At 29.9% G+C, this 71,514-nt stretch overlaps 2 protein-coding genes across 2 annotated transcripts; one reads left to right on the top strand and one right to left on the bottom strand.

The window, feature by feature from the left end:
- Positions 1 to 54,870: 54,870 nt before the first annotated feature.
- Positions 54,871 to 56,467, bottom strand: LOC119679917 (serine protease persephone-like). Its single transcript, XM_038092508.1, has 5 exons — positions 56,340 to 56,467; positions 56,208 to 56,267; positions 55,565 to 55,839; positions 55,332 to 55,500; positions 54,871 to 55,267 (listed from the first exon to the last, which is right to left on the bottom strand). Exons 1-5 carry the CDS (start codon positions 56,416 to 56,418, stop codon positions 54,978 to 54,980), a joined length of 873 nt encoding a protein of 290 aa, XP_037948436.1. The 5' UTR covers positions 56,419 to 56,467; the 3' UTR covers positions 54,871 to 54,977.
- A 6,428-nt stretch (positions 56,468 to 62,895) lies between these two features.
- Positions 62,896 to 71,269, top strand: LOC119680500 (methanethiol oxidase-like). The gene is made up of 6 exons (XM_038093330.1): positions 62,896 to 63,014; positions 69,397 to 69,560; positions 69,635 to 70,104; positions 70,170 to 70,662; positions 70,727 to 70,852; positions 70,919 to 71,269. Exons 1-6 carry the CDS (start codon positions 63,002 to 63,004, stop codon positions 71,114 to 71,116), a joined length of 1,464 nt encoding a protein of 487 aa, XP_037949258.1. The 5' UTR covers positions 62,896 to 63,001; the 3' UTR covers positions 71,117 to 71,269.
- The last annotated feature ends 245 nt before the right edge of the window (positions 71,270 to 71,514 follow it).

Genomic DNA, 71,514 nt, shown 5'->3' with positions numbered 1-71,514 from the left:
TTTGGTTGAAATTAATTTTCTGAGAATGTTAATTTTAATTTTATTAAAGTATCTAATGCAAATTTTACGAGCTTTGTTGTTTTACTCCTTTTGCTTTTATGCCTGACATCAGCTAAATAATAACGATCATAATAACAATGATGGAGGTAATGAAGAAACTCTTAAACCTGCACTTGTGAGTGTTTATCCTGTTTTTAATTTATGAGCTACTTAATTTGTTTTTATCTCAGTTTTTTATACACTCCCCTTTATTGTTGTTCCCCCAACTGTTGTTGCTTTTGTTGTTGTTATTATGAGTATAAAAAGTGCGAATGGGAAAAATCTGGAATTGTGAACCATACAAATTCGAGTTATATATCCTTTTTAATTTCTTCCTGGCTATATGCCTGCAAGTGCAGGTATAACTTTATGTACAAAAAATCCTCATACATTCACATAAAATTTATAAATGCGCTTTTGTTTACATTCGCTGTTAAATTCACACTTGCGAGCAAAATTTTTGTTCACGCAATGGTGTATATTTCTTAAAAATGAAAATTTGACACTGCTATAAAAGATATATTTCTTATACCGTTGATGTTAAAGATTTTTTACCATTATTATGTACTGTACTGTGTCTGCATGAAAGTTGGGAAAAATTAAAGTAAGAAATAAATCTAAATATCGAAATTATTTGGTTTCAGCACTAAAAAATTCAAATTGTTTTAATTTATTTATAATAAATAAATTATAATAAGTTTGTTTTAAATAATGCCGTCTTCAAAGTAATGGAGCTGCCGTTCAGCTCCAATATATAATTCATTGTAGAGTTGACAGATTATTTTGAAAAAATATAAAATACTTTACACAAGAATATTAAACTTTCGAGAAGCAAATTCATATATAAATGGAGCAACAAACACCGAGAATAACGTGAAGTTAATGTCTGAACGCTTTAAAAATAGATTAAAATCTCATTAATATTAGAAATCTAAAGATCCATATGATTAACAGTAAAAAATATTGTAGGGAAGAATACTGTAGAATCTTTGTAATGACTGAAGAATGATGATAACGATAAACAATGACGGTCTTATTGAATAAATTTTAAGTGCAGCAAGTTTTCAAAAAACCTTTACATGTTATCTATAGTATAATATGTTTGGACTGAAATACCAGGTTTAGAACTCATGCTTGTCAAATTAGAAATTTAGGTTATAGTATGTAAGATTGCAAAATAATACTTTCATACATTATATATGTTTGAAACTTATTACCTAGTTTTCTACTTATAAACAAAAGTGGTGTGTCGATTTAATATGTGGTCTGATCACCTGTGCTCTGAGTCATGGTATTAGGGTGAGTTTTTTTGTTGTTGAATATTTGGCGTTCTCAGATTTCGGTTTTATCTTGTTATCAATAAATTGTTTAAAGAAACACAAATTAAAATTGATGGAATGTTTCTTACGATCATAAGAAAACCGTGCATACCACAGAAATTTTGATACGTATCACTTGTGACACTCATGCATAACGAGGCTATATGATCCCTTACATTTCGTTCATTGTGTGATATTACAAAGTTGTTTGAGAACTTAATATACTTTTTATTTAAAGTTATGAAAACTTGGGAAAATGTTCATTTAATATAAAAATAATATAAAATATTAATTATATAAATTATAGTTTCTACAAAAAGAATCAAATAAACTGGTAGACATAAGTAAATTATAATTTACACATATGTCTTAAACTGAATTTGTTAACCAGTATTTGATAAACTTAATATACGTACTTGTTATTCAAAAATATTAAAATTTTTTTATTCAAAAATATTAAAATTTGTAGAAAGAATTAAAAAAATTAATTATATGGAATAAAAATTTTGCAAATGGAATTAAATCAAGTGCTGCACATAACTAAATTAAAATTCATACGTCTATCTTAAACCTTAAAATGCAGTGCGGTATTAGAAGTAATTTTAATATTATAAAATTATAAGTAATGAATATTTTCATATCTTAATAAAGCAATAGTGAAGTTCAATATACTTCTCGCTATTCTTTTTAATTTTTATATGAATACTGTTCTTATCATATAAAAGTCAAGTTCCTCTGTGAAATTACAATCGTTGTATAAAAAGTTAAGTCTCGTCCTAAAAATCTATAATTATCTAGAAAGCAAAACGCATTTACTTTAGTTAATTTACAAGTAATTTTATTTTTCGTAATTTTAATTGACAATGTTTGGCACTCTAGTGTGTATGTAACTTAGCCGCAGATAGGCACATTCTTCATTCATTCCATTCTGGTATACATAATGAAATTCTGAAGAACTTTTTAATTAAATGAGCTAAAATAAAAGTGTTAAAGCGGTACACAGTTATTATTAATATAATGTGTGTTTTTAAGTATTAATTTATATTAAAATTTATTTTTAAGTAAGAATTTCAACACGCTTTTTCCTCAAATTTTTTATGTCATTAAATTATTACACTTTTACGTATTTTAGAGATTTACAGGAGTTCCCTTTTTCGTTTTTGTTTTTTGTTTTTTTTTTCTATTAAATATTTTATGTATTAAAGCAGCAGAAATGTTTAAAATTCCACTCGTTTTAAACTTTTTTACTATATGCTAAAATATACATAAAATATACAAAAGGTAAGTAAGCATTTCGCTTTTACGAGTAACTTCAGCTTTCAACTGTAGTTGTTGGCATTGTCCTTGTTTTATCCGTCCTCATTGTTTGCAGTTTAGTCCTCGTACACATTTAATCCACTCATGATAAATGTTTGTATTTAAACTAAAATGTTTGTCTTTATTGTTGGACTTGCAGTTTTGGTTTCAGTTCTCAACTGTATAAAAACAATAATAAAACATGACGTCACTAATCCGCACACAACAATATTCGTAGTCCATGCCACCGATATCAGGCATTTGAGACACATGTGACTGCGTTCTTTTATAGTAGAAATTAAATGTTTTCCAATTTAAAAGTGCAAAAAGTTCTCATTTTAAAATAAAAATTACTTTTATTTTTAAATTAAGATAATTGTTAATTAATGACAAACTACTTTTATCACTAAATGGATATGAGATAATTACCACAATAAATATTGTACCTAATGGAAAATAGTATTAATTATTGTTTTCGACCTGAAAGGCTGCCTTTTCATGAATGCAACCTGCACATTTCAACCTATTGCTGCTATATAGCTCAAAAATATTTGACAAAGTTGACACATAATATTTATATGCCCGAGTGCAGTATAATTATGTTTATATAGAGAAATATTTTTATACGCAGATAATTATTAAGTATTTCATATCCTAACTAAACGAAACATTTTTCTCACTTTATAAATTATTATAAGCTAATAATGTACGACAAGCTTTTAATATAAAAAACATACACATATTAATGAGAAACTGGGCTATGAAGAACATTTACAATCCAAGCTTTCTTTTCTGCATGGAACGTAGAGTGGTGTGATGAAGGTACATATCACGGAACAAGCCTTGTGAAATTGATAGACGTCAGAAATCATACTTAAAAAATTCAGTCTTGCTTAAATTTGATTAGTAAAGTTTACTTACTTATTGCTGTCCTTCTCTCCTAGGAAAGCATAGGGCATTGAAGTTTAGTATGATTTTACCATCCAAGGTATATTGACAAGCAGGTTCTGTTGATAAAATTAATTCACTAATAACTTCATTAGTGTGATAACCACAAACTGAAGATTTCATTATAAATAATAAAAATTTTTGTCATCCTATAATTTTGAATCATTGATCCTTTCCTTTTTTTAAAATTTTGGATATGAAGAATTTAAAACGTTTATATTTTTAAATAAACTTTAAATATTTTAAATTAAAATACCTTATTGGAGCAGAAAATAGTTTCTTTGACATATAGTAATGCTTTCAAAACTGGATCTATTCAAAATGTTCACTATAACTAATGGTATAAGTATTTAATCAATATATAATGAATCACAGCTCTCTAAAAGGGATGCCTTGCTAAGTATAGGCATTGTCAAAACTTTGGTGATCTAAGCAAATTTTTACAACAAAAATAACAACTGAGTGATTTCCACAATCAATATTTGCAATGTGCCTATGTCTCTATATCTACAATAATAATAATAAATAAAAATATATTTAATTAATTCAGTTATTCTGATTTATGATTTTGCTCTAATATAAACACAGCAAGTAAATTTGTTAATAAAACTTTCACAGCAAAATAATAAAACTCCAGAAAAATGTGCGAACATAAAAGTCAAGTACGTCTTTGGGTCAGTTGCTTATAGAGCGCTGACTCTGAGCTTCAAATTTGGTAGGGCACGAGTTCAATTCCTGCTACTTGATTTGGCAATACTCGAAACAGCTATATGGTCAGTCAAAAATTCAATTAATTAAAGTAATATCTAAATGAATTTTTGTTGTTGTAGTTCACTACTTTTCGAAAAAACCTTTTCAAAATATATTTACAAAAAAAATTGTGTTTTTCTTAAGTACAGCAAAAGTGTGCATATCAAAAGTTTCGTAAAGAAGAAACCCATTTAATGTCATTTAATTTTAATGAGACATTTTACATGAATTAAATAAAAGCTACTTTTCTATTTTTGGGAAATGCATGAATTTAATTTTAATATTGATTTTCTGCTGCCCAAACAATGACATGGATAAATATGTGCTGCGTTCTATGTACGTACTTCCCAGCAACAATAATAGAATATGTAATGGACAAAATACAGTGAACAGTGAACAGTCAACAGAAAACACTAAAAGCGAAACAAATGAAAAAGCTACTTTTTCTGCAATTTTACATTTCAACATTTTACAATTTTACATTTTTACAATTTTACAATTTTACATTTTTACAATTTTACTTGTGCAACACAAACAATTGAAAACCTTAAAAACTTCATGAAATGCTAAAAAGTTTACAAAATTTGCACATAAAAACTCAAATCGATTTTTTAGTGCCGCCGCTGGAAGGTCTGATCTCTGCCCTAGCCTTGAACTTTAAAGGACAATAGTGAAAATTTTTCCAAAAGCTTTAAAACCTTCTTCCTTTTTTATGAATAATTTATTTTCGTGGCAAAATTAAATGATTCGGATTCATTAATAAACTTGACAGCACAAAAACAGCACAAATCAAAACCAAAAAACCATAATAATTCAGTACGCTTACACGAGATGAAAAGTTGTGAAAATGACAAATTGATTTCATTTGCTTCAATCTGCGTAAAAATCGGACCATCAGCAAATAATTCTGAATGTGCATTCATCTGCTTACATACATACACGCTACATACGTATACGCATAGCGTATATATATAGATGTAAGAATCCTTGTACATATCGTACACCCACACTCGTAGCCCACACATGAGCTACTGCTCGTTTCCATAATATTCACCATGGATCTTTACCCAAGAAGCAGAAGTAAATAGAAATCGGATGATATACGACCACGACCATTTATAATCATTTGTAATGTCTAAAGCGCTGCAGTAGTAGCAGTAGTAGCAGCAGCAGTAGTAGCAGCGGAACCAGCGCTGGTAACAGGGGGAGGCAGGGCAGACGAGGTCAGTTACTCATACGACTTGTGGGCCTTCCGAACTTTATTATTAAAGTTGAGAGGAGGGCACAACTAATTTCATCAACACGTTTCCAAATTAAATATTCACAAAGAGCACAAATAAGTTTAAAGCAACTTTTTGTAGGCAGCAAATTTAAATACACAAACAGCAAAAAACTTTTCGCAAAGGCTTTTTGTAATAAACTTTTTCAATTTCCATCGTAGACATGTAATTCGATTGCAGCTAAGTCGGTTTTTGTAGAGAAAATGCAAATAGATATCACTAATGGCAAGCAAAATGAGTAAGTAGAGGAAATAACAACAAATAAAAGGATTGTGTATGCTTTTAAGAAATCATTTCTCGGCTACTTCTAGCTAATAAACAAATTAATTGATGGAACTGCCTTATACTGCATATCACTGGAAAGTATTGTGCAGTTGTTTTGGGTTCAGTAGAATTGCCTTCAAATGGAATGCATTTAGTTCAATCACAATCTGTCAAACACCAAATTGGAGCGTAAATTGTAAATTAACTTATCCGGAATTCTGCAGCAGATACACATAAGGGGATAAGGTTTTATGGCTTTATTCCAAAAATAAAAAGAATGCCATGTTGGATGAGTAGTAAAAAGTTTTTAAGAACTATCTCAAAGCCAACTTCTGGCATATTTGGCCATCGGAATTGATTTAATTGGAAATCCATTAAACAGTAATAAACAAATCAATGTATTCATAAAGTAAATAAAAAAGTTCGAATTTTAATATGAGATTGTCATAATTCTAACTGCAGAAGTTGTGGAAACCTGCGGGAAAAAGAAATCATAAAACACTTTCACTTTGAATACCCGACTTTAGCGTCCAGATGAAATAAGTTTTTCAAATGATACTTCTTTGACAGTTTATCAGACTGTTGAATGGTAAAGAAGAAAGACCTATTAAATTATCTAAATTTGATAGGATGGATTTAGGATTTAGACTCTTTTCTTAATTAGGTGAAATTTTTTATTCACTAAAATTTATTTATATGACTTCTCTTTCAAATACTCTATATTCTTTAATAAATCTAAACATTTCTTTATAGGAATTATTTAAATTGTTCAAATTTAATTTAAAGTTATAAAATTAATTGTCCTTAATAATAATCATTATCATTTTCTGCTTTTAAACATGTTATATTTTTATCTAAGAAGATGCTTAAGGAGCATGGGATATTTACGAGTATCTGAGTTTTTATATCTTTGTCCGAGAGAGTAATGCTATATCTAACCAATTCCTCAGCTACATGTCTGCAATATCATTTACTGAAGCAATCAAGTTAGATGTTAGCAATTCTTTTATAGTTCAAGAGATCATTATTTGTTTATGTCGCACTGTTTGATCAGAAAATAATTTCAGTATAAATATTAACTATAACTTTTTATAGCTCATAGAGTTACTCTTCAAAAAGTAGTATAAAACGATAACTAATATGCATCGTAGATTTATTTATTAATGAAGTTAGATTAAACAAAGAAATCTAAACAAAAGAAATCCTAATATTATATTTGTGACACAGTATAGAATTAACGGAGTTAAGAAGTATTATAATCAGTTATAAACTGAATACTGAATACTGCCAAATCGTAGAACAAAATTAATTAATTTTTAAACTAAGAAAATAATTAAAAAATATATGTAGAAACACCAAACTTCTAATTACTTGAGTTTTGATTCCTGATAATCAGCTATAAGAATATTTTATCCTGATAACTAATACGGATGAAATAAAACATAATTAAAACAAAAAGGATAGTTAATGAATTACTTATCAAGATAAACTTCTTCATCTACAGTATAGTCTATTTCTTCTTCCAGCTGTGTTATGTTCTATTTAACATCACTTTCGTATACCCTAAATTATATACACCAATGGTCGAATCAGAAGTATATCAATACTGTAAATACTTTTTATAGTATGACGAATTATGATAATTTGCTATTTGATTTTAATTAGGATTGTGTGAGACATCCTGCAACCGCTGCGAGCAATTTACAGGCGCTGAGAAGAAACTCAGGTGCAAGATATTTAGAATTGATGCCTACACAGCTATTCTTACTATGATGTGTTTCAAAATCGTGAATATATTAGGAGTACATAAGCAACCACCCATCCTTAAGATTAATTTGTAAGTTTAAACAGTTTCAGGTATATATCCAGAGCAGCTAAAGGTGAAGCACTAAGCTTCAAATGAGAACCAGACTCTATCAATGAATATAACCCAATTGCTTTAGATCTAAGTTATAGCACTTCTGTGTATTACATTAAATATAGAACAGATATGTACAAAAGAAAATAAGTTAGTAAAAATAATTAATGAATCAAAAACAAATAGTAATAGGAAAATTTCAAATATGCCTTTAACTTATATTATTAATGCAAAGTATCACTATATCTTATTTGGATGTATTTCAATTTAAAATTAATTAAAATACTTTCAAATTCAATCTGCTGATATAGCTGGAAATATATATATACATATTCGCATTTATACTACAATTTCCTTTAAATCATTTGTACATACCACGTGCAAAGGGCGATAGGCGATAGGGCAATACCCAGCACAAAGTCCAGACGTATGCGAAAAATGTTAATCTCCGATATTTTGTACAGAGATTTAAGTGCGTAGCTGTTATTTTTGTTTTTAATCATCAGGATGAACATGCATTGGATTGTAAATATTTGAATTTAAAGATACGCACATATGCTAATGCCTGTGTGGGTATATGCAATACACGAAGTACGAAGTACGAACTTCAACAATTCATTCAGATTTTTATGTACACTTATGAACAGCTATACACTCGTATGTGTGCGTAAAGTATGTCTGGGCAATTATTTTCGGTCAATTGATTTAATGGATTCATCAGTACGTTCAATCAGCCATTGCCAGTCATTGACAAAGTGGGTTTCTCAAATCCAGCACTTACCAGTTTTTCAGTTCGAGAGTTTGCATGTGTTTGCAAATATCCTAATTTATATGTCGATATACGATATGTATGTGGTTAATGTACATTTGTAGTGGCAACAAAATGCTTCAAGGGAATACTGGGTGTAATTGGCCTCAGGCGTTTCCCTCATATACAAAATATATGCAAAGATTTGGTTTGTGGTGTTGCAATGCGATTTTCCGCTGAGGCGGCTATTAATTTAAGCAAACCCAATAAGTATGAGTAATGTTTCAAGGAGATTACGAAGCAATGACACAGAGCATAAATTTAAACAAAATTGATTTAACATTTATCAAATATGCATGTCGACATAATCTATTTAAATTTTGTAGTAGAATCATATCCTTTGTCGGAAAATCACTCTGAGTACTTCAAATACGTTAAGACTTCGAAGATTAATTCACTGTAATGAACGTATCGGAAAATGTTTAATAATTTAATGCATAAATGCAAGCTTGCATATGACTTGGTTTACAAATTCAATTTAATTTTATTCGAATCCTTCTACTATATCGTACAAGAATTGCAATGAATATTTCATTTATAGTTCAACTGAATACACATAGCTTTGCGCAAAATCTTGAAATGTTATAGCATTATAATGAATATTATATTAGTTTTACTTAAACGCTTCATGATTTCAATATTGCAATCTTGAGAAATTTACAAGTTATTAGATTTCTTTAAAAATAGAAATATAAAAATAGAAAAAAATATAAAAATTATTCCTATTTCGTACTTTCAATTCTTTACTTTAGTAAAGAATAGTAAATCTGCCAAAATAAAAAATTTATTAACTGATGTGCAAAGTTTTTGACCGGATATCAGGTATTTAAATGCTTTGCATATTTGCAATAAATATCTGAAACGTTTGCTATAAAAATTGAAGTAAAAAGGAAAATATCCTTTGACAAAATAGTAAGACACCCACACCCATACCTACTCTTCCTACTTTTAGACTGAAATACGACATTTTTTATGGACTCTTATATTATTGGGGCTATTGTTGCGTTTACTCATCATTGTTGTCAGTGCAATACTTGCGCTTTGTAGAAAATAAGGTGTCAATAAATTGTACTATAAAGGACGAGTAAAAGGTACAATAACTTCAGAATTGTATTTGAGCATAAATCCCTGCATTTTGAATTCCTCACAGTTCAAAGCATCTGTTTCGTGTATATATCACCCACCAATATTAAATGGCTAAGGAAACATTTTCATTCACCCTGCACTCGCCTTTGTGTCTTTGCAGGATGTGCAAAAGAACACTTTTAAGCAGCTGTCAGGATGCGGCACTTCATTTGTTTTTATTGCTTTCTATCATTTGCTTCCTTAGTTTTCAAATGCAATAGCTTTGCCATTCCATGTCTCTAGTACTCGCCTCCTCATCCTTTTCGGTTTCTCTTTGAATTCTACTATTTTTATCCTCCAATAATATTGTTTGCGGTATCGTTATTCATATCTTGTTTCAGTTTAAAGTCGCATTGAATGGTAAATAAATTGGGAAAGTGCATTTTTAAATTACTTTTCTGAATGTTTCACTTCTTCTTATAAATGCAAATTTAAATTTAAATTCATGCCAAAACAGCGTGAAAAGTAGTTTAACATAATTTAATATTAAAATTATATTCGAATTAATTCCTTATTTAAGAACTTCTCATGCAAAGTTGATATACTCGTATTATATCAATATACAGCATATATGTATATATAAAGTATATATATAAAACAATGTACGTTAATGAAACATTTTTCAATTCATTGGGATAAAATTGGGAGCATCGATGAATATATATAGCTATATGAACAAAGTTCACAAAAGCTTTTCAACTAAATAGAAATGATACTCAGATATTGTTAGTGTAGATCAGTGGTTCCCAAGCTTTTTTTGACAAAGGATCACTATGATATTTTTGTTTTTAATAAGGATCACAAGTTAGGGAATAATAAACTGTATGATGAATTTAATATGCTCTATGCATCTCTGGTATATTGTATAATGAATTGTATAAGTTCATATGTGCATTATATAGGCTATAAAATAGGTATAACATTGTTTGGAAATTTTTTGGTCTTATTTTCTAATAAGTGAGGTTTCAGTGGACAAACTACTAGCTATGTATACATACATATTTAGATCGTTCATAGAAAAGTATGTCTATAGTATCAAGATATCAAACATTTTTTAGTAGACTTCAATCACATGTTTGTAAGTAACCCGAACAATCAGGTAAGAAACGTTGTATTCTGCTAGCACAACACTCTGTTATTCCTCAGCAAATCTAACACAGTTATTCCCAAAAGGTTATAAATCACGAAAACTGACGGGCTTACCAACACCACGGTATCGAATCTCAGAACGGTTACAGGCTTCTCGGGGAGGTATGCAGACCTGAGGTCAATTATTGTTTAGTCTGATGAAGTAATAAACAATAATCAAGGCGTAGAGATCGGTTATGAAGTATGCAGATCTGAGGTCAATTATTGTTTCGTCTGATGAAGTGATAAACAATAATTAAGGCGTAGAGCGGGGTTATGAAGAAACCTGGCTGTTAATACTGAGTAAAAGTGCTCAAATGCACTGACTCCACTAGCCTCAATATAATAATATACAAAAGATATTTCATTTTGAAAAATAACTTGATATTTAATTAGAATATTATTTACATAATCCTTTATGAATAAAAATATAAAAGTACTGAATAAAAAAATACATTAATAAATAAAATTAATCTCACTTCGATATGAATATAAAAACTTTTAAATTAAACTGAATTAGGGAATTCAACAATAATCACAAAAAAATTATTTTAATTTTATTTTCCTACAATATCCATTCATATTAAAAACTCAACTCATAAATTTTATTTGCATTTTTTATGACATTTCCAATAAAAAAGAGTTTTTATTTTATTTATTTTATTTTTTCATTTTTTCAGGTATTTAACTTGGTGAGTTATGAAAATTGTTGGATGGATTTTATATTTACTATCAATTCTACCATTTAACAATACTTTTACCCAATTTCACTTATTGTTAGGAGAGAAATTTCATGAAAAGTGCTTTCATTTCATGTAATTGGACACGAAAAATGTACATATTCTTTGCCATCATGTCCTTGACAGCCGCACTCGTCGAAGTCCATTTCCGGCATTTACCTCCAAGATAAAAGCCAATTTAGTATGTCACTAAAACTGCTCCAAATTACAGACGACATTTGTGCCAACGGCAGGAGACTTCTGAGCGTACAAGTGCGATTAAATGGGAATGCGGTGGAAGCATAAAAGTAAAGAGTAAAGAACTTTTTCAACATATTCCATGTGTGTTCTTCGCTTCTTTATCTGCGTTTTTCTTTCTAGTTTTTCCGGTATATTTTTTTTTTTGTGCTCTATATGAGGTTTTTTCATTTGGGTTTTCTGTGTCTGCATTTTGTAGAACAAAAATTGTAAAGTCATGAAAATCAATAGTTTAAATTTGAAACGGAAATTGCGCAAATAGAACTAAAATAAAAAAAAAAAAAATAAAACATGGAAGAAACTGAAAGAGGAACTCAAAATGATGTTCAAGGAGTTTATGAAGGGTGATTTTTTATGTGATAAGTACTGTTAAACCGAAGCCAATAAATAGAAGCGCACGCCATTAGTGAAGTCAATCTTATTTTTGTCCTGGAAGATATTTGATTTCTATTGATTAAAGTAGTACAGTTCAGTTTTCAAACATGGTATTAAAAATTTCTTCATGTTCATTTACATATTTCATATGCTTTTTCCTTATATTGTAATTGTATCAGGCAAAATGGATATCAAAGTTCTTTCAGCACATCCTGAATTTTGAGTTGGGTAATAAGAAGAAGTTAGGAATTTTTTTCAATAGGAAATAGTTTTTGTGAAATAGCACCCAAAAAAGTGTTGTAATAATATTAGTTTTGAAAAATTTGTAAATTTTAGAAATTTTATAATATAAAATTCTTAATTGCATCTGTAAATTTCTGACTTTAGCAACAAAAATTTGGAAAAAAATATATCCCTTTTTCAATAATGTTTCATTTCCTGCTCAAAAAAAAATTGAATACATGTCAGCTATTTGCATACATAAAAAAATTGACTATCATAACATTAAAAAAGATACACGCTTATTTATCTTATCTTATATTGACAAGTGTATATTTTCTTCATTTCACTTTTTCAGTTCGCATGGACCATTCCTCATATTCTTCATTATTTGTACTCTTTTACTTCAAAAAAGAAAATTCTAACCTCTCACCGCCTTAAGTACGCTACTAAGGCGTCAATAGAGTAGAGTAAAAATATTTTTCAATATGAAATATTTAATAAATTTTTTTTTATATAATGAAAAAGGTTATAAAATAGATTTTATATACTACTCTCTTACAACGTTGAGATAGACAAACCGATGTCAAAATATTTAGAAAGTTAATAATTTAAAGTCTCGCTTAGTTATAAATTAATATTTTATACTACTTATCTTTTGATTAAATTTTTTTGAATTTTTCAATAAAATTTAAAAAAGAAGGTTTAAAGGATGATCTTCAATAAAATTTTGAAGAGCACCCTTTTATATGGAATCACACTCAACTATATTAATTTTGAATAAAACATTTAAAATAGTTGAGAAATGATGATGACAGCCCAACGGTTTTATATACTTCCAAATAACCAAGAGCTCTATGGACTCAATCCGTACTTGGTTTTTTAATTTTTAAAATTAAACTTACAATCAGATGAAAGCAGATCTTATTAAGGGAACATTTAAGCCAACAACTACGATATGTTGAACTTCAAGAAGTACCATAAGTTATTGTTTTGACATGCATATATTCTAACTGCTTTCTAGGAAATAAAAGTCTGAACTCTATTTTGGTATTTATAATTAGAAATACATTATTTGTTGTAATTCGTTGTTTAAGAACTTTAAATGGATTAATTAATATTTGCTACAATACGTATACAGCTGTATACAATATGAGATACAGCATTATATCATTAACAGTTAGTAAGGGTTTGCCAAAATTGCTTTATCTCCAGAACAGATGCATTTTAGAATACCACAAACCACGAAAACTGTAAGTATATTTCAAAAACGTGATATTAGCAATAAATATTATGTATGTGCCATCTCACATCAGTAATTTTTTATGAACACAACAATATTTATACAACATTAAAGTATACTGCAATAGTAAAAAAGCATAGATAGTACCCCCAATATATCTTAAAATATTTAAACATTAATATCATGACCCCACTCACAAAATATTTATGTTCGAAATGTGTTAGATGTCAAGTTATATATCATAAGACTTATTGGTGGAAACAGATTACAAGCGGAAGTAAATACAATGAAATCTCCTAAAAGGGAAATTTTCACTTCCTTCATTTCTTTCTCTACGATGGCTTTGTACTTGTATTATGTATTTTCCGCGCCACGATGTAGAACTACTTTGCATAGTCATCGCCAAATGACAGCTCCACTGTCAACACTTGCTGACAGCAACAAAACAACTGAATCCATCAGAGACATTCGCTGATGTCATTGCCTGAACGTCTACGATTTCAATGGCATTGGCTAAAAGGGATGTGATAAGCTCGCTTTGGGTACTGCATTTCCAAACACAGCTCCGTTCTGCTCCGCTCCAGTTAGCACAATACTTCTTTAGTTTTATTCGCGTAATCTATGTTTGTCATGCCATGTCACGCTGTCACTTCTTTCCTAATGATAACAACAATACAACAACTGCAACAGCAGCGAAACAACCTAACCCAACCAAAAAAATATAATAAATAAATAAATGCAAAATAAAAACAGAAACAACGATAAAACAAGTGACAGTCACAATAAGGAGCGAGTATTCCATATTTGTCAGGGAAGCATTTTGCATTTCGAATGTGGCTAAATACAAATAAACATTTTCATAAACATTTCAAATGTGTCAAAACATTTCAATTTCATAATAGCTACTGAACCAATAAAAGATATTTTCAACGAATAATATACTGAATAATAGCTCCTAAGCAGATTTGAAACAAAATTTCGTTGTCTGGAACTATTAAGTGTCATTGAACAAATTCAAACTTAGAAGTAGTTATTAAGTATATAATTAATAAAGTTACTCACAGCATAGTTTTCTAATTGGTTTCAGTTTATGAAACTTTGATTCATATTTTTTTTTTATTGACACTTAAAAGTAAAGTTTTTAAAAGAAAATCAGTTAACTAAGAGTAGCCAACGGAGCTCTTGGGGCCAATTCAACATACTCTTGTACGTACTCACATATCGAACTGCACATAGCATTGGGCATACAAGGTGCATTCATTTATATATCTCCAAGTGCATGAACCTTATTTCTTTATCCACTTAATTCCATATGAATTAACTATGATAGTATAAGTAAAAACCTTGAAGAATACCGTATTTCATGAAAGTATTGCTGATATGAGCACGATGTGTGGAAACCCACTTTATCAAGCAAATTCATTGATTATTGAAATTTCAATCAACATTCATTCTGGTATCCAAAAAATAAAAACAAAACGCTGAAGCAATACTTTTGGTGCACCTCTGAGGGCAAAATACTACACATTCGAACATGGCCAAGTACACAACAAGTTACATACCACTCAATAGTAGTAATTCAATTCAAATTTACTTTTTTTTTTTTTAAATACAAAAAATAAAAGAAAATTTAACGAAGAATATATTTAGGCCAACAATATACAGAGTTCCTTCATGTGGCACCATTGAATGCTCAGGCTTAAAACAGTAACAGCCAAAGAGGAAACAGAAACTAACGTTATCTCCTTCGTTCAGGCATTTGATTGCCTGCATGGTATCGGAATAGCAGTAGTAGTAAAGTAGTAAAAAAACAACGATTTAATTTATTTACTATAAATTAAATCCAGCATATGTTGACATATGGACTACATAATAACTGAAGAGTGCTGAAGTACTAAATACATTTGTAAATAACAAGTTAATAAAATAAAAATTTTGGTAGTGACCTTTTTAATTTTTAAATGCTTTTAACTCCACTTTTTAAAAGTACAGTTTTAGGCCATTTAAGTGTTACCAACTACACACAAGTACCATATATCTGTCAAATTGATATTGCCAACTACGTGAAATTCATACGAGTGACAGCCGTTTATATTATTTACAGGCTACCACAAGCATTTGCGTCTAAATTTCGCACAACAATAGTTATTCGAAATGGAATAACTATTTGTGAGCTCAACCACCTCCAAGTGAAGAAAATGTTTGTGTATCGTACCATAAGTCGATATAATAATACAGACGGCGTCACCAAACGCTATGGTGGTGGACGAATAGAAACAGTAACATTACCTGAAGTGGTTCGGAAAGTGAAGGCTCGACTCGAAACAAAATACACGTCGAAGTAGTTTTCCAATGGCCAAAGAACTGAAAATATCCCACCGAAGCATCCGAGTCATACTTGGAGTATATAATAAGCTCATGGTAAAGCCTTACAAGTTCCAGAAGGTACAAAATCTTACACCAAAGCAGCTGTGACCGCCGATGGACGCTCTCCAATCGAGTCTGGTGTCAAAGTCAATCCGACTTATTATCGGGAAAATATTTTGTTAGTTGCTTTAGAGCCGTGGGCATGCAAATCGTTGACCACCGACGATCCAACAAAACTCGACACCCTTTCATTAAGCTCCTAGTTAACATGTATGTTTAAAAAATCATGTTCCACACTTTAGTTTGTCGACACAATGGCTTTCTTATTCGGCAGATGCTTATCCGATGGAATATTTCTTTTGAGCCATTTTTGAAAGCAAGTTGATTGCATGGCATACTAAATAAGCCAGTATGAATTTTAAGTAATCAGAGCATCTGCTACTACAAACAACTACATTGTGATCTTACAGTATTTGATTGAAATTATAGTAAAGTAACGTTTGATATTGATTTCAGTTTCTTCTAAAACCAACCAAGATAAAATACGTATTTAGTGTTTTTCATTCCCATATGTACCATTTGATCAAAAAAGAACGAGAAGTTAAAAAAACGCAAAATTTTAATTTTTAATAATTTTCCTTATTATCGCCTTCAAAGTACTCTCCTCCTGCGGCAATACATGCATGCCAACGCTTGATCCAATTTTCCATACAAGTTTTATAGACCGCCGAAGGTATGGCCTTTAGTTCGCGCAGCGAATTCTCTTTTATGGCCTATATGGTCACAAAACGTGTCTATGGTCCTCGCAATGGCAATTTGGGTCGGGGGAAGAGGAAAAAGTCACACGGGGCCATATCTGGAGAGTACGGTGCTTGGTTGATGATATTGGTGGAGTTTTTGGCCAAAAACTGCGACACAACCAACGCTGTGTGAGCCGGTGCGTTGTCGTGGTGTAAAATCCATGAGTTTTCCTGCCATAAATCTGGCCACTTTTTGCGAATGGCCTCACGCAAACGACGCATAATCTCCAAATAATACTCCTTATTGACCGTTTGACCGACCGGAAAGAATTCATAGTGCACCACACTATCGAATATCGAAGAAAACAGTCAGCATAACCTTGATTTTTGACCGACTTTGGCGTTCTCTTTTCGGTTTCGGCTCACTTTCGAAGCACCATTCGGTTGATTATTGTTTGGGTGGACATATCAAACTCATTGACCCATGTCTCATCACCAGTAATGATGCGTTCGATGAATGTGGGGTCACTACCTGCGTTGGAAATCATCTCTTTGGCCACATCACAACGACACTTTTTTTGAATGAAATTCAGCTAAAAATCGCCAGACTAAAATTTTTCGACTTCTTTGTATATACGCCAAACAAAAACTAATCCTACGATATGCGTTAAACTTTGACAGAATGTGTATAATAGTGTTGCCAGCGTGAAAATAAAAAAAATTTACCGATTGGATAAGCGCGGAGATTCAAAAAAAGAACGAATAAGTTCCTTTTTGATAACAAGGTATTTATAAATTATACATAATTTAAAAATTGTTTAGTATAAAAACGTTCAGGCTAATAGTATGTTTCCTCAACTTCATTAGATCAGTTAACTTACTTGAGATTAAAGTAATTCAAGCAATCTCAAGCAAGTTAACTGGTCTAACGAAGCCAGTACATTAAACTTAATTCAGTTTATAGTACTAAGAATGCTAAAACACTAGTTTGTCCTTTCTTAAATATTATTAAATCAATTTTTTTGTGCCATTTTGTATTATTAGTTAAGTAACGTTTAAAACATTTATATTTGCAGGATTTATCTTTTGTTAATATCTGAGATAACTTCGCAATGCGTATCTCTGCAATACTACGAAAGATGAAAAATAATCATTTACCTAAAATGACAATTTTGTGAGCTTAATTTTATAACATGAAGCATTTTAGGCATTATGAAATGTTGTCAATCAAAAGTCACCTCATCACAAGCGGTGGCATTTTATTTTGTGCCAAGTGACAGCATATAATATTGGCATAAGTTGACTCACATTTTTATCTTGAAAATGAATTTAAAAGCACAAAAAAACAAAAAAACAGAAAAAACATGAAAAACGAAAAAATTACATAAATTGATGTTGCTACTATTTTACCTCATAACGCATAGGAGGATAGCTGCTGTCTGAGCTCTGCTGTTGCTTCGCTTGCTTTATGGCATCATAGAAGAGTGCCACATTGAAATTGAGGTCGGGTAGGCATAGAAGGGTGGTGCAAAATAAATAAGATATTACCAACGAGCTTACAATGAACACAGCCACACATAAACCAACCATTTACATCAGATTCAGATCAGCGAACAACATTCAACATCACTCAAGGCTGTCAGGATTAAGTTGAATTACCTGGCGTTACGCGTGCTTTTCCGTATTTTCTGTGCGCGACTATAAAATGTATATTTGGATTTCATTTTTCATTTCCGTTGTCCCGAGGCAAGAGGCAATTGTGGCGTTCAAGCAGCAACTGCTGCTCCAAAACACAACCAACTCCAGCCCACAGCCCACAGCCCATAGCGCACCACACACAACACACAACACACAGCGCTCAAAATGTACCAAAGCACTAACAACTAACAACGTCACTGCCAGCATCCGTGTGTGCGTGGGGCGCCAACGCCATTGTTGTGGATTTATTTAAAATATTTATGCCATTTTTATTCTGCCGTAAATGTTAAACACACACACTGCACACACACACATGCATATGTGCTCTTCACATAAAATCCTTTTGTACATGCTTTAATCCTTAAATGGCAAATAAACTTATATGCTGTAACTCGAAATCGGTGTTGCCACTATTTTCCATGTGCTACCGCTACCACTGTTGCTGGTGCACTGAATCCGATTCCGATTCTCGTACTGGTTCTGCTGCATTACAGATTCAACTGGTCCTTTTGTCACATTTGTACAGAAATTAAAAATAACAAAAAAAAGCTTCGAAAGCCAAGTTAAATGTATAAAAAGTCCTTTTACATATGCAAACACATGTGGCAGTGTGTCGAATCCTTTCGCATGCGTATCCATCGGTGTTTATATATTTTATTTATGGTAATACATTGAAACGAATTTTCATGGTAGTTTGTTGCTGGAGCGGAGCGGTTACCAAAACGTTTTAGTTGTCAACATTTGTATCGATTGCAACTGATAAGGACACTTGTTGCTGACTAAACGATTTTTAATGTTAACAAATATTTGTGGAACATTTTTAGTAATTTTAATTATTTTTAATTTACTCTATTTTACAATATCGAAACCGAAATCCCAGACACCTACTATCATACACACCGCACAACATGCCTTTAGTTTTCAGCTTGGAATGGGGATTTATTATTTAAATAAAAGCTTATACTCGTAAGTAATTTAATAATATAACAAAAATATTTCACAGCACAGTAGTACGGGTTGAAATACATATATGTTTTTTAAAACTATATAACTTATTTGACCAAACATCTATTTCAAAAGTGATACTCAGTTAATTATATAAATCATAAAGAGAGATATGATTAAAAATATATTCAATGAATCCTGACATAATATTTTAAGTAAACTTACTATTACGTTTTGTATTTTAGGTAATCATGCTAGGAGACCAAATCTCTGTTTTAACCTTACCTATCGCAGTTGTGGAGAAGACAATGAAAGTGTCTTCCATCTACATATGCACGGCGCCGCCTTATTACTTTAATGGTTTTTTTTTTTTTAAGGATCTTGGCGAATTGCAAAACTTGCCCCTGAGTAGCACTATAAGCTGTGTCGAAGGTTCTAAGTGGTTGTAACCTTTGAGTAGGATAACCCATTTATGGGATTGCACATAGAACCTACGTACTGTTACGTATACTGCCTTTTAAGTCTTGAGCGTAGCTAACGCAAAGTATTGTCAATTGAGTTTTGATATTTCTATACGAAATCCTGACATTTTTTTAGCATAAATGTCACTACAATATTTCAGTTGACATGCGTTTATTGTGTTGTTTACATCGATTCCAAATAGTCACTCTGTGAAAACATGGTTCAAGTTTTTTTACGACGTGAACTAAACAGAAAAGAATGCATCGATGAACTTAGTTCGATATTTGATGATGAAACACCACATCCAGCGACTGTAAAACGCTGGTTCAATGAGATGATCGACGAATTTCGTGAAGGTCGTCAAAGAAACGGTGTTATAAAAGAAAAAATCGACGTAGTGTGAGAAATCATTGAGATAGATCGCCATGTTACACAGCGGGAGATAGAGATAGGTATTCAAATATTTAAAATATTTATAATGAATTGTTATTACAACCAATTTTTACTAAGTTTTTGTCGTTTATTTAACACATAAAATTATAAAAAAGGTTTTATTAATTAAAAATTATTTGTGTTTTAATTAAAAAAAAAAAACATTTTTATAATTTAATTGTGTTAAATAAACGATCTAAGCCCACTAATAGTCCAAAACTTATTAAAATATTTATAATAAAAAATTTTTTTTAAGTATGTAAAAAATTGTTACTTGACTTAGAACGTTTGCTTACTAATAATTATCAATATTAAGATTATTTATTGTTAATTAATTAATTATTAGATTCTAATTTGAGTGTAAAATAACCGAATTTTTCACATTTGAATTGATTTAAAAATTCAAAAAGAAAAAATAGTTAGGCAAGCAGAGTAATCTCATTAAAAATCCTTAGAAATAAAATTTGGTTACAAATTCATTAAAATAATATAAAAAAAATATTTGTTTTTGTAGTTTACTACTGTTAAAATACTCTATATTACAAATTCATTTAATTTCAAAATACTTGCAATATTTATCTAAATTATTGAAAGGAACTTGACAATATTTGTTAACTAGACTTTATTAGTTAAACATTTTTAGTTACTTTAATGTGAGAGCTTCATGAATATATGCAAAACACTAAAATTTTTTTAGGAAAATATTTTAACAAAATTAAAATATTTTCTTACAAACATAAAATCTCAAAAGATACTTTTGTGTCTGACTAGGTGTGGTATTACAAAATGTTGCCTTAAAAAGGATCTGTTTAATGTTTTTGATGTTTCCTTTAAACAAATAAATGAAGTGAAAGGATAATATATTCACAAATCACACACAATGCATGAGAGACAGGAGCTATTGTTTTTGAAGTTTAGTTAAAATTGTGCGGAATTTACTTTACTCATTGAGATCTGATATAATGACTTAATTGCATAAGTATTCTCGCGATTGTTTATAACGAACCAAACCAAACCAAACGAAACCAAACCGAACCAATCTCATATCCGCTGTAATTGTGTAAAGTGTAGAAAGTCTTTCATTTTGTATTATTACATGTAAAGTAATTAGCGCAACTCTGTGCACTTTGCAGTAGCAGTTTTGCTTGCACCACATTAACAACTGCAGAAGTTCGTAAGCAGCAGTAAAAGTAAGAAACCTCAAGTGGCATGTGTGTACTCAGCCGAAAGAACTCATTACGACAGGAAAATGCATGGCAAAGGATATGAAGTGCAGCATAGCTTGTCAGTATGTGTCAAGGTCCTCTTTGAAAGTTTACCCATTAACACGTTCAACACATCGTCAGTCGCTGTCACGTAGCCACGTAGTCACGTATCCAACGTATCCAACGTATCCATCCAACCAATAACTGATCCACCCAACCAACCATCTTTTCACCTTGCCACTTTACCACTTTACCACGTATCCGTCGGCAGTTTTCGTTTACCGCATTTTTTTTTGTCATTGTATCCCACACAACTGGGATATTTCTTTTGAGTGCGTCGTCATTGTTGCTCTCGTTGCACACATTGCGACATTACTTTTGTGGCTTCTTTGGCAGATATGAAAGTGGCCACAATGTATTCGAAACAACGGTGCTCTCATCTCTATGCATTGACATGCGGGGGAGAAGGACTCCTGTCAATTAGAAATTATACACATTTACTTAATGACACATTTGAAGCCGACATACATTCTAGAATTTAAATTTAAACGGTAAAGTTTAAATAAAGTTAATTCGTTGTTGTTGTTTTTTAATGACCAACAAGTTAAGTATGCGATTAAATATTACGCCATAATTGAGTGTTTTATGTTTAAAAAGGATACATATGATATCCTCATATTACAGAAAGTCAAATTAACGATATTAAATATCAAAAGTTGCACTGTGTCGACGGAATTATCTGCGAAAGCTTTGCATAGCTTATGAATTTGTCTTTAATAATTTAATAGATACGAGTGCATAGTATCTATATAGTAATAATTAGTATAAAATATAGTGAGTATAAGAATTACTATTCTTTTCATCAAGTGGTTTTTCGAACAGTAGTGAAACTACAACAACAAAAATTTCGTTTATATTATTTTATTTATTGAATTTTTGGGTGACCATATAGCTGTTTCGAGTATTGCCAAATACCCATCATCAGTGGTAATTCCTATATTTAATTATTTATAAATAATTTGATTGTGACTACATATACCAGGAATCGAACTCGTGTTCTGCCAAATTTGAAGCTCAGAGTCAGCGCACATTAACCAACTGACCCCAAGCCGTACTTGGCTTTTATATTCTTTTCATACTGGATTCAAAAATTCTATAAATTAAGGATTTTTTGGGAGTTAAAAGCAATCCCAAATTTTAAGAATCCTTTAAATTTTATTAAAGTAAAAGTAATTTTATAAGCGAACTCAGTACACATAGGAATATTCATTAAGATAATTATGAAGGGAGTAAGTTCAATCTACGAAACTGCAAAGTATTGATTTCTGTATTTATATTTATTTGTTTACAAATCCGATTAAATGCAATTATACGTATTGGTTTAATAGGATTAAAATGGTGTTCGTTTTTTCATTAATTAACATGGAATTATGTACTTCAAAATTTTGACTACGCTATTCATTCATATAAATTTCTAAGTTTAAGGTAAGACTATTGACTTATTCACTAATATTACAGCAAAGGTATTTAATCAACAATACCTTTAGCAAAAATCTTTCTCAATTATAACTCAAACGTCAATGGATTTGAAATAATATGTATAGAAAATTTAAGCCATATGTCTGTAATTACAGAATTGATAGAAATCAAATGGCAATCGCAAGTTCGAATGCGTAATAAATAAATAAATTCTATTTTTTATTGAATACCATTAATACAAAATCAATATAATTAGCACATAAAACGGTAGCAGAAAACAACTACTCAACACTTGTAAGTATTCCCAATAAATACCAATAGTAGAATAGTAGTAGTTCTCAATGATACAACACTAAAACATTAAAAGTATATTGAGACTAATGATGTTGTAGTTATTATATGGTATATGCCTATATGTAAGTATTCCCAATAAATACGAATAGTAGTAGTTCTCAATGATACAACACTAAAACATTAAAAGTATATTGAGACTAATGATGTTGTAGTTATTATATGGTATATGCCTATATAAGATAACAAATTAAGGCAATAACAGCTAAAAATGCCTGTTTTTTGATTAATAATAGATTTTGTCATGACAATGAAATTAAAGGTATTGTTAATAAAACTTTGGTTAAATAATGTTAAATTAATGCTTAATATAAGTTAATCATTTGTAGGCGATAATGTAGTTCATTGCCGGTTTCACCTGATTTCTAGATTTCTTTATACACCACTTTGGATCCAACAGACACAAAGCATAGTTTTCTTGTAGGAGCGATTGAGTCTTGATGTTGAAGGCCAGACTGCACTAGGTAAAGGCAAAGATTTTTTCCGCGTCGTTTTTAAAATAAATGAATTTTTCGTCATCCTCCACAATTCAATACAAAAATGATTTTCTTTAATGGTGTTGAAGTAACATTTCACAAAAGACTTTGTGAGTTTCCATTTGACGTTCATTTAAAGTGTGTGGAAGCCATTTACCCAGTCTATTGATCTTCTCCATTGTCCATTCGTAAATGTATATAGTTTGTTTCTTGCGACACATTTAATACTTTCTCCAATTGCTATTAAGTTTGAATGATGACTTATCATCCAATAACTACTGAAATTGTTCGTTTTCTCACTTTTGTAGTCTGAGTGCTTACTGTCTTTCAGAAATCACCACTTTTGAATTGTCAGAATCATATCTAATATGCCTGAATCAATGAAGTATTTTCATCACATGTTTCTACCAGCAATGCTTACAACCACTTTTCAAACACAACAACCTTAACGTGAAAAACAGAAAACTGATCTATAGCCAGATAATTAGACCAGCATTACTTTATGGGTGTGTCACGTATAGCAAAGCTGCCGACTCTACTATACAAAAGCTACAATTCGCTCAAAGTCAGGCTCTCCGAAGACTCTTCAAAGTTCCTTGGTACATCCGCACAAACAACATGCTAAGAGACCTTAGAATAGACCCGATCAAAAAATACATAAGGGACAGAGCCCTGAAGTTATATGCGAAAATTGAAAGGCTATCTTACTTACCACTATCTAATATTAGAGTAATCAGTCTCCGCACGGGGAGGTACGCAGATCTTAGATCAATCACTGAATAATTATGAAGCTTATGAGAGATATACAATTTAGTCAATGAGATGGGTGGGACCCTGTAGTACCACCAGCTATCAAAGAGTAAAAGTGTCCAGTTGCGCTGACTCGAAAAAAGGGATCAACAACAACATCTTTTGATTAAATAGGAAAACCAATGCGTACCGAAAATGTTCTGTTTCAGGCACAAAACTTGAGGTGCTCACTGAACAATAAAGCAAGTTTTAGTTACTAGTTTTTGACAAATTAAACTTATGTTTGTTTGTAATTTAATGTGAGATAAACACTTTTAGCTCTCTTAGTTAAAGTGGAAAAATGTATGCATACACCTGGTATATTGACTTTTGACTACCTCGACCTGATGCTTAACTACGTTTTAGCTTCCACCGAAGTGTCATTCTCACGACATCTTTATCCTGTATTTGTCATATATACTTTATTCATGCTAACTTCATTTATTCAATTACTCCTTTTATAGGAACTTTGTACTTCTAATCCAGCAGATTATGCCATGAAGTTAATTATGTGCAGTCAAAGAATGTGGCTGGCAATTCGGAAACCTGGAGATGATTTTAATATGCCAGCGATTTGGAAAGTCTTAGAGATGTGAAATACCAACAAATATTGTGAATATATGCTAAAATCTACAAATAAGACAAATAAGTTCTTTAAAATGATTTTACGTTTAATAAAATTTTTTCAACTTACAGGTAATTTTTCTTGACATATCCTCTATATATAATATATTCATTTCAAAATAATATAATTAAATTTTTCATTAAAACTAAATTTTTTCAATTCAGATAGTTATTAAGAGCGGCAAGAAAACAACATTAAACTTGACAATTGCATTACAAGTGTAAATTCCACAAGTTTGTAAAATTAATTAAAATTAAATGTAAAATCTTCGGTAGATGTGAGATATTTGTCATCAGCATTAAGATACTTATTTATAATAAGCAGAAATTGTCGGAAGTTGTTCCTGGTTTTGAAACTTCACGCAATTTTGTCAAAGTTGAATTTTTCATCACAAAATTAGCTTCGTTTTAATGCTTAAACTTTATTAATTTTGTCAAGTCAAGTCGTCGGTGTAAGAGGATTTTACCGATGAATTCCCTTTTCCCATTGTTTATTGTACTTTTAATTGTAAGCAATTAAAAACAAATGAAATTTCCAATAGTTAAAATGAACTTTCTCATTAAAAACCAAAACATTTACTTTCTCTCATGTCGTCAAAATGGCAGTAAAATATGTTTGGAGTTGTACGAATGATGTTACGATTTGCTTAACGAATTTTCGAGTATTTGATATCTGACAAAACTGAAATAAAATTGTATTTTATATTTTCATTTCATTTAAAACTAATTTAAAATATACAAAACTATTTGTAGATACATGTGTATCATTAAAAATTAATTAATAGTACTCTGATTTATTTTGCTTATTTATCATCAAAAACAGTTCATAAAAATTGCAACGTACTTGGGAGTGTTGCTTTTAGTAGTTCAGATAAATATTTAAAATTAGGAAGATATTTTGTACATATAATATGATTGCACTTACATATTAAGTGTACTTAATTCATATAATCAGAAATATAAATACATATAATATTAAAATAATACTAACTAATTTAAAACTTAAACATAATATTCAAATCTAGAAGCTAGGAATACGCAACCTCAATATTATATCTTTAAAAGTCTGATATAGATTTATGGATCTATATTTTGTAAATGGATTATATTATCATTATTAAAACTAGTGGTGTGAATTCGCTGAACAGCTAAAACTGTGGTCAAAAGGATGTTATTGTATCGAATTCACTTTCATTTACAGAAAACCCTCTAAAGCCTTGTGAACAAATTCCATCTGGAGAGGAATTCTTAATTAATATTGGTGAAAGAAATTTCACATGAAACAAATTTCTATTGTGCGATGTTAAAGCTGGACAATCACAAGGAATACGTATAGTTGACTCCTCATTTTCAACACATAATCTCCATTCCTGCATTGTATATAGATACATTCATTAGTGTTTATATTACTTCAAAATTTAATGTTTGTAGAATAAACCTGTAAGGATATAACCTCAAAATGTTTATTTCTTCTTAACTTGACTTGCTGGAATTAAGTTTATGCATTTACATATCAAACCATTAGGAAATTATATGAAATCAAAAATTTTTTCAATAAATTAGGCATATTGGGCAGAGGTATATTTTTATAACTAATCAATTGATACATTTAAAAGAATGGAAGTTTTTATTAAGGAAATCCATAATGGTATATATAATTGCAACTTATCTAGACTTTGGATTTTGATGAAGATATACTCTGTAGAGAGTAAAAATTCAAATATTATTGTCAAATTCATTTTGTTCCTGATATTTTTTTAATTTTTGTGCTTATAAGTAACCTTTGTATTTAATAGATAATATTTTGTGTGACGATACTGAAATTATAGACATTTGTACCTTTTAGTAAGTTGTGCATGTGGTGAATTACTTTCATCTATTATTAGCTTTCTGCAATGAGTGGAGATAGTTGCATTCTCTAGGAAAACATATACCGGTTAACCTTGGAAGACTTCCATAGAAACATCAAAACGCGCTAAACTGTCTGCGTTTGTATTGCCTTCAATATACCTCTGACCGGAAACTAATATGAGAGTCATGCCCGCGTGTCGATTAAGCATGATAATATCTGTCTTACATTTTCTTACTAATTTTAATTGAATGAGGAACAATTAAAATGCTTTACTTGCCACTTGGCTATTAGTAAATATAACAACTTTACTGATGAAATTAATTTTTTATCAACATAATGGATGTTAGTTCACTTTAATCGGTAAATACCTTTCTTAAAAGATTATTTTTAATATATTATTATCAGCCGTACTACGTCAGGAGCATAGACTTGTTACAGAGAATCTCCAGCTATTTCTATCTCAAGCAATATAACGTTATATAACATTATTATATCAATATACTACTTTGATATAGTCTTGAATTAATATTTTTAAATAAATTTGTTACCTAAGTAAATTTAAATTAATACTGAGGATTTTTGAAATGTTTCAAGGTACAAAATTATTAATTCCACTTTCTTTTTGATAAGGAAGCAATTCCCTTTGAATACAATTCGATAGATTTGTAAATTGGGCGCTTAAATGATTCAAGAAGGCGATATTAACAAGTCTTTTTTAATATGTTGTGATAGCTTATCTCTCTTATCCTCTACTTCCTGTGGAGCATAGGCCATAGACCTCGTGATAGATTATAGAAATTTACATTTAGTTAGCAGTAATTGTAGTATGTTATTTTCCATGAAAATTTAATTTTAGAAATTAACTTCTGCTTTAATAGTTATTTAATATTTAATTTATTCTAATGGAATTTTACTTTAGTGTTCAAAGCTTACAGTTGAAAGGACTACATCTTTTTTTTTGCTGAAAGAATTACTGGAATTCTGTAGTTACTTACGGTGTTTAATGCTTGACATTCATTACTATTAAAAGCAATGATATTGATTAAATGAGTTTAATACGAGAAAACCTCTTCAGGGTGTGAACGTTGAGAAAATCAATGCAAACTACATTAAAATATATGTGCATAACAAGCTAGTCGCTTTTTGCGAATATATATGTACTCGTATATGAAGGAGAGAATGAAATTCAATTAAACTCAAGGAAATCTTTCACTAAAAGGAAAAATTCAAATTATTTTCATTTGCAGGATCAGAAATGTGCGCTGTCAACTGCTACTCCTTGCAACTCGAAGGTATTCATGTATGTTCCGTTGTCATCATAAATATTAACAAACTATTCCTATGTACTAAAATGTATAAATTTCCATATCCTTCGGCTGTTTGCGCGACAGTGGATTCATTTCCAATTCTGGAGGCACAAATGTTCATAAAACATTTTGTTTTGTTTTAATTTAACGTTTGATTACGGGGCCGTTGTTGGCGTCATGACACCAACCAAATTGTTAATGGCAGCAAATGAAAATTTAAGAGTGCGTGTTTGTGTATAAGTGGAACTGAATAAACTTGTGGCAGAATCAATTAGCTTGAAATAATAACCGATTTCCCACACCCACCCCACCCAGTCATCCATCACTACTGAACAGCACTGCTTGGTTCTTGTTACAGTTCTTACTGAATTTGTTGGGCGTAGCTAATAAATAACAAATTTAACGCTTCGTCTAAGATTTCAAATTTAATGAACAGAACGGTTATTTACTACCGAACCAATCCGCCAGGACACGCATAAATTTGGTTCACGTTGTTGTTAAGATTGATTTTGTTTTCTTAGTCATTACTATCATTTGATATAAATATTAATGAAACATTAAGACAATATTATTACTTACGTTCACTCCATCAGAAACTGGCAAAATACTTCTGAAATGAGAAAACGGAAAATTAATATTAAAATGCATATACTTTTTCCAAATTGAATCTTAATTAATTGTCAAAAAAACAAATGAATGCACTAAGGCATGTTTAAAAGCATTAAGACAATAATAAAAATAATTAGAATCATTTTAATTGCATAAATAATGATTGCAAATATGTAGCATCTATATTGAAAAACATATACGTATAGTATAGTGACATCGGAAATATTCATCAAGCCAATAAAAGGACATATCTGTTTTAAAAAAGGCTTAGTAATTTTTTAATAAGTCACAGAAATCTATTAATCCAAGATATTTTCACCAAATATAGTCAACAGTTGAGATACTCTCGTTGATATGTAATTTGTGCAATACAATTCATAACAACTAACAACCACAGAGATCAACTCTTAAGACGTTAAGATTAAGAATAAGATGTAGATAGCCTATGGATCCGTTGTTTTAACGTTCAACTCCAGTCGGAGCATGTACATCATTGTAATGATTTTATTTTCATATCTTTTGTCGTATTGTGTATTTCAATCAAAAAATAACTCACATCACCTTAACTAATTAATTTTCTTTAAAAATAAATGCCTGATTTTCAGTTTCTAATATATTTTCGGAAAATCTGTTATTCCTTGGTAAGGTGAGCATATCTCACTATTGGTGGGAGCTTGAAAATATTTCCACATAATCTTTTTATGTTGATAATTCTTTTATCAGAGTCTGGAGTATAAGATCTCTTATAAAAAATTCCATTAAAAGAATTTGGAAAAATGGCCAAATTCTTGACAAATATAGTCTTCAATTTTTGACAAATAGTCTTCAATTAATGTATTTGGTAACGTCACTTGGTAGTAATTTTGCAAAAAGCTCAATCAAAAATACTAAGAGCAATCAAAGGAGTACCGTGGTATATCATAAATACAACTATAAACAACAATTTACAATTATCAATGGCAATAGCTGAATCCGAAAAAATGAGAACAAAAGTGAAAGCGACGAGACATCCCCGTCTAACAAGATCTAAATAATGTATGCCTTCAATAAGTCAGTAGTTTTTTTTTAATGAATTTTAAAAATATTTTATTTTGTGTTGCTTAATTTCGTGCCTGCTCAGAACTCTTTAAGAGCGGTCCTGGAATCAGAGTTATTTATTATTTTACATCCATAGTTAAATGTTAGGAACATATGCAGTTCATATGTAATTGAATTTAGGATTCAAAAACTAATTATTAGTTGGTCATCATAAGAGCAGATGCAATAAATAAAGTAAAAGCCTTCAAAAAAAAAAAAAATGAATGGACTCATTTATTATGAAGTGTGACTTTTCAATACCTAACCGGATTACCTGGATAATCACAACGATTTTAATGTAACGTTTATGTTATGTCGATGTGCGTAAAATTAATTTAAAAGCAAAAATAGCTTTAACATAAAACAACAATTACAGAAGTTTTTTATTGAAGTCAAAGAAACATTCATTATTAAAATATTTAAATTCAGACTAATGATGGGCACACCGACATATTAATATATTACTATGTTTATACTAAATGAGAATTACTTTCTAATTAATGCAGAAAATAAATTTTTTATTTTTAATTTTTTTTGTTTTTGTTTTTAATTTTAATTTAATAGGTATTCTATTAAAAAAATTTTATGACATTTTACAATTTTTTGATAAATAAGATTTAAGTCAGTCATGATAATTTTCATTTTGGGTAGTTCTACCTGTGGAGAGTTACTCTTTTTTTTTATAGATTTTATTATAACATCTGAAGCGACGTTCTTAACACCCAATAAATAAATACAAAATTATAACTGTGAAGGAATAAATATAATTTTTTTTTAATTCATTGTAATTGAAGTACTTTTTTAATACAAATAAGTTCTCATATATAATATATATACATTGTGACCGAAAGGTTTTCGGAGGTTCTCATTTAAAATTCGCGCGCTGTATATTTTTCGATATTTTAAGTTTATGTAGTTTGGCAGCACTGTCCTTAATTACTATGCCAAAAATGAGCGCGATCTGTCAGACAGTTCGTTTACGGCAGCTGTTGAAACCAGTTCACCTCAGTAGTGCGTTGCGAAAAAAACAATGGAAAAAAATATTGAACAAAGAGTTTGCATCAAATTTTGTTTTTCGAACGAAATTTCGTGTGCAGAATCGTTGCGAATGCTACAAAAGGCTTATGGGGAATCAGTTTTATCGAAAACTCAAGTTTATGAGTGGTACAAAGCCTTTCAGGACTGTCGTACGACCGTCGAAGACATGCCGCGTTCTGGACGACCTTCGACCTCTACCACCGACGAAAACATTGAAAAGGCAAAGGAAATCGTGTTCAAAAATCCTCATGTGAGTGTTAGAGAGATAGCACGAGAGCTAGGCATCGGTCGTGAGATGGCTCGTTTGATTTTGGTGGACAATTTGTGTATGCGACGTGTCAACGCCCGGCTTGTTCCGATTCACCTCAATTTGTTCAACATTATCAACGATTTTAAGGCCAAACATTCAATAAATACCATCGAACAGCCACCGTATTCACCTGATCTTGCACCGTGTGACTTTTTCCTGTTTCCCAACCTCAAATTACCACTCAGAGGAACGCGTTTTGAATCCATAGAAGACGTAAAACAGAATTCGCAGAGGGAACTCAAAGCCATACCGGAAAGCGCCTATAAAAAATGTTTTGATGATTGGAAGAAACGTTGGCATTTGTGTATCGCTTCTAATGGAGCATATTTTGAAGGAGATAAAATAAATATTGATGAAGATTAAGAATTTTGCGTTTTATTACAATTTCCGGAAGCTTTTCGGTCACAATGTACATATGTAGCATATTAAGTATTTAGTATATATTAAAAGATTTTGTTAAATTCTTTAAATTTTAAAGAAGCTTTATACAATTCTCTGTTTATTTACTTAAAAGCAAGAATTTAATAAAATACTCGTATTATGGTTCTTGGAGTAGCACGAAGACATTTTAAGAAAGTACATGGTTATCAACTCTCGTAACTGTAATAAATACATAAATAACTGAATAAATTCATAAACAAGCTCATCTTTATAGCAGCAAAAATAAATGAAATGCGCACAAATGCAGCCACAGAAGTCGAAATATCGTTAAAAGCTACTGAATTATTCAGTGGGTCAGAAGATTTGCACAAGTGAGCAATTCCAAGGCTTCAGCTTCATGTGTAGTTTTTATTTTATAAATTATAGAGGTCAAAAATTTATTATTTAAAGTAAAAATTGCTTTTGACTGTAAGGCTAAATTCTTAGTTTTATATTCAATTAAGTTTGGCAAAATGAAATTAAGCATTCCAGTGCGTGGTTAATTACTCTCAATTAAAGCTTAAAGCTCAATTGTGAAAAATTATATTATATATTTTAGTCATTTTATATGTTGTAATAATCAGCAAATAAAGATATACAATTTTTTCTAAATTGCATTAACTTAAATTAGTCACTGTAAAACGTTATGACCTGTACCTCACTGATAACGCTGATAACATAGACAAGAATAACGAATACTTATATATCTTAACTGCGTCCGGTAACGTGCGCGGAAACGCAATGGTCAAGACGACAAACTGAGGAAAAATGGGCCATCGACTTGGCAATGAATTTCCTTTTTATTGTTTTAGTTTTTATTTACGGTAAATTTTATGAGCTTCAGCTCTGCTATAAAAAGGAAAATGAACCGAATGAGGATGATCATAAGTACGAAAATGAAAATAAAAAGGCTATAAACCGACAACTGTATCTGTGGCTTTTGTAAACAATAGAAAAATTGTTTCCACATCTTTACTCGGGACTGTCGCAAACTCTGAACTGAACTGAATAAACTGAATAGAGGAAAAAATTATAAAAAAATCACATGAAACGAAATGAAATAAACAAAATAATATACAACTTAGGATGGCGTTAAGAAAAATGTTGTTGTAATAAATAATAAGTGCGGGTAGAGAAAATAAATGGTCTGATTTGGGGTTGAGAGATTTACAGTTCATTCGCACACTATGCACATTATGTGTATGGAGACTTGTCTGAATGGGGAAGGAAATATGCGGACATTTTCGAGTATGGGTAATCACATGAAACCGCAAAGTCGGAAAGTAAATTGACTTTGATATGACAGTGACTTTATAAATTTTATGTATTGCTTTCATTGCAGTTTTTTATTTCTTAGCTTTTATTACTTGAAATTACAGTCATAATTATTAATTTTTAATTTTATTAATTGTTAATTAATAATATTTTAATTTATTTTTGAAGTGTAAGTATTAATTGTATGCTATTTATGTAGATATGCGATATTAAGATTTGTAAGTAATCTATTTCAATTGCGACAAGATACTAACACTAACACTACTACTAATACTAACATATGGACTCAAGTCGGTTCAGGAACCGTTGTGATAAAAAATGAAACTTATTTCGTCTTTTAACTGTTTCTTATAAACCAATTGTTCTTCACAACAAATCTTAACATTATTCTTATGTCTATTGTAACCGGTTCTGGGAATTTTGAAAGTATAAATTTCCCAAGCACGTGACTTTTTGCGGGAAGAGAGCTGGACAATGACATAATATATGCTGAATGGTTTCTTCCATGCGATATCTTGACATAAGTTCTACAAACTTCGCATCGATGTAGCTGTCAAACCAATAATAATAGAAAGCTTAAATTAAATCATTTGACAGTTTATTGTCCTATTTATAAGTATACGAAGGCATTTTGATTTTTATGTTGTTTCTAATAAAGGCACCCAATATTTTCATCTGCATACCTATTAAATGTTATTTCGGAACGTACTTCTGCAGATTAACACTGCCCTTTAATGAAACTTGCTTGCTATTTTGTAACACATTTTCGACCATATTTGTTTTAGTATATGGCAAGTTTTATACATCTGATCTCTTTTATCTATTAAAAAAGACGTTTAAAGACGAGAAGTGGAATGCCCACTTTCATATTATCCGGTATTATTGTATTATCCAGAGAAGCAGCGGCATGTCAATGCAATATCTTTGTAACTTCGAATCCAAATTAACAAATTTATGAGTTTTATTCAAAAATTCAATATTGCTTTCATTAATATCTTTAACTTTATTTGTTTATTTACTTAGTTAGATATTGGGATAGTAACAAACTTTCTAAAACTTCCTTGCGTATACACTCTTAAAATTACACGACTACACTTTCTTAATAACCTAAATGTGCTTGAATTAGATATTTTATGTAACGTTTTTATTTAAATAAAAATGTATAAAAATATATAAAAATTGATTTTAATATTAAAATTTATTAATGACTTCCTATCCTTCTAGTTAAAACTTTTGAAAGACATCTTGTTTATGGGATATATTCCTCACAAAGAAGTTTTAGGTTGATAGTACTAACATTGAAGAATATTAACGTATAAGTGCATCAGTGAAAATCCTTTTACATGAGTTAAAATATATTTTTAATATATCATCATTCCCATAAAATGTTTAATAATGGTCTTTAAATAACATATAATGGATCTGTAGTTTTACACCAGTGTGGAACTGCCAGTGTTACCTTTGTATAAGTTTTTTTATTTAAATATATTTCTTAAAACATATTGTATAATTTTTTTTCAGCGTTAATTATAAATACTGAACACAACTGTTTATTTTGCTTGAAATACATAATTCTGATTTTATTACATTGAACTTATACTTCAATAATGAGTTGAGCATTCGAGAGAAAAATTCTTCGGGAAATTTATGGTCCCTTACGCGTATCGCAACGAGTATCGAATTAGATGGAACGATGAGTTCTATGAGCTATACCGCGATATTAATGTAGTTAATGCACTTAACACTTAAAAATTCAGAGGCTTCGCTGAATGGTCATGTCGCATGACATTACCAACCCTTTCTAGCCAGAGAAAGTGCTCCGGCTAGAAAGATGTTTGCTTCGGTACCCGCAGGTGGAAAACGTGGTAGGCGGCGTCCACATCATCGGTGGAAGGAATAGGTGATAAGCGACGTCTGTAATGACCAACTACGAAGAGGAAGAACCACTTTTAAAATGAAACATTCAGTTCACCAAAAGTTTCGCAACACAGAAAAAAAACGTGATGGGGTTATATTGTCTCTGTGTACATATATTCTTCCATTCATAGACTGGGCAATTCGATCCAATACTCTCTCTTAATTTAACTATTAGGCTGTATTCTGTAGTCTGTATCTATCTTAAGACAAACTAATGTTTTAACTTGAAACTCGTTTTTCATGAACATTTCTTTATTCCTACATTGTATCTACCTTAGAATATATAACTTTAAATAATATAGTAACAATTTTGAAAGCGAAGTAAAATAAAGTCGTAAGGGTATATTTTAATAAAAATTTCATTATGAATTTTCTTTAAATGAAATTCTCATTTTAATTATTTACGTGAACCTTTGTCTAATGTGATTCAATTACTCAAAAGAATTGCATGCCAAACTCTTCGCAGGAACCTCGCACCGTTGGTAAAAAGGATTGCGAAACAAGGTCAAGTACAATGAAATGAAGTTGTTGAAGTTATGAATTTGATAAAGTCTTAACCCAGAAATTTCTCATAACGTCCAAAAAAGGAAGTGAACAAAATGCGTAACAAAGGGAAAAGTAACAACATAGACCTCCACTACCTAATACAGCGCCGTTCCATCTAATAATGAAAAATTATGAAATGGCGCTGCTGAAATATGCCAGAAGCTACTAACAAAAATACGATTAAATAAAATTAAAAAAGGCAAAACTAAGAAGCTTCACCAATTATTAAACAAAAACATTTGAAGCTGGCTTAAGCCAGCCTAAGCTCCGCAAATGTAAAAATGCAAACTCAGCAAAATTTTCCAACCGATGGGCACGCGATTCGCAGAATCTTACTAACTTTCACTCCACTTTTGTTGAGTTTGTATCCTTTTTGATATGAAAAAAATTGACCAAAAAATGTATGAGCATTTGCCCTCAAGCCATCGCAAGGGTGGGTTCACTTACACTTCTCGCAGTGCGCAAATATGAATTCCAAATAAAGTAATAAGGCATCACCAGATGAAGTCGTACCCGTGTGAGTTCTAATAAAATTGAATAGCAGAGTTTTCAGTCGTCTTGTTGGTTGTAATCTAAAATTAATTAGTTAATGTTTCATGAGTTTTTTGTAACTTAGTTTGGTCGTATCTAAGCATAACTAAGCAAACGAATTTAATGTGATTCAAAAATGTTTTATTTGTTTTGCAAGAGAATAAAAAGGCAAAAAATTGTACTGAGTTACACAAATAAAAGGATAAAGTATCCTCAACGTTTGTGAAACTCCTTGAGGCGTTAAGTGGAAATATGAAAACCAAAACCCAGAAAAAAAATAAACATTTTTAGGCCATACGAAATGCCATTTACTTTACTTTACTATTGAAGTCAATTTTACTAAATGAGAATTTTTTAGAAAGCACTGAACAAGAAGATAAAATAAACTACATGCTCTTCCCGGCAGAAGCTGTCAGTCCCTGGTCAAGAATTGGGAACAATCAGATCTTTCGGAATTTTTGCTCCTGATATACGCTTCTCAACAGATTTATTTGCGACTTTTGGATCTACAAAATGATATTTTTTTTCATTTTATTTCATGTTCATTATCATTGGTATGGACATGATAGTGAGATTAATATACGTGAAAGATATGAAAGGAGTTGGTGCAGTTGCAAATACTATTGAATTAAACATTTTAATACATAGTCTGATGCAAACATCTTTTTTTTTCAAAAATGAAAGATAAGGATGAAGTGATTGCAGTATTTTTTAGAAGTAGAAAGAAAATTGTTGTATTAGAATTATTTTATAAATATTGGACTTGAAATGTACAGCGCTGCATAATCTATTTATTAGTATTTTTAGTTAAAGTTTTAATTAAATTTTCTCACTATACACATATATGGCATATACTTCACTTCTTTATAAAACAAAGCCCAATAAAACCGCTACTAGCTCAGGCCGAAACTAGGTAACGGATTGTTATGGTCATTTGAGTAACTTAGTCATAACCGCTAGAGTTTTTTTTTTTTTGGAATATGCATACATTCTCTAATGATTTTATAGTTTTATTAAAATACTTAGTTCTCCTATCACCTAGGAGTTAACCAAAACTATCGGTTTCCATGGAAACTATTTTATTACTCGCGCTTCCTCAAAAATACTGTGGAACAACAATTTGTGCACTAATCATATATTGTAGTATAGGACACATAGGCAAAAAAGACAGATTTGATTGAAGACGTCAAACGTTGTAGAGTTTATATATATCTATCTCTTATGTTTTAAGAAAACTTGAGTATATAACATGTGTATGCACAGCTATAGTAACGAGGCATCAAATCATTAGAAAGACAAAAATTGTATGCTACTCAAACATAGAATAGAGAAAGCCACACAATTATGATAAGGCAACGAAGTAATCGGATCCACTTTACAATTAGTGAACGCGTCCCCAACTAGTACCATTCAATATGCCATTAAGTAGTGTCACTAAGGTCCTATGAAACTATAAGTAGTATCTTACTTTCAGTCAGTTCTAACCTAAACTAATCTTACACATTACTTAATTTTATTTAATTTATTCTCTAAAAATTTCAATTAACTCCGAACATTACAATTCCCACATTTTTTGAGTTTAATTTAATGCTATTTAGTAATTTAAGCTATTGTTATAAAGTCAAAAATGATTTAAATATTAAAATATTTGAAATTTATGTCCTTCATGTCCTTTATTTATATCAGAAAATATTGAACAGTATTTATGAATATCTATTATTTCAGATTGCTTTACGTATACTTAAGTATTCGCTTTGAAATAAAATAATCAATTTAACAATATTTGTTTATAATTTATATTGAAACATAAAGAAATAACAAGAAAAGATACAACCCGTTCATGTAGGCCCAAAATAAATTCTTGAACATTTCACCCTTTACAATCATTTCCCCCATTTTATTTTGTGAATAAACGTTCTATATGTAGTAGTCCAGTTTATTTATTTTATCTTATTTCCATGAAAATACACAAATATGGAATAACTCCTAGCTGGTCACAGCAAAAAAGGTTCAGTTAGGAGCATCAATTGGAGTACATGTGATGAGGATGTGTTTGCATGGGTGCAAAGTATGCAAGGATAACATTCATATACCTTTACAAAAGGACATTATTTGCTTCGGTAAGCATAAAATTTTGTCGTTGCCGTCGTAGTCGTCGTCGTCGTCGTTGTCGTTGTCGTTGTCGTCGCTGCCATTCTCTTCATAGTTCCGCCATAAGCCAAAAGGGTATTTCGAGCAAACCGACAGAATCGTTCAGGATGCACATTCAAAAGGAACATCGCCAAAGTAAATATAAATATAAATAAAAATAAACGCAACAAACAAACAAGCACCAAGTTGCATGCTCCAAGCCCTAAATGACAAGATGAAACAAACTGTGTGGAAGTAACCGTTCATGTAAAACATTTCATTTATATGTACGTATATATTTGTATTGCTTATGTATGTCTATATATGTACCAAATAATTTTACTCAATCTTCATTCCGCATGCTGCAGCAACTCAAAGTGACTTGAAGCAACTGTTTCCCATCAGAGGAGTATCATATCGAAATGGTCATGAATTTTCAAATAACTACACTACACCATTTATTGAAGTACATTTTTTCGACCACTTTTCCCGGTCTACCATTTTGGCTAGACAACACTCAAACGCACTAAAATCAAGAAACGAAAATAGCAAAGTATTCAGAGTTCTTTATCCTGTAAACAGTTTTATTACAATTATTTTTTGTATTTTTTAAAGTATTTCTAATTTTTTTTTTCTCTGAGGTTCCACTTTGATATTGTCTCCTTCAGTGAATGGCGCACCTTCAATGAATGAAAATATAAAAAACGCATTATTATTCGCAAGTCTCTGACTTCGAACGAGTTCCCTTCTAGGATATTGATTTCAATCAGTACATATAATCATCATTGGTCGAAATTCCCCTGAGCCAATGTTTTCGGGTGGTGCTTTTATGTGCGTGTACCTTTAGAATTGAATGATCAAACGAGCCAAAGGATTATCGAATTTATACACTCAATATGTTGGCAAAACAAAAATACGAATAGTCACAAAGGCAACTCATGGAACAAAGAAAAACTGGCTATGACTTAGAACGGTTTGGACAACGACTTTGTACCTTTTTAGAAAGCCATAATTCGGAACAAAATGAACTGATTTGTAATTTACTTAATAGCATTTTAGGTCAAAAATGCTGCGTAGGTTGATCTATTATTTATTGAGGGCTACATAAGTGAAATTAAAAGGAAATGAATATTTTGTAAGCAATCGGATTTAATATCTGGTTAGAACGATTAATCTTTTCGTTTGAAGGATTAAATTTTATTTCTCTTTATTTCAATTGAATTTTTAAACTTTGCAAAGTTTTCATTATTTTCTATAAAATATTTAATTTTTGATTATTTTTTGGGCTAAGAAACAAGGAAAGCAGATAAGTTAAACGAAAAACTATGACAAAAATTCTTATTATTGAAAATACTTTATTTTTTATTAAGATTGTTCAAATATTGTATATTTATAAGTATAAAAGGATTTGAAAATATGGACGGTCACTACCACTGTTTTCATTCTAAATTAATGGTGTACAAATTTTTATAGATAATAAATATATATATTGCAATAATATATATTCTATATACTACATATCCATACACTATTTTGGAATAGAGTAAGTAATTTCCTTATAAAATTGAACGAGCTCATAAGATGATTATTTATTCCAAAAAATTAAGAAAAGGTTAGTGTTTTCTGTATTAACTCCGACTAAAATACAGAACCTCAAAGAAAACTATATCTAAAAAACAAGTATTTTTTTAAACACCTTAGTATCTCTAAAGCATATATTTTAATAGTGTTTATAATGCTTTATTAGTTTATTAGATTCAAACGGTAGGTGCTTTTCTCATTGAGAAATTGAACTGTCTAATGATAATGAGGAAGGAGGTATAGATTTGCCTATCTCAAAAAAATGCTTATATCTTGTTATTTCACAATAATAAGATTCAGACACTAATATTTTTTCCAATATATTTTCGACTTATATATTTTAAGACAAAGTAATGTTTTTATCTGTTATTTACAAAATAGAAATGCCATCTGTTATATTCTTTACGATGAAGTCATTCAGGTTTCTGAATAATAATCTGAATAAAAATAATAATATAAAGCGTTTGTATAAAATGTGGTCAGATATATTTCTAATTAGTACTGAATAAATTAAATTTTTTGTACATATGAACGTTAAAAATATAATCATACTCTTTAATCATTAGTCTATGGATTAGTCCATAGTTCTGTGCTGAATAAAAATAATTTATTTAAACATTAAATCAAATAATGTATCTTTAGTTAGTATATTTAAGGTTAAAATCAGTCTACTATATCCATGGATACAACTAGCTTTCTTCTTTGTTAAAGTAAATTTATGTGAGATAGAAATATTTAATTATCACGACTAGTAGATAGACAAGGACATACCTATAATAAATTTTTTTAAACTTATTATTAAAGGATAAGTGATGAGAGATTATGTTCTTTAATATTTTTTAGCTATTATTAAAATGGAAGACTAACTGGACTTACATCAATAGTGTAGAGTTAAGTTTATTTCTCATACATAGTTCTGACTTGACACAAAATCTGGATTTTATTGAACACTTTTAAACAAACAGTTTAAAAATATTAACAATTTTTTTTTTAGTTAGCATAGAATCCATTTAGTATAGCCTTTATTCTCTACTTTATATTATAAGAGTACAAAAAATTATTTTCCTCAGTCACATACAATACTATAATTTCCTTCAAAAAGTTTACTTGATCACTTGTCACATAAGGTCCACTACCATTATTTTTAATAATAGCAAACTTATATTCGTTAATATACTTATAAGGCCTTCTTATTTTATGACATGTGTGAAGGAAGCTTTTCCTAGAGTAGGCCATTTTGATTGTTAAGGTGACCAATAAATCGCCCCATTTATGAACTTTATGAACTATTATAGTAATGTATAAAAAAAAGGAAATATTTCTTAATAAGAAAGATGAAAGATACAACTCGTATTTCGTGCTTCGAAAAAGAATAAATATTTGATATATTGAGTAGCGGAGTCATCGGAACTTTTTAAAGCCTCAAGGTTTGGAAACACTGGTTTATATTGCTATATAGTACCAGTATAACTGACACATGGTTCTGTACAGAAACATATATGTGTGTTAATACATTATATATTAGTCCGTATGAATATCTATATACCATAAGCTTCATAAGAAACAAATTATTGTACAATATTATTATTTCAATTTTTTTCTATAACAATAAAAGAGAATTTTATCTTTCGTCATAATAAAATGCAGAAATATTTATGAATACTTTGTTGCTCTTATAGAATTAAATTAATAAAACGAAGTGAAATTGTGCGAGTAATTCACAAATCAGTATCTCAATTTTGCGCTAAATATAACTAAATTATACAAATAGATACCAAACACTATAATTTCATTGGCACTCGCATCTGCATCAGTACATTTCATTGTTCAGTTCTAACACGAAGTATATCTCACTTTGTATATATTTCATTATTTTTTTAATACTGACCTCTACTCGCATTAAAGATCTGTACTCTATGCATATAAATACTTGAGGGAATAAAACATCCACTGCTTTATCACTAATTCCCATAATTTGTGTTTGCAAAGCCATTTACAGTTGCTTCAATTGGTCTTTCTGATAATGTGTGAGAAGAATGAAGCCGAATTAATTAAATTAAATAAGATTTACCCATAAAAATAAATATAGTTCATAGACTATGAAAAAAAACACATACCATAATATTCTGCATAAAAACAATAAAAGAAACCTTCAAAAGAATAGGTATTAATGAAAAGGTTATAAGATGTTTTTCCAATTTATACTGAGAACACATAGCGAACGGTTGTCAGAATTGAAAACGGAATAATAAGTAATATTTAAATTAATAAAGAAGTTCGGACATTAGCATATTTTAGTAGTAATGCTTTTCTCTATTTACTACGAGTATATATTTCAAGCAGTACTTGTCTTCAGTGGTCATTGGAACAAATAAAGGACTCATAGACAACTCATAGATTACTAAAGATAATAAAATAATAGCGGATTGTAGGTATAAATAAACTTCAAAGACTCATTGAATCAATATTTATTACAGTTGTTACCACAGATATATGGGCTCAAAAATTGGCTTATCTTGTCTTATCTATACTCAATGCGGGATTTATTCATATCAGCTGTATTTAGAAACGTCTTTTATTTTTCTAGATCAATACTTGAGCACTTTATTTTCGTAGATAAGAATAAACACTCGTCAAGTGTTTTATGCATTTGTAAGGTTTAGTTTTATGCTTGCTTAAAAAGCAGTGACCAGTTATAACTCTAATTATAGTTTCTGAATCCGATCTACTCAGATTTAGTGGATATTTACTTATCTTACCAAATATTCTTGGAAAAAAGAGCTTGGTATAGCAAGATATATCTCCCGTTTTGATTATTTGTTTTGTAGCTGGCTCATTGGTGAGGTCCAGTTAAGCGAGGCAATTAACTTATTTTGCTGCCACTTAAAATATATCTGCCATATTGGTTTGTTACTTTATTACCACTAACACTTTGATAAAAGTGTCCTTTGTGAGGTTATTTGCAAGGTTTTGTAAAATATAGACTATCACCCAAGTCAGATGAGAGTTTATTGATGTTGAGCATAAAACTTTAAATGGTACAGCAAATGCAAAAAGTTTTAAGATGAATTTACGGTAGTCAGAAAAGTGACAATTCTATGCCTACCGAAATGCAAAAGTACTTCTTTTTATAAATACACAAAATTACACAACACTTAAAACCGAAACATAAAGCTTTGTCCAAGATGTCTTAGATGCTATCTTAGAAACTGGCTCATTGAAAGTCAAATCTAAGCACAAACTATATGTTATAAAACTGACTACTACTGAAAGTTGTCTGGACTGTGAGAATAAGTAATGAAATGAATCAGCAAAAACAACTGCCATAAAATAACATATTTCAAACACATAATGTGAGTTGATTCAACTAAGAGTACCGAGACAAAATTGAAGTACCGAGACATAGGTTTTCATAGGTAATCGTCTTCTTTATAAACTATTGCAGAGTATATCGACCTAAGAACAATTGAAGAGCGTGTATAAGCAGCAGTAATACAGGACACAGAATTACTTCAATATCATTTTAAAATTATATATGAAAATAAAATTAATTAACTATGTAAATACAGGTACATGTAGTTATTTTTTCATGATTACTAATATTGGGATATGAGAAAGAAATAATAAAAATGGAAGATTTTCTAAAATATATAATCAGAAAAATAAAAGCACTTTGAAAAAGTTATTTAACGTACGATGAAACCCATGAGTATAAGATAATACGAACCACAAAAACTATATAAATTTAAAAATAGTATTAAAAAAGAAATTGGTATAAATTCCAAGAAGTCGTAGTGGACTTGTTGTACACATTCCAATAAGTTGACTATATCACGTCACTTTTGGCAACGTAAGACAGTTATGATCAAATATTCGATGTTTGACTTGATATGTGTGTATTCGACAATGGTTTTAATCATTTTTCGCTTGGTGGATATATCCATAAATTGTCACATCTAGAGCAGTGGAAAACTATAAAGACCAATGCAATCAGCCTAGCATTTCATTTTGAGAGGTGTTAGACCTGTACTTTCGTAGAAATCTTGTTTTGGATCTTGGTTTTTTAAAGAACAATGTAAAATTGATCGACGTTTTGCTATAAATTTATACCGTACATAAGATAGTTGAGGTAATTGCAACGACTCTATGGAATCGCTAAGGTTTAATTTAACATTGTGTAGCTAAATAAAACCCAGAGGGTTTAGAATCATATTGAACAATCTTTGAAATCTAAAATGCTCTGGGAAAAAAGTTTCTCATATGTTTCACCTAATCTGCACTTGATCTGGACAATGACAAAAAAAGATGTGAAATACTATCTTTACCTTTTATGAAAGCGGGTGCAACAAGTCAGAATACTGAGCACTTAATGAAGCATTTTTGGAGTCAACTTTCGTACTGTTGTCTATATATTTGTGATTATTCCTAACTTATATTAAATTGTTTAATGTAGGGATATTTCAACAATTATTTGCATGACGATAAGAGTACGGTTGAATCCTTCAGATGTTTCGAATGTGTTTATAAAAAACGGTGTTTGGTTAACTCATCCGTATTGCAATTACTTACAATCTTTATCTGACCGCGAATTCAGTGAATAGAAATATCGAAGTGCATTTATATTTCGCAAAAGAAGTATGGTAGCCAAAATTCATCCCAAAGTGTACTATGTACTGAACTGAAGGATTTAAAGGATTCAAGCTGCTTGATTTATATATAATAAAAATATGCATGCAAAGGCATTAACGACGTATAACCTACATTTATTTATGGTCCCTAATTTTTTTTAATTATGGTCCCTAACTAGAAATTTCTTTGTAAAATCTATTAATCTGAACCGTTTGTTAAGGATTCAAAGAAATATTATGAATGTATTTTGTAGAAAACTTAACACAAGCGAATTTTACGTACAGAACCACAATAATTGTAAAGAAATTATATGAAGGATTCATAGAATACTAGAAATAGTTTCATTGAGAAAACATACAGCATCAATAATAAGAAAATGTGACATTGGAAACCGATAACAACGGCATAAGAGATAGGTTCTTTCACCTATAAATCATTGACACCTTTGGAAGTTAGGAAAAGAAATAAATTAGATATATGAAGTTGGAACTGTTTTTGGTATATTTTGTTATATATTTCTATAATATTTATGTACAACTAACAGTTTTACATGTAAAAAGATAAAGCCTTCAAAACAAAAGTTCCTTAAATAGGGAACTGAACACCCAATATTAAATTTTTGTGAATATTTTGTGATTTTTATTTTGTAATCTTCTGGTTTTTATTCTGGGAATTAACATTTAAATTATTGGAAAAATACCAACCCAAACAACCATTTACTCTATGTATTTATGGGGAGGATAATTGTGTCAACAGGCTGCAAAAATATATTTTTTCTTCGCTTTTATCTCGGCTCCTTTTAATGGCGCCAAACCGGCGCCAAAATCTGACGCCAACTGAAAAATTTTTCGGGATAAATAGAATTGCCAAAAATATCTATGGGAATTTTTTTTGGAAGAGAAGAAACAAAGAATATTATTTCTAACAGATTTTTATATGGAAAATTATAACAGAACTTATTGCAAATTATAAAAAAGTATGTATAAATATTTGTGGCATGACAAATATACGTAATTGGACTATATTTGTTATCTGTTTGATTATTTGTGTGTATATTGAAGTATTTATGTGAATATAATGTTGGTTTTAATTAATTTAAACACGAGTTGGAAGCGCAAAACAATTCAAAAAAATTTTAAAAATGAGATAAACAAATTACATTTTACACACATGAGCTGGCAGCAACTGGTGCGTTTCTGGACCACTTCGTTGGCAATGAGAAGCAATGCCACTTCTATAAGTTCTTCACAATTATGTACTTAAATCACGCTAAGACTTAGAGGCGATTCACGGTACGCTTACGGATGAAGCGGTTGATGTTAGCTAGATAGTTGTCAATCTATGAGATAGGGGAAACGCAGCGGTAGATGCGAAAAATCTGTTGCAGCACAACAATGACCATCACAATTATCACTGAAACGCTGCTACACGCCGAACTAAGGCAATTGTCTAAAGCGGGAAAGTGTAAATTGACGCGTTGCAATTAAATGACATAGTCGAGTATGTGCTGCAGCCGCGTTGGACGGATTCCATGTGACAAATACGGTATTTGACTGGCGTTTTTTAAACTTAAATGATTCAATTTAGTGACGTGAAGGCAAACGCGGAAACTGCCACTTACGATTTAAGTAAAGTTTCGTCAACAAAAAAAAATGCAGAAGAATTATTTTTACTTTTATTTATTTATTCAAAAACCGTTTATTACATTTAAAATTATTTCGAAACACATACATTTATTCTAAGAAAATTATTTTCTAAATTCAGAAATAAATTTTTTTTACTTTTTTAACGAAAAGGCGCGACACATCCAACACCGTAGAAAGTTTCGAATCAACTGAACGCACAATTCGAGCTACTTTTGTAAAGGAACTCGTGCGCTTACGAAAAAATCATATAGCATATGCACGACAATTATTGGGAAACGACATCCGCCGCCGCACGCCGCATTCGCTTGAAATGTGTTTTCACAATGGCAAACAACCAAAGGAAGCACTCTTTCCGGCGGTTTATATGTTCCAATGCCAACATTTCTGTTGTGGACTATATGTTCGACTCTCCCGAATAGCCACGAAACGTATCCTTGCGAGTATGACAGAGCGAGAACAGGAGAGAGAGAGAGAGAGAGAGAGTGAGAAATGCGTGAAAGTGCACTGACTTTGGCTCTCTGTATACAATTTTTTGGGCATACGCCGCCTTAGAACAGCTGTTATCTATTTCATTGTTTACATTTGGGCAGCTAAGGAATTTATTACATTTTCATCATAAAATGTAATGTTGATTACACAAGTAAAATGAAACAAATATATACTTTGGTCATTCTAAACTTTATTTTACTCTCTTCAATATTGCTAATAGTAAATATTCATTTAATTTTAAAAATCATTTATTATTTTCAACAAAATGTTAAATATTAAACATTACAGAATTTTATACTCGGCTGGCACATGTTGTCATCACATAACATAAAAAAGTTTGAAAGTCACTGCCGTTAACATAACATCCCACTCTCTTGCATGAATTAGAAATTCTTTAACTGCGGCTAGTTATTGTCAGCATGTAATATTGTCAGTACATCAAAATTTGTAAATTAAATATATAAAATATTTATTTCATATAATTTGCTTTTTTTGTTTTATTTTATTTTATTTAATTTTTTTATTGCATTTAAATTTACTTTATTTTATTTTATTTGATTTGATTTTATTTTATTTTATTTTATTTTACTTCATTTTATTTTATTTTATTTTATTTTATTTTATTTTATTTTATTTTATTTTATTTTATTTATTTTATTTTATTTATTTTTTTTTTATTTTATTTATTTTATTTTATTTTATTTTTATTTTATTTTATTTATTTTTTTTATTTTATTTTATTTTATTTTATTTTATTTTATTTTATTATTTTATTTTTATTTATTTTATTTTATTTATTTTTTATTTTATTTTATTTTATTTTATTTTATTTTATTTTATTAAAACATATTTTATTTATTTTTTTATTTAATTTTATTTTATTTTATTTAATTTTATTTCATCCAAAATAAAAGTGATTGCAAACAGTTGATAATTGATATGATTAACTTTCCATTTGGCACATGGCTTGATCGTCACATCCGTAACTCTATAGTCTAGCCTTTGTGCATTTGTATGTTAACTTTAAGTTCATGACTGATTTTAATCTTATTTATCTTATTTATTTGACTTTTTTTGACAGGATACATACTAAATTTAAATAAAAAATAAAAAAAACAAAAGAAAAAGTTTTTAAAGGAGTTAATGCATTTATATTCGATATATTTATACATTATATATTGTTTCTAATTTTAATTCTTATTGATGTTCACATTTCGATCAACTTTCGCCGATAAAAATATCGGAAAAATAAAATAAAAATAACATTTTCATGCTTGTATTTTATTTTTTACTGAAACAGATCATTTAAATATAAAAAAAAATTATTTAATTATTGTTATTACACGTAGCTAATAGCGTACTTGCTAACATTTTGTTTATAGTGGAATTTATGTAAAAGCAACAATTAAACGTGAAACGCCTTATTTCCATGCACAGAAATGTATACATATCTCTGCAACAAGAGAACAGTGCTGTTAACCGTCATGTTAATAAAATTCAATGCGAAAACGAAGAACGCTTAAGCGCTAATTGTAAACATTAACACTTCATTAAAGTTAATTTTTTATGAACTTGTCTGCTTCAATGTATTTGTGAAAAATTCGAAATAAAATATTGTCGCTAATTTATAACAACAAATCTTTTATTTAAGTTTGATCAACATTTTTTTTAAGTCGAATCAAGAAAAATCCTTTATATCATATACTATATACCATTTACATATCAATAACAACGTAAAATCATTAATTTCACTCTAAAAAAATTAAAAGAAGTCAAAGTGTCTGTAAATAACGCAAAAAAAAAAAATCTGCAATTGAAAAACTAAGAAAACGCATTTCACTCTCAAAAAAATTAACAGAAGCCAAAGTGCCAGTTAACAACACAATAAAATTTGCAATTAAAAAACTAAAAAAATTGCTGTGCAGGAAAAACAAAATTTGTTTAATAATCTTATATATAAAATATTAATAAAAACAATTATTTCTGGCGTTAATGCTTTTATCATATTTATATAGTGATACTATCTTGATATATTCTTTCAAAATAGTAAAAATACTGTCTTTATATAGCTACTACAGCTACATTTATTAATTTGATCCTCTTTTTCCAACCACCTTCGCAAAAACTTTCATCGCACAGAATTGTTTTATATTTTTACGATCGCTTTAGTGCTCCAGTTCAAAAAAATTCTTTAGTTATTAATAATTCATATATGATTCAAATTCAATAAAATATTTACAAAATTTTTCAATTGGTTTTCAATCACAAACAGTTCTCTATTCCTGTAACTGCCAAGATAACTCTAGGGATAGACACGACTGCTATATTATTGTATTTGCTTCTACATCAGGTATAATGTGAAAAGTTGGTATTAGCCTGGAGACCAGACGAAGACACATCACTGTCAATAAGTAGGCTCATAGGCAGTTGGGAAGTAAAGCTCTCTCTATCTCTCTCTCTCTCTCTCTCTTTCTCTCGACAGACAAAACTTCTTTGAGTCGCTCGTCCTGCCTGTTCTCTTATATAAGTAGAGATGCTATTACAGAAAGATGAAGCAGCATTGGAAGTTGTTCAGAGAAATATTTTTCATAAAATCTTTGGTCATGGATTTGGCTTTGGTTATGCGTTTTATATCTCCGAATTTATAGTTGTCAATAGTAACATGGATCCCAAATTTGTGAATTGACAGAAAGTATTTTGTTTTCGCCTCTTTTACCACAAAAGCCTATTTGCTTTACTCGTTTTTTTAAGTTGGAAAATGCCGCACTGGCGGTGCAGGTGTTCAAGCTTACAATATCAATATAATCGGTGCGGGTGTTTAAGCATACAATATCAATATCATCGGGTTACTCTTGCAGCATCGCAGTTTTATAAAATATTGTGCTTCAACTTTTGCAAATCTGCTCGGAATATCGTTTCCAACATTTAATTGAAAAAATCACAAGACAAGGACTCAGCCTGTCTGAAATCACGTTTTGTATCAAACATCTCAGAGAGGTTGTTCCCAATACTAACGAAGATGGTGGTGCCGCTCAATGTTATTTTACATAGTCGTATGGTTTTAATTATTAACTTCAGTGTAACTTCTGTTTAATAGTTCATACATTTGAAACTAGTCTTAGCTGTATTATTTGAATTTTATTCTACTGTATTAAAAGTGTTTATGAGGAACTGAAACCAGAGAAAATCATTATTTGCAAATAATTCAATTAAATTGCAAAAACTATTTCGATTTAAGCTCATTTCTCCGTCATCCAAATAATTAATTTCAAATAATTTTGAAACAACAAAAACATTTTGATTTGAAATCATAGCGTGAAATTTAATTTTAATTTTCCGTCATTTGATTTTGTTTTTCTAAACAGTTGCTGACGGTCCTTACGCATCCAACAATAAATTTTCAAAAAATATTTAACAGCACAGACGGCATTTTGCAAACTCATTAAACTTCTCCAAAACGAAAGTTAAGTTAATTACGTTCTTCAGTCGAGTTTCATCATTTGGTGGCAGCATTAAAAAGTTTTCCATTAGCCGCCAAAAGCGTTCGAAATATTTCTCACCCAGTACGTACTACGTACCCGCACCGCATTGATTCCATTTGATACGTACCAGTAAAAATATTTTCCATTTTTTTTAAATCTTTTGTGTATGGAACTCTAACTGCAACAAACACGCAACTACAATGGGAACCACACCAGGCTATGCCAGGCCACACCAAACGTGAAGATTTGTCGAAATGGAAATTTCAATTAAATACTAAATTTCTGCGTGCAACAGTGCGTATGAATGTTGGTGCCAATGTCGATGTCGATGCCGTAGTCGCTGCCATAGTCGATGCCATAGTCGAAGCCGCCGAATTGCAATCGAAATGCTGGATATCAAAATTTTAGTTCCTTTGACAATGCAAATTTTAAGCGACTTTCCTTAAACTTTACACCGCGCGACTAAATTTTCATTTTTAATTAAATAAAATCTTTTAATTAGTTTTTTTTTTTTTTGCTAAATTATTGCTTCAGATTGAATATATATAAACTGCAACAGCGCAGAGGACATTTTGAAGTTCTTTATCTCTGCTGCCTGCTGCCTTCTGCCTTCTGCATTCGCCTAGGTTGCAAAATGCTGCAACTGAGCTGAAGTGGAAAAAATTGTGGGAATACTTCTTGCAATTCACTCCTCTTCTCCTTTATTTTCGGTACTTAAAAAACTGATTTATGATGACGGCGCTCATTCTAGAGATTCTGATTTACGCGACTCGTCTGTCGTGGTAATGAAATTAGTTTAATTTAATTATCATTACGTCTGAAGTTGATAGACAAATTTTAATTTAGTTCTATTAACTTTCACCAAAAACAAAAAAAGCAACAAGAATTATTATGAATATTAAGTTCGAAATTATTTTTTTGAACACACTGTGTTCACATAATTATGTAAATACATTTAAAAACCATTAGAGCACATAATTCACATCCACCAAATTAAAAAATTTTCTGAAATTAATTTCCAGGGTTTAAGTAATTAATTTATATCAATTAGTGGGGGCGTAAAATTTCTTAACGTCTTGGAACAAAACAATTTGTTACCGCGCTTATTCAAAAATTAAACAGTTCTTCGTTTTTTAAACCATTTACACAAAGAAGTGTAAAAAGATGATATAAAGATTGTCAACATTTTTGTAACGCATTGAAAAAATTTCATAGACTCCGGGTGAAGTATGCACATTCTTAATCAGCTCGTGTTACAATTAGATCCGTCCATCTGCCTGCTTCAGTTCAAGCGAGTCCGTTAGTGTTTGGCTATTCGAATTAAACTTCGCAAATATACATTTAGGGAGTGGACCTTGATCATTTATCGAATTGAATAAAGAGGACTACTATATCCTTTATAATATTTACTTACTTACTGTTGTCCTTCTCATTTTACAATCTGCTATGAGTTTCCCACATATTGAATAAAGAATTTGTTATAGAAGATATGTATTATCGACAAATATATATTCTATAAAAATTATAGAATATAGTTATAATCATATAAGAGAATGTACATAATTTTTTTACATCGGATTCAATATAGATAAAGCCTTATAAATTTTTATATTTTCTAATAATATGAACTATATAACTTAAATTTTAAACTTAAGCATAATTTATAGAATATAATATATAATTAATATAATATAGTAAAAATGCTGTTGCGCGATTGACAATACACAATACAATACACAAAATGTTTTTCAGAACCCGAGTTCGATTCCTGGTACTTGCAGTCTCAAAAATAATTATTTACGAATAATTAAATACAAGAATTATTTCCAAGACCACTGACGATGGGTATTTGGCAATACTCGAAACTGCTGTATGGTCTGCCAAAAATTCAATTAAATAAAATAATATAAAAAATAAAATTTTTATTGTTGTATTTCACTACTGTTCGAAAAAACCTTTTTACAAAATGTTTTTCTTATAAAAATTTTTTCATATTTTAATATATTTGCTTCCAATTTAAAGTTTAGATATTCTATCTAAAGGCCTACCTCTTCTGAAAGTCATTATTAAAAATTTATTAGAATAAACTTCCACACTATATCTAAAGCAATATGTTTCTAGGTAGTCGATTATTTTTTGTCATCTATGGATGGTATCTGATATCATCATCTATTGTAATGTCATCGAAATACATCAATGAATGAAAATTCGTTCAATGTAACCGTGTAAATCGTTGAATAGTTCACACAGCAAAAGAAATGGTATCTTTATCGTACTCAAGTGCTTCTTTCTAAAGTCCCCAATTCTATTTTTTCATGTCCACACCACCACGTTCGTGTTTCTCTAGACGTTTTCAAGAAACCTCAGCAATTTCTTAGCAACATTATTGATCATCCCATATTGACAATCCGGTAGCCAGTATAGTATATATGTATATGGCTTCATACAATAAATATAGCCAGAATGCATAAAATGTATGTAATGATTTTATAAGTTACTTGAATTATTAGAAAATATTTGAGACATTTTTTTTTATAATTGAGTAATTATTAAGAAGACAAGTCAAATAATAAAGTAAAGAGAATATATTATTAAAGAGATTCCTTCCCCCTATTCTATGTACTTGATTAATTCACCATCTAGCTTATTTGTCAAGGTTGACAATTTGTCAAGATTTTGGTATTATGTGCTTTAAGTAAAAAACTCTTTTCTTGATAAATTGTCTAGTTGATAAATGCAAAATTGTTGATAAATAAAATGCTCTCGTATTGTGTGTACACCACAGTGTGGTGAAAAGCACTAGGCACTTGAGGTTTTAAATTTATCAAGATTTTTAAGGAATAGCAAAAGTCTTTTTGCTCTATAAAGATCTTGATTAATTGTCAATATCTGATCATTTTGTCAAGCTGGTTTGTCAGAATTGTGGAGTTAGTATCAATAATTGTTGTAAAATATATTAAAAATACTTAGGGACGTCAAGATTGATCCGATCAAACAATACAAAAAGGATATAGAAAAGATACAAAGCGCTGAAATTATTTGCGAAAACTGACAGACTTACTAACACCGCATTATCGAGTCTTAGAATGGTTTCAGACTCCTCGGAGAGGTATACAGATCTAAAGTCAATTATTGCTTAGTCTGATAAAGTGATAAACAATAATCCAGTCAAGGAGGTTTTGAAGATACCTCGCAGTTAATAGAGTAAAAGTGTTAAAGTGCACTGGCTCAAATAGCTTTAACATAATAATAAAAATACTTAGTTCTATATGCACATTTCTAATATATTATATCTGTTGGCACAGTGTTGTATATTCGAGATTAAGTCGATAAAAAATTGGTTTTCCATGTGGTCAATACTAGTAGTCGTTTATTCATAATACAGAAAAACACACAAATGTAGTATTTTCCAAAGAAACCAGAAAATTTTTAATTTCAAGGAAATATAAAAAACGCAAAATATAAAATATATAAAATCTATATACTTAAGAGAACACATCATCAAAATTATATTTCATTTGAAACTTTTACTAACTTAAATTTGTCTATGGAAACTATTTGTTTTAGTTTCTGAAATAACAAACATGCCCCATATTTCCAGGGTCATTTCTAATTGAAAAAAATCAATTTTTTTTTTCCATTTAAACCTATAAAGTTGTAAATATTAGAATTGCGGAACATCAAACGATGAATTTATTCTACTTATTTGAGTACTAGTAGAACTTCACTTGCCACATTAAAATCTTGCTTGCAATGATCGATTCTATCAATGTTATCCTCATTTCTTTTCAAAACTAAATGCAGAAAAATCTTTTCATTTTTAACATTTATTAACTTTTACTGATACTTACAACTCTTCGACAAAATAATTCTTGCATTATTGACTCGTTTAAAAGTAAATTTTTCTTTCTAAAAACTATATATTATTATCAAAAAAAAATTTTTTTAGATACCCCAAAGATGTTGGAATAAAAGCGACGAAACGACGGATTAAAAAAACACAACATACTGGTCAAAAACTATGTTATTAGTAAATTATTCATTTCAAAACTTTCAAAACGAATTTCCTTAAAATATAAAATGTATTTAATTTTGGACAAAATCTTCATATATAATCTGATCCTATTCCGGGGTACCTCCCAATAATAGCAACAAAGATTTTCGATATGGCACCCTTCGGTACCTCAAAATAATAGCAACAAAGATTTTCGATATGGCACCCTATTAAATACAACTAATTTCGAATAGATCTGATGGTTATCTTATAAATCACAAAGCATTGCAATTTATACTAACAATTTATGCTTTCCAAGAAATCAAGTTCTTCACATTTTTCTTCGAAGTATTTCCGCAGAGATACATGTATAATACAACGAAAATATAATATATGGCTGGGTTGTCTAATTTTCTCAATTATATATGAAGCTCAACTACGAGCTTAAACTAGTTAATCTATAAAGACCATTATATCTTTAACTTTTATCATTTGTGGTATAAATATTCCAAATATGATCAATGTTTTCCAAGCAAAATATTTGTCAGACGGGATTTTATGTTGAATTTGAAATACCATTATCCTTTCTGAGTATTGAATGAATACACCACAACTTATGGTGTGAATTTCAACTCATATAAGAAAACTTTAAAATACTTTTATTTTCACTTTTGTACCTTAAAAAATACATCTATTGCTCATATCTCACTATTAATTGTCTCACTGATAATTATGTACCAATATCTATTAGAATAATAATAAAAAATTCACAAAACTTAACATATGAAGTGCAAATATAAAATATTATTCATTTTATTTAAATATTTGAACATTCGTTATTAAAAACACTTATTAAAAATAGTCCATTTAAAATCATAATAAATCTGTGTATTTTAAGTTAAAATTTTGAACTTTAATTGAGAGAGAAAGCTTCTCCCACAGTTTCTTCATTGTCTCCTTGACCAAACAATATTCTCAATGAAATCCAAATACCCAGCTACTCGCATCGCTATACTTGGCCCAACATATTCAGCTCCTCTGCTTTTACCCAAGACAACAACGCCTACTACGTAGTTAACTCCATTCACTTTTTTGACCAGACCGACGCCTGATGCACCGATGCAAAGTTCTCCTTCATTAACACAAAAGGAATTTTGATTTAAGAAATTCTGAACACCTTCGAAACTCCTAATACACTCATTTTCAGTCAGATATTTTGGATGTGATTCAAATAACACTATTTTTGAGTAAATGAAATATATGTTAAATGTGAACCATACCATAAAATAGTACAAACTAACTTTCTGCAGATTCTCGGCACCATAGACCCACAGTAAGAGTTTCAGGTATATTTTGATCTGTGTATAGACAAGCTGGTGAAACGGCTGAATTGAAACTTAAATCGTTCTCTAATTCTAATAGAGCAATATCATTAATTCCCATACTGTAATCTGGATGTATATACTTTGTCTTGAAATACATATTTAGGTATGTAATTTATATACGCTTAGTTGTATTTTAATGTATATTTTACCTTTACGCGTTGACGTGTTGCTTGACCAAGGTTTCGTAGATTATTCACACCAACTGCAACAAAAGTTTCTTTACCGTTCAAATAGTCCAAACAGTGCGCAGCTGTTAAAATAAAACGCTTCTCTATAATGGTTCCTACACATTTATATTCAAACCCATCGCCTCTTTCATTTTTGGTAACTATAGCTGCCATATGCTGGAGATTTTCTGGTGCTCCGAATCGTGTTATGGATCGGAGCACCAGACGTGCATTTGTGCGTGGAAAGCTGTTGCAAGCTAAGAATAATTTATGAGTATATCTTTAGTAATTATAATATAATAAGTAATATCATAATAATTAAATTAATAAAATTGCTGTTTACTTCAATGGCAAATCAAGAATATTTATTATCATCTACTTACAGATGATAAGATTTCATCTATATGAAATGAATATTTGATTTCATTAAACAATAATCAATATGTAAATAATAATCAATATGTAATCGATTATCGATATGTCATAATATTGTGACATTGATTGCAACTTTCGTTCAAAGTGTACAGAAGTTTTATTAAAGTATTTAGCATCTTTCTCTACATCGATAGTGTTAATTTTAACAAACAAGTCACCTCTCGTAATAATAAATTGCTTAGATTCTTACCTCTTTCAGAGGGACGAATGTTTCTTCCAGTTGCAGCCCGTTTGGCGATATGATTGCTAACTACATATTGACGAAATAAATCAAAGATTATAAAATAAGATTAAAGTTTTAAGATAATATTAATGCACTTACACTGCAAATTATTTGTTGAAACCACATTGAATAGAAACGTGCATAAAACTAGCAAATATAAATAATTCTTAGTGAACATTTCGAAATAAACTTTACTTCAAACCAACGAGAACTGTTTCTGAATCTCAACGTTCAGTGCTTTTTATAGCTGAACTTCGTAGCCTCTTATTTTTGTATCTATATGAGATTACATTTTTATTCATGCGATTAATACTCACTGGTAAAACCCAAGTCTATATACGAGTATGCTTAATTGTAAAATTGCAAACTACTGATACGGCAACTCTCTTCTCAGCTAGCAAGTGTTCTTCAAATCTAAAAAGATAACCAGTTTGATTGTCAATCTTTAATTATTTTAATGCATATTTCTCTTATGGAATTTACTATTGATATAAATTTTTTAGCTAGTAATCACATACATTTCAGATCGGGTATTGATTAGAAAGCAATCGAACTTATTTACATATAAAAGCACATAATAATACACACGATTCTCGTAACTAATTTATATTTAGTTATAAATAGTTATATTCTTATATTAAAGTTTCACTTAGAGAATATTGCAATATATCTACACTAATAAATATAACATATGTATTTATAAATTCTGTTGGAGTCTTGTAAATTAAAATAAAAATTTAGCTCTGGTAACTTCAATATCTGTGCTATTTCCACATAAAACGATCCTGATCTAGTATATCTCTTATTGGCAATTATGATTTCAACAACAACAAATTTCTAATGAATTTTCATACTGACTGGTTGGTTGGTTCATGTTGGTGGTTGAGGATATGAGTTCAATTTTAGATTTTATGCCGTTTTTCTTCTCTCCAACTGTTCAATTGGTTGTCTTAAGGACGATTTACCTAGACTGACTGTTTACTTTATTCAAAAAGGACATAATGTTAATAAGTTCGCTGGATACCTCATTGTCTGTACCATTAATGAATAGTCGTAATCGTTATCAAAATCGTACAAACATTGATGAGCGCCAGTCTTCTAAAAGTGGTGGAGACAGACGTATCTATATTATTAACGTGATTTCCTGTCGTGTAGGCTTAACATCACGGTGTTCTTCACACATGCATCGGTGGTGAATACGCAACTCCACGCCGAATGTAAACCGAAACTAAAGATTCTTCCCGCGTAAATTTGGGTATTAACCATCAGTCACTACGAATCCAACATCAACTGGTCAGTCCAGCCGAAGCTGTGAGCCACTGACCCCCGTAGTACCAGATGCTACATCTCTGGTCAAATGTCGCAAGAGCCTTCACCGCAAGAGCACCTTATCTCTATTTTATCTGTGGACAGTTTTAAGTCACACTAAGAATAACTAAATACGAGGCGTTATAATATGACGGATCTGATGTCTTTGTATCTGCCTGAGTTTATCAGATTTCGCTGAATTTTTAGGTTGCTGAGTGTTGGGTTATTGTGACTGTCAATTATATTGAACAATTTCAGTGCACGCTCTTTAATATGTTTTTCGACTGAATCGACTCTCAGATCTTTGTGGATATTCGTTCCTCTTACGTACCATGGGGCGTTAACCAGTTTTCTTAAGGCGATATTTTGCGCTCTTTGAAGAATTTTTAATGTTGAGTTTGATGCTTGGCAAAAAGCAATACTGCCATAGAGTAGACCTGGTTTAATAATCTGTTTGAATATGTTAACTCTATTCTTTATGTTGAGCTTTTTGCTACTGATGAGCGGGTAGAGGTCGTTTCTTTCACCAAAAAAGAATACCATATTACAAAACGTTGGGTACCCCATTACACGAATTACACATCGAATTGCTTAGCACCCATCGTATTCACCAGATTTGTACCCAAGTAGCGATTACTATCTGTTCGCAGAACACTGTTCCTGGAAAAAGAGATTTGACTCCGATGAACAATTCATGGTCCAAAATTGTGACATATTTTAAGTACAAAGAATGCTTTTATTTTATTACAATCTATCAGGTATGAATGACAATAAATAATATTTATTACGAGTTAAAAAAAAAGTCGCGTTAGTACATACATATCATACACATAGATATATAAGATTTTTTTCGAAATTTTTCTTCTCAGCCTTGTAAAAATGTTGGAAGAAGATATCAAATGTGTAATCAGTGGGTTTGGGTGCGATATATATGCGATGAGAGTAGTTTTTTATAATTCGATATATTTCTTCCTTGGAAAAGTGTTCTTTGGTTTGTAAAGAAACTGAAAGCTTTAAGACAACTAATTTTGTTTTGAACTCAAAAGTTCTTGTTTATATTTTTCGAAAATTTGTGCAAAAATAATACAACTGCCTTTGTTTTAAGTTAATTTCCATGTCAGAATTACACGAATCTGAAGAAAGTATATTTTATTTTCATTCATTTATACTTGATTTAAATTAAATATTCATAATATACTTCTTATCAGTTTGTCTTCAAATTGTTATTTGATATCTAACCCATGATGAACCAGAGAGAAAATAATCTTAAATTTCGTCAAACATCTTAACATTTTATTGTAACTAAGCCTACAAAAAACGTAAGCGTTTATATGTATGCATATAATATTGTAATACTTAGGGATACACCTTCTCCGCCAATAGGCCCATTGTATATCCCTAGGACTTTTACTAATATGTCCAACCGAGTTAGTTACTTTTTCCTTTGTAAAAAAGTAGCAGTGATACATGATTCAAGAAGAACTACTTACAGCACTGTAACCAATATATACTTCTTATTTTGTCATACTTAATTAAATGGAGTTTAGATGAACTCTATGAATTTTGGTTATAATTAAATATTAATAAATCATATATGCATTACCACAACAAATGCCGACAAATGAAAATAAATATATTTGGTTTAAGTGAAATATATCCGCTGTTTCATAGTTCGATTAATAAAAGTAATTTATTCATTTAAATTTTTAAAGTAACCTTTCCAATATAACAAGGAATAATATAACTTAAGTTCATTGTTATTCAATACTTTAGTTCATTTTATTAAATTTACATTGAAACAATTAATTGAATTTAGTATGCCAATCAATCACCATATTGACATTTATTATTATGAATAAATTAAATCTTCGTTTTGGTAATTGTTTCATAATTTGCATTCATTCATTAAAACTGCATTTCAATGCATGTGAAAGACACTACATGCAAATGTCATATCCTTTTTCAAATTCCGAAAGCTTAAAATGGTAACTGAATCGGAATGCAATTAATTCATTATTATTTAAATTGAAAATTATTTAAGAATTTAAAAAGTACAATGAAAGTTAATGCATTTAAATAATTTATTTTCAAAATTAAGGAACTAAAAAGGATGCATTACATTAACATCCTACATTATTTGTATCTACATTTGAGTTCATTTCAAATTCTATTGTTACGAATTTATTTTAATAAAATCTAAAATGAATTTCAATTAATATTTAAAGGAATCGAAAATATATTATATGTAAAATTTACTTATTAGAACCATTGTACATAAAAAGCAATCCTTTTTAAATGAATGAAATCGAGCTTAAAAAATATCTTAATAAAATATTTATTATTTGGGAAGTTGAACAAAATCGTAGCATGTTTTTAGGCGTGAGTTAATGCTTCTTAATAATCTCATTTATTTTCTAAGAAATTTTTCTTATAGCGATGAGTAATTCACTTGAAATTTTTATAAATTATTGTAAATAAAATTAGTCAATTAGCTAAATATTAGTTAAATCTTTGTGACTGTTAGTTTAAAAATTGAATAATTATCAGTTAATATGTGATATCTCAATATTGTCAGGAAAGCAATTCACCTTAAATTCCATAAAAGGTATTGAGAAGCTTTTAAATTAACGATTTGAAATTGAAATCGATTTAAATTACCTTAAAAATCGAATGTTTATTTAGAAACTCGCATTAGAAATACTTTTTTTGTTTTTTAAATGATTTAATTTCCTTCTCAAAAAGTGTGCTTTGCTCTACTATATATCATCTGATTTCAATAACAAACATATACCAACCGGATTAGTCAACTCAATTGTTTTCTGTCAAGATTTAACTAGAAATATAGCTAAAAATTAACTGAAAAATAATACTTTGCTTAGGGAGAACTCTACCAAGAATGTCATCATATGTGATATAATATTCAATACACTCTATTTATCGTTTTTGTGTGTAATTACAAATATATTTTCTGTAGTAAGAGTTATTTCAATATTTTAATTATTAATAATTAGTTCACTTAAGTTTCATGCAAACGACCATTAACCAACAACTAACTACTCTTCTCATCAGGGTAGCCATCGCCGTACATATGTCACTCACTTAAAAGCTTCTACAGGGTTTCATAGCGATAACTTCACTAGAAATTCTACAATCTAATCATACATTCACCATTTAAGACATAACTTATAATTATTATTATTTTCTTATAATCTTATTATTTTTATTAAACTTTAAAAAGCCTCTGTCGTTTTTTCGACCACAATTGTCTAAATAGTTGTAGGTATACTTAGAGTGCCAGTTGTTCTTTGTCACGATAGTTATTTCATCTCCGATAAAGATACAGAGAGTAATGCCATATCAGGCTAGCTTATCTATTCGGTTTCACAAGTGCATGCCGCAACCCATTGAAGAAGAATATGCTGATTTTGACTTCGTCTCTACTATTGCAAGCAACAGTAATTTGGTCACCTATGAATATTCCACAACGCTATATATTTCTGAAAAAGCTCTACAATAATCTTTCCTACTAAATTTCTTCATCACTTAAGAGTTTTTGCGTATATACCACACCGCATCTACTTCTATGTAATGAGGCACCTTAACTGTGAGCACCACAACTTCGAAAATTTAATATTATAGCATTAATTATACAAATAACACCAAATATATTTACTTTGTCCATGGTTTAGCAGATGAAAGAGCATTATTAAAATTTCTCATGAAGAAAAGATCTTTAGCTTCTTTTATAACGATTATGGTGCTTAATTAATCTTTGACTTTCACTAGTAGCTCTAGTAACTCCAGTAAGTCACCGATAGAGATAAGACAACGCAATTTAACTGAATAATAAAAGTGCAGAGTATATTGTGTATCGGCGAGAACAGAAAGTTCTCTTCGTAGTCTCGAGCAAAGTTATTTGACTAGGAGTTCCTTCCCCTTCCAGACAGAAACGATATTCCGTCATTAATTCATTGTTTTTAATTCACCTTTCATTAATAGTGGGTTTATTATTTTAAGATTTTCTGTGAACTTTCTGGAACAAAATCAGTTTTTAAGTTTATAAATATTTATCTTAGTTCTTTACTGTATAAAATTTACAAACTTTTTGACTTACCCATCAAGATTTATTATTTTAACATAAGGAAGTTCAAAGAGATATTGTGCTAAAATTTTTAGAAATGGTAGAGCGGGTCAAAAATCACCTGCCACCTCAGTTGCCTGCTGCTGTGGATATGTACTACTTTACAAAGAAAATGTTGATACTATATAATTGAAATATATTATTAGCAAAAAAGAAAGAGAGTCTTTATTTCTTTTACGAAAAAGTTTATAGATGTTGCAAGTGTGCTTTTTTAATTAACAATGCTTTTTTTTACATAGAATATATAACAACTGTTTTTGGAAAGTTCAATTTGGTGTAGAGATACTAGTTTATGCAGTACTCCTCTATTTACGTGTAACTTAATCAATACCAATAATTACATTTTGTCTTTATGTTTCTTGGTTTTTTAATTATTTTTTTTAATTAATTATTATTTGGAGAAATAGAAAAAATTAATTTATTATATTTATTATTTTTGTAAAACTACTTTAAGTCCTAACTGGTGTTTATATTTTTTCTGAAAACTAATTGAATTAAATTGATTTTAATATCAAAATCACAAAATTATTAAATATTGAAACGTTGCAGAGTATAGGGTATTCAACAACATTCGAAAAAAATATATACTTAATAATGAAATATATACTTACTGAAAACATATATAATGAAGAAAAGATATTCTCAAAAACAAAACTATTTGTTTGTGTTTTGCTTAAAATTGTTTTTTTGTTTATTTTACATTTATTCCCCATTAAATATATTTTTGTTTATTTTGCAATTTTTTTGTTTTTTTTTGTAAAATTAAATTTATTATGTCAACAATGACTTAACAGTTTAATGAATAATTTAATTGTTAGAACTATTCGTACGTATTCCACACAAATATATGTTCCAAATATATAGAACATTTATATTTGATTAAATTTTTGTTTAAAATATTAAATAAATAATAAATTAGATAAATAGCATTGTGCATAGATTTTATTTTATTTAAAAATTTTATATTAATCACTTAGTATATATGTAAAATCAGCAAAACGTAGCTCACTACTGTAGTCGCATAGTGCAGACAATATATAAAGAAATAGAAATATTTATAATGTGTGTATGTGTGTGCATGTGTGAACCTGTTATCGCATTTCTAAATGTGTTCACTCTCGCCGGCAAACAACACCAACAAACAACAACAAAGTTCTTTATAAAGGCAAAAGCATTTCCATTGGAAACAAGTTCTCTGCGAATTCAGTGCCCGTTTGGATCTTGACACTAGCGATTGATTCGACTTTTGAGGCGTTCCTCGATAAGTGAAGTGAAATAAAAATAATTATTTAAAAATATTTTGTTATAAAATATGACCGAAAAACGTAAGTTGGAATAAATTTAAAGACACAACATTATAGTAAAATAATAATAATAATAATAGTCTGTGATACGGTGTCTTCCTACTTCTTAGAGCCAGGAAAATACTCGTAATCACTTTAAACTTAAATGTAAACAAAAAATGTAATCATTCGTACTCATCTCTTTTGTTAAACTCAACACTGATATATAGTTGTATATACTATATAGTAGTATCATATATAACATATATATTGTAGATTAAAAATTTTAGCTTTTACAAATAATTAACAAATAATAACTAGAGATACCACAGCTGGTGTTTACTTACAATAAAAGTTCTGAAGAGAAGATTCAGCCCATTGAAATCTACACTTGTCACTGGTATATAAGAGTAGACAAATTAAGTTTCTTATTAAAAAATATATTTTTCTTAAAGGTTTGGTTAGAATAACTATCTTAAGTGGTTTTTGCAAACATTAATGTGATTAAGATAATCATATTAACTAGATTGTGTTTTTCGTAGATTACAGAAATTTTCTACCAACAGAAGTATAACCCAATTTTTGTCTGGGAATATTTCTTTTAACATATTATTTTGTATTTTAAAGTACAATATAGTGTTTTGTAAAGTATAAGAAATTTTTAACTCGCCAGTATTGTACTTATTTAATGTGAGTACTAACAATGGTACTACGAGATGTTTAAGATCTAGTACACTTTCACTGGAAAAAAATTCCTTAATCTAAAAATCACAATTTTTTATTTTTTAAATTAAAATTAACAGTCAGAGAACATGACCAGATAAGATGGGTTAATGTTTTAGTATTTATTTCACTGAAAAATTTAGAATAATTTTCTAACAAAATAGTAATGGATGACAGTAATATTTTAATATTTTTAATGATGTAATTATTTGCAATAATTATATAAAAATTAAATAACAATATATATTAATTATGTAATAGCGGCAAAATACTTTAATTTATTGAAAACTTTTCGAGTTATTTTCGAAAGACATAAAGTAATATTTTAAATATAAAACTGCATTCAACATATTCTTAAACGTATTATTTACAAAAATAAAAATTTAAAGTTTAAATTTAAATTTAAATTTCAAAACATATTGAAATTCTTCAAATGAGAATAATTATTGACGCACCGTAATATATAAGATATGGAAGTATCCACCGAAATCTACAAATTTTCCTAGTTAAAGCTTAGTTTGCTAACATTAGCAAATAATATATATATAATATATATATATAATATATAATATATAATATATAATATATAATATATAATATATAATATATAATATATAATATATAATATATAATATATAATGTATAATACATAATATATAATGTATAATATATAATATATAAAAAATAATAGATAATATATAATATATGTATAATATATAATAATATAAAGATAATGGAAGGTTAATAGAATACGTTAATTCTTTAGACAGAAATTTTGTATTCATAATTTTATTACAAAGACCTGATTGTCGAGTCTTCAGTGAAAATTAAGCTCCCTGAAAAGTAACCATTATTTCTTTCTTAATCAATTGTAAAGCATTATTTGTTGTCATTAATAAATCACCTATAATTTTTTCTAATGTAATTCAAATAAGGATCAAAGTATAAGGTTTATTTATATTATTTAACAGATATATTAAGACAATTATATTACAAAAATAAAAATTATAGTGTTATGTTGTTATTGTTAAAATTAAAAAAATTTGTCGTTAGTCTTATTGTATGTTAAAAGGAGATGAATTAAATATATGTATATTATGTGTAAAAATAATAAAAAATAATAAAAAAAGCGATTACCCATTCCGAATATATATTCGGTATATTCAAATGTATATGCGAAATCGTATTCACACTATCTTTTGATGTTTGTAAGTAGTCAGATATTTTCTTAAACTGTACTTCGTAAGATTTAGTGAAGTTTTTCATATTTTCTGGATTAACCGGGTATTCAGAGCTTTAAGCGAAATTGTCAGTAAGTCAACGTTTAAATAAGTGATTTGGATGACACATAGATAATATAACATCTATTGCGGCTTATTTATCTTTATTAAAAACAGTATTTTTTATGTTTGTTGTCTTCCATTATTTAATAAATACAAAAACTATATATGTGTGAAATTACTTAATGGTTACTCTTGAGAGTCACTGATTATTGTGTTATTCTAAGAACAATCATTGGCGTTTCATTTCACCGAATTCGACGCTTAGCTTCTGGCTGAACGTTGCCATTGCTATCGGTACGTCAACGTTCATATGAATGATTTAGATAAAACATATATACCATAACACCTATTGCACTTTGATTTAGTTGCTTTAAAGATTTGAAAGATAAACAGATTTGTTTGTGAAATACTGAAGTCTATGCTTAAGTCTTCCGGTATTGTAATTCTTCACGTGTCATGCTGTGCCTGTGACCGATATTAGAGTCTGTCACTGTTATTCACTGGTTTACTTAAAACCAAATCTGCTAAGAATGTATTATGCTATACATTCTTCAATAAATAAAAATTAATTTTTATAGTATTTAAAGAAAAACATTGTTGGAATATTAATTTGAAAAAATATCAACTTAAAAGATGGCTTCAGCGGAACCGAAGCTAAAATACTCTTCACACAAACGCGCTGGAAATTTAGAAGAAAACGGTTTTAGATTAGAACTTTAAATTTATATCATTATATGTCATATATAATATAGCAGGTTTCTGTACGCGAACGTAATTGAAATACAGAGGCTATATTTAAATTTCAAAATTATTTATTGTGTGTACTTATTTTCTTTATCAGAAAACTGAAACTTCTTCTTCGAATATAATTTTCTTTTTTTTTTATTTTACAAGTTTTAATGTTGTCAATATACTTAAATAATAATCCAGTTTACTGTGATTATTTAGAATATGAACAGCTACATTATTCCCCCTTCCGAAAAAACACCTTGCGACCATAACGCGAAGTGTATGTCTTATGATCGTTCTTGTCAGTGACTAAAGGCTTAACTTCTTGATCCTTAAAATATTGTTCACTGAAGGCTGCTTTGAGGCGATCCACCGAGATATTCACTTTCCTTCCCTTAACATCCACGACAAAATATTTATCGAAACGCTTAAGAACAGTGTATGGACCTTCGTATGGAGCCTGCAATGGTTTACAAATCATGGAATTTCTGACGAAAACCTGATCCGAGGAATAAATATCTTTTTCAATAAAAACCTTTCCACTAGAATGATGAGCAGTTTGAGTAGGTCTTAAGTCGTTCATAAATCTTTTTAGTTTAGCTACAAATTCTGCCTGAGGGTTTGAGACGTCGCGATTAACTTCCGAAATGAATTCCCCAGGTAAACGTAAGCCAACGCCATAAACCAGTTGTGAAGGACATGCGTTAATATCTTCTTTCACTACAACTCTAAATCCTAGAAGGATGAGAGGTAATATTTCAACCCAGTTGTCATTTTGATAACACTTAATGGCTGCTTTCAAAGATCTGTGAAATCTTTCAATAATTCCATTAGAAGCAGGGTGATAAGCTGTGGTACGTAAGTGCTGAATATCAAGAAGCTTAGACAGCTCTTTAAACAAATAGCATTCAAATTGTCGTCCCTGATCTGTGGTTACACGTAATGGAACGCCAAATCTTGCGATCCAGGTGGAATAGAATGCGAAAGCTACATTTTCAGCAGAAATATCCTGCAATGGACAAACCTCAGACCAGCGTGAGAAACGATCGATCATTGTCAAACAGTAACGAAAACCTTTACAGCATGGTAGTGGTCCGACAATGTCCATGTTGACGTGGTCGAAACGAGACGAAGCAGGTAGATACTGCTGAATAGGTACCTTGTTGTGGCGGTGAATTTTGCTTTTTTGACAAGCAATGCAGGATTTGGCCCAAATAGCACAATCTTTCTTCATATTAGGCCAAATGAACTTTTCTGCTAATAATTTGTAAGTTCTTTTACCATTTGAGTGACAAAGGTTGTGGATCGAGTCAAAAGCGATTTTGCGAAAATGCTTCATCAAGACCGGACGAACGTTCCCGGTAGAAATGTCACAATACACTGATACATCAGAGTTTGGTGAGGTAAAGGACTTGATTTGCAAGCTGGAGTCTCCGTTGAGAAGCTTTTTAACTTCTTCATCAGTCGTTTGCTGGCAGGATTTAAAAAACTTTGACGTGCAGGCTGGCCGTGTGCCTCGTTGGCGGCCGCGCCGTGTCAAAGTGATTGAGAGTGGAGAGCGTTGATGAGATTTGATGAAGTCGTCAGCTTGAGAAAGTAACTTTGATCTGTAGGCTGGCCTCATGCCTCGTTGGCGGCCGCGCCGTATCAAAGTGGGTTTAAGTTGTGCTGCTTAATTCACAGAAAAATTTATTGTGATGACCTGAATCCAGATTCCTCATCTGAATGTGTCACCGGCATGCTTGTGTTGCGTTTTCAAATCACGTCGGGGTCACCAATATATAGCGGGTTTCTGTACGCGAACGTAATTGAAATACAGAGGCTATATTTAAATTTCAAAATTATTTATTGTGTGTACTTATTTTCTTTATCAGAAAACTGAAACTTCTTCTTCGAATATAATTTTCTTTTTTTTTTATTTTACAAGTTTTAATGTTGTCAATATACTTAAATAATAATCCAGTTTACTGTGATTATTTAGAATATGAACAGCTACAATAATATAGGTTTCTGCAGTTATATTTAGTTAATTTTTAGATTTTGAACAACTAAATCAGGTAATTTAGTAAAAAATAAAAAATACATCAATTCACTTTTTTGTAAGCACATACCATAATAATGGATGAAATTTAGATTAGGTGAGATTATGGGCATATACTAACGTTCATTTAAAATTATAGATATATCTAAATGTAAAATATAATATAATAAATATATCTAAATCGACAGTTTTTTTTTTATTGATTATAAAAAGAAAAAATAATATAAAACCCTGCAATAAATAATGCCTCTAAAAAAAGAACAGTATTAATATTTAACAAACGAAAGTATAAACATAATTAATTAATTCAATTGTTCTACAGATTTATGATTTCATTCTAATATAACACAGCAAGTGAATTTGTTAATAAACGCCAAGTCAGAATATCTAAGTATGACTTTGGGTCAGTTGACCAATGAACACTGACTCTGAGCTTCAAATTTGGTAGGGCACGAGTTTAATCCTTGGTACTTGCAGACTCCAAAAAAATTATTTACGAATAATTAAATAAAGAAATGTTTCCAAGACCACTGATAATGGATATTTGGTAATATTCGAAACAGCTGTATGGTCAGCCAAAAATTCAATTAATTAAAATAATATTTATTCGAAATTTTTCTACCAAATATACTAGTTTCTATTAAGTAAATTAGTCAGTTCTATCATAAAAGATGCTAAGTTGCAACTTTCATAAAATATTAGGTCTGTTCCAAGAGCTACTCGTAGTAACTTTGAGTAACACTGTGTACGAGTATACATAACTGCGTTCCACCAGCCAGTTTTCGTGGAAATTTTACTTGAGTTTTACTACGAGTAGCTCGGCCCATTATCAAATTTTACCTAAAATCAGTTCAATTCAGAATATAAATTTAAAAAAAAAACATATAAATAATAATAAAAGTTAGTTCTAATTATTTAACACTTACTTTTTATACATTATACCATATCATATACACAGTTTTGTCATTTCGCCAAATTTTCCATTTGCAAAAAATTCATGCGCAAAATTACTATAGACTAACTTAGAAAATGATAGACCATAGACTAATGGCGCCGACAGATACACAGGTAGAAATATAGACAGACACACGAACAGGCAGGCAAATAGAAAGACACCGCTTAGGACATTGTCTTCTTAGCTTACAACTATTCATTATATTATCTCCCCGATGTCTTAATCCTCTCCGCTTTAGAAACATCTCCGCAAACTAAATTAAAACTATTCCATGGTTACGTGTGTAGGGTATAAAAACAAAGTCAAAATCACTACCCATAGCATCTGTGAAAATAAAATTGCATGTTTAAAATTTCAAATCATTTAACTAAAATAAAAACAGAATATACTGACAATAAAATAATTTTATGATAATGCATATTAATAATATTAAAATAAAATTATAAATTCAATTTAAGTGCCACAAATTGTTTATCAAAATTATTTCAAAATAAAATTGAAGCTTAGTTTATTATTTATTATTTGCTGAAATTCTTGTTAAACTATTCGCCTCACTTGTTTTTCGATTAAAATGTATTGAAGATAAAAAAATAATCATCAATTGAAATGGGGGAATACTGATAACGCGTAATCAATTTAAAACACTTTTCTGAACTTTCTCAAATTGTTTTAAAAATTATTTTTATTTTGTAGACTGTTGTCATGGCCCTGGATATCCAACTCCATTGGATGCTATGAAAACTGGACCTCGCGAGAAGTTATTGTATACCGTAACTGTGCAACCGAACAAAGAAGAGCCACATGGTGATTATCTATCAACAGTTGATGTTGATCCTGAAAGCCCCACATATTGCCAGGTGAGTGTCTTATACTTTTATTTAATACTAAACTCAAATAAATTTCTCTATAATTTCTTTTCATATCATTTTAGGTAATACATCGAACGTTTACTAATCGCACTGGAAACGAACTACATCACTCCGGTTGGAACGCTTGTTCGAGTTGCTACTATGTTGACAAGAATGCCAAAAAGATACCAAAGCGAGACAAGTTAGTTTTACCGGCAATAAATTCAGACTTTGTTTATGTTGTGGATGTTGTGACAGATCCTCGTAAGCCAGAAATTTGCAAGGTCATCGATGGCAGCGTAGTTAAAGCCCAAAATGTAACAGCTCTGCACACTACACACTGCCTAGCGGATGGCAATATAATGATATCCACTCTGGGTGATGCTGATGGCTATGCTAAAGGTGATTTCATTATTTTCGATTCGGAATTCAATTGCAAGGGAACATGGACTAAAGGCAATAAAAAAGCACTTTGCGGCTATGATTTTTGGTATCAGCCTTATTATGATGTAATGGTCGCCTCTGAATGGGGCGCACCCAACAAATTTAGACGGTATTTTATATCCTTTATATGTAAATTAATATTAACGATCAAATATTACATATATACCATCTTAGTGGCTGGCAAAATGAGGATCTAGATGATCTCACTCAATACGGTTGCCGTATTCATTTCTATAAATGGTCAACTCGTACTTTATACCAAACTATAGATCTTGGTTTGGAGGGATTTACACCATTGGAAATACGTTTTATGCACGACCCAAAGCGCCCAGATGGTTACGTTGGCTGCGCATTGTTCGCTAATGTTTATTATTTCAAAAAGAAACCAGACTCTGATGAATTTGAATGTAAGAAAGTTATTGATATACCTAGTAAATTGGTGGATACGGGCGATGGTATTGCAACACCAATGGGAGGTATGATTTCGGATATCATCATATCGCTAGATGACAAATATTTGTATGTAAATTGTTGGCGTCATGGTGATTTACGTCAGTATGATATAACTGATCCAGAAAATCCGAAACTTACTGGGCAAATATTTTTGGGTGGTGCCATTTGCAGTGACTTGACGGAAGTCAAAGTCATCGAAGATGAAGAGCTAAATGTAAAATTATCAAATGCTTTTTCCTTTGCAAATTATAAAATTTAAATATGTGTTTTATATACAGAAACGCCCACCACCTTGTTATTTGAAGGGACATCGTTTAGAGGGTGGACCGCAAATGATGCAATTGTCTTTGGATGGTAAAAGGCTGTATGTATCCAGTTCACTATATTCACCGTGGGATAAAATTGTAATTATTGAATAATAGTACAATGAATTCAAATTCTTTCTTCATTTATTTTATATATTATTACAGTTCTATCCTAAAATGGTTGAAAAGGGTGGTCATATCTGTCAAATTGATATTGATGTCGAGAACGGAGGTATGAAGTTGAATGAAGATTTTTTTGTTCAATTCGGTAATGAACCATTTGGACCAACATTGCCACATGAAATGCGTTATCCTGGTGGCGACTGCACATCTGATATTTGGCTTGTAAACGATGATAAGTGAACAGTTTAATTATTGCTTAAAAAAAGATATTTCTTTTAATGTTAAACACAGTTTGAATACTTGATTATGTTAATACAGAGCACATAAATGTTATACACGTATAAAATATTTTGAACGGACACTATAGAAAAAATAAAAATACTGCAAAATAAATTTTATCTTATTTAAAAATGTATATTAGTAATATAAGAAATATTATATGCAGACAAGCTTTCAGATGAATGGAGATTCAACTTGTAATAAGGCACAAATAAAAACTGTTGCTCAGTAAAAGCATAGAAAATAGAGTTTCCGCTTTAGCACATGATGTTCTTTATTTGTTGAAATCAAATATGGATCGGTCATTCAAGAATTATTTTTATTTTAACTTCAACCTATGGAACCGAAAACATAGGTTG

This window comes from Teleopsis dalmanni, chromosome 2 (genome assembly GCF_002237135.1).
Source record: "Teleopsis dalmanni isolate 2A chromosome 2, ASM223713v2, whole genome shotgun sequence".
NCBI lineage: Eukaryota > Metazoa > Arthropoda > Insecta > Diptera > Diopsidae > Teleopsis > Teleopsis dalmanni.
The sequence above is the reverse complement of the archived record's forward strand: the minus strand, read 5'-3'. Positions and strand labels throughout refer to the sequence as shown.

Bases quoted from the DNA above. Each gene is read 5' to 3' on its own strand.
- LOC119679917 (XM_038092508.1), bottom strand. From the start codon at position 56,418: ATGTTCACTAAGAATTATTTATATTTGCTAGTTTTATGCACGTTTCTA. The intron at 55,840-56,207 runs GTAAGAATCTAA...AATTATTCTTAG, and splicing joins CATTCGTCCCTCTGAAAGAG to CTTGCAACAGCTTTCCACGC. The intron at 55,501-55,564 runs GTAAAATATACA...ATGTATTTCAAG, and splicing joins CAACACGTCAACGCGTAAAG to ACAAAGTATATACATCCAGA.
- LOC119680500 (XM_038093330.1), top strand. The intron at 69,561-69,634 runs GTGAGTGTCTTA...ATATCATTTTAG, and splicing joins AAAGCCCCACATATTGCCAG to GTAATACATCGAACGTTTAC. The intron at 70,105-70,169 runs GTATTTTATATC...ATACCATCTTAG, and splicing joins GCACCCAACAAATTTAGACG to TGGCTGGCAAAATGAGGATC.